At 45.3% G+C, this 72,089-nt stretch overlaps 1 long non-coding RNA gene across 1 annotated transcript; it reads left to right on the plus strand.

Moving 5' to 3' along the window:
• The first annotated feature begins 20,082 nt into the window (after positions 1-20,082).
• LOC135983871 (uncharacterized) lies at positions 20,083-43,999 on the plus strand. Its single transcript, XR_010601685.1, has 3 exons — positions 20,083-20,277; positions 42,940-43,011; positions 43,333-43,999. It is a non-coding gene; the product is annotated as an uncharacterized LOC135983871 (long non-coding RNA).
• Positions 44,000-72,089: the final 28,090 nt, after the last annotated feature.

Genomic DNA, 72,089 nt, shown 5'->3' on the forward strand with positions numbered 1-72,089 from the left:
AACCCCATCAAGCCCAGGAGCCCAGGCTGACAAGGAGCCGGCCAGGCAAGATGGCAGGAAATCTCTGGGGCAGGTAGGATTCCATTGGAACCATGTCTGGTTTCTGGAGGAACTTCACTGAAATCACACTCTCTCTCTCTGGAACATTGCAATTTTGATACATTGGCAAATTTCAGTGAAAACCTGTTTTGTTAGATTTTTTCTGACCAGCCCTAGTTTTAAGAAGGGTTTTGAAGGTGGAGAATGAGGTAGCTGTGTGGATATTTACAGGGACCACCTCCCAAGCATGAGGGGCAGCCTGGGAGAAAGCACAATGGTGCTTGTTTGAAAATGTAACAAGTAGGTGGTGGAAGCTGGCATCATGGGCCAATTGGATGTGGGAGTCGACCTCTCAATGCCAAATGAGAGATGACAGGTAGAGTGGGGATAGGCTACGGAGGGCTTTGAAAGTGAAGACATGAGGGTTATGTTTGACGTGATAGAGAAGAGATTGCAAAGAAAGGGGTGACGTGGTCAAAGCAATGGGCTACGAAATGATCTTTACAGCAGCATTCTGAATGGATCTGAGTGGGGCAATATAGCAGTTGTCAAGGCCAGAGAAAAGGATGTTGCAGTACTTGAGAGGTAAGATGGTAAGGGTCTGGACAAGAGTCTCAGCTGTGGGGATGGACAGGAAAGGCCATATCTTAGAGATGTTATGCAGAAAGCAGCCACAAGATACTGACTTAGCCTGGATGCAGGGACCTAGAAAGAGGTCTGAGTCGGAGATAGTGCCCAGCTTACGGCTCTGATTGACTGGCACAGTGATCGAGAAAGAAGGTAAAGGGGAAGGTAAGATTGGCTGGAGAATTAAAAGCTCCATTTTAGCCATGTTTGGCTTGAGCTGACAGCTAGACATGCATGAGGAAATGTCAGAGAAACAGGCCAAGATTTTAGTTTGCACAGGAGACAGATCTGGAGTAGAGCGATAGATCTGTGAGCCATCCATTAGAGATGGTAGTTCCATTTGCTTGCAAATCTTTATTGAGTTTATATGTTTTACATACAGAGATGCCCCAGAAAACACCAGGATCATGGGAAACTTAAGTCTGAATGAGGCCTGGTCAGGCCTGAGAGAAGTTTACCCTGAATCTAGTGACCTCTGAGGTGTCTTTGTCCTAGAGAGTTTAAAAGGCAAAGAACAGGGCTTCCCCCGTCCGACTGCTACTAGATTGAAGCGGACACGCCACATACACCCCCTCCTCTGAAGACCCTTCCTTCTTCTAAGGCAGATAGAAATGGCCCCACGATGCCTTGGAAGATGATGGTTGGCTACCAGCTCCTTCATACAACTCTCTTCCATCCCTCTGTTACGCCTCCGCCCTTCAGGGATAGCTATTCTTTTTTATCTTGATTCATGTCACATGGGCCAGTCCTGACAGGCAGTGCTAAGAAGTCACATATCCAGAGTTAAAAAGTTAGAAAGATATCAGATAAAAATACAAATGGATCCTATTCCCTTTCAGATCTTGTGTAAACATCTGCGAGGGAATCTGAAAGCTGTCCTTGATTTTCCCTTTTTTTACCCTCAATTTCCCAAATCCTCTTCTTTTCTCTGAAAAGCTCTAACCAAGGTAGATGTTCTCAGTCAGGCTTCCCTTATTTGTTTAATTTCAAACTGTCTCATTTTGGAGTGAATCCCTTTGTTGCTGGGGGAAATAATTGCTTCACTGAATGGCTTCAAGACCTTTTCCTTCTTGTTGGACTCTGAATGCCTGCCTTTGTTTGTGAACTGCAAAGACAGTGTTTCCATCTCTGAGAAAATAAATGTATCTCACTTTTTCTCACACTTGAAATCACGAGGTTCACATGAAATGTGCTGACCCATTATATTTCTATCATTTAGGCCCAGATCCACAAAGGTAGTTAGGCTTCTAACTTCCATTGATTTCCACCTTTGTTCATCTGGGCCTTAAAGCTTAACTCTTTCCTCCATGTCTAAATGGAAATTTCTACTCCTCTAATGAGTAATGGAATACAAAAATTATAACTATGACAAAAAATCACAATTTTTAGTCTGTCATTGTATTACATATTCAGTACAAAATTGTGCCCATTAGGCCTTTTAGTGATTAGAGAAAACAGTGGGGAGTTTGAAGTCTGGAGCCAGAGAGAGTCTGGTTTTTGTTATAGATTGGAATATCCAACACAGGAGTTGGTGGAATCAATAGTTCTTCGGAATATCTTTTTTTTCCACAAAATAAACAAAGGAGGATCCAAAAGAAAGCAGTGCCTGGACTGATTCCTGCAGGAGTACACTGTGTGTTTTAGTGGAGTCATAGAGCTCATTTTAGTTTGATTTATAAATGCAGCAGAGCTTGTGTAAATGTTCTTTATCACATACCAGCTCCCATCCACCAGGAGAATCCACAGAAATGATATAATAACATAATATTATCAAATATATCTGTTTCTTACTCACCTCTCAGGTTTTCTCTCCTCCTTCTCTCATTAAGTCTTCCCCTATCTGTATGTGATCTTGCTGACTTCTTCAAAGAGGAGATTGATAAAATCCAAGGCCTGGTCTACACTACGGGTTTAGGTCGACTTTAGCAGCGTTAAATCGAATTAAGCCTGGACACGTCCACACGACAAAGCCCTTTCTTTCGACTTAAAGGGTCCTTTAAACCGGTTTCTTTACACCACCTTTGACGAGGGGATTAGCGATAAAATCGGCCTTTGCGGGTCGGAATTGGGGTAGTGTGGACGGAATTCGACGTTATTGGCCTCCGGGAGCTATCCCACAGTGCTTCATTGTGACCGCTCTGGACAGCACTCTCAACTCAGATGCACTGACCAGGTAGACAGGAAAAGACCCGCGAACGTTTGAATTTCATTTCCTGTTTGCTCAGCGTGGAGAGCACAGGTGACCACGCAGAGCTCATCAGCACAGGTAACCGTGATGGAGTCCCAGGATCGCAAAAGAGCTCCAGCATGGACCGAACGGGAGGTACGGGATCTGCTCGCCATATGGGGAGATGAATCAGTGCTAGCTGAACTCCGTAGCAGTAAAAGAAATGGCAAAGTATTAGAAAAGGTCTCCAAGGCCATGAAGGACCGAGGCCATAACAGGGACACACAGCAGTGCCGCGTGAAAATTAAGGAGCTACGGCAAGCTTACCACAAAGCCAGAGAAGCAAACGGAAGGTCCGGGGCAGAGCCGCAAACTTGCCGCTTCTACACGGAGCTGCATGCCATTCTAGGGGGTGCAGCCACCACTACCCCAACCGTGTGCTATGAATCCGTCAATGGAGAAACACACAGGGAAGACAGTTCGGGGAACGAGGAAGATGAGGATGGAGGTACTGTAGGTAGCTCACAGCAGCAAGGAAGCGGAGAAACCGGTTTCCCCAACAGCCAGGATATGTTTGTGACCCTGGACCTGGAACCAGTAACCCCCGAACTCACCCAAGACCCTCAGGGCACACAGGAGACCTCTGGTGAGTGTACCTTTGTAAATATTTGTAAACATTACACATGGTTTAAAAGCAAGCGTGTTTAATGATTAATTTGCCCTGGCAATCGCGGCCAGTACATCTACTGGAAAAGTCTGTTAACGTGTATGGGGATGGAGCGGAAATCCTCCAGGGACATCTCCAGAAAGCTCTCCTTCATGTACTCCAGGCCAGTAGTACGTAGTCTGGAATCATTGCATAACAAAGCATGGCAGCGTATGGTCCCGGTGTTTGCTGGCATGCAGACAATATCCATTCCTTATCTCTCTTTGTTATCCTCAGGAGAGTGATATCATTCATGGTCACCTGGTTGAAATGGGGTGATTTTATTAAAGGGACATTCAGAGGTGCCCGTTCCTGCTCTTCTGAACAGAAATGTTCCCCGCTGTTAACCACGCGGTGGGGGGGAGGGGTGAAGTGATCATCCCAGAGAATCGTGTGTGTGTGTGGGGGGGGTGGTTTACTTGGGTTTGTGCCGCATGTTAACCGGGAAACCGCAGCCCCTCCTTTTACATTGAAAACCCATTTTAAATGGCCAACCCGATTCATCCTTGATATGGGAAATGCGCTGCTGTTTGAAACCTTTCCCGCATGTTAAGAAGGTTAAAAAAGCCAAAAGACTGTGGCCTACTATGGCTGCCTGCAAGCCGAAATATGTTGCCTGGGGCACTGCGTGAGTGATCTCTCATACCAAACCGGCAGGCAGAGGAAAAATGCGACCTTGTAATGAAAGAGTGTACCCATTGTTCTCTAAAATGTGTCTTTTTTAACCACCTCTCCCTTCTCCTCCACCAGCTGCAAATGTTTCTCCTTTGCAGAGGCTAGTGAACATTAGAAAGAGAAAACGTAGGACGCGGGACGATATGTTCACGGAGCTGCAGATGTCCTCCCATGCTGATAGAGCACAGCAGAATGCGTGGAGGCAGTCAATGTCGGACATGAGAAAAGCACAATATGAACGAGAGGAGAGGTGGCGGGCTGAATGGCGGGATGAAAAGAGCAAGTGGCGGGCTGAAGATGATAGGTGGCGTCAGCTTGCAGACAGACGGCAAGAGTCAATGCTCCGTCTGCTGGAGCATCAAACTGATATGGTTGAGCTGCAGGAAAGGCAGCAGGAGCAGAGACCGCCGCTACAGCCCCTGTTTAACCAACAGCCCTCCTCCCCAAGTTCCATAGCCTCCTCACCCAGATGCCCAAGAACACGGTGGGGGGGCCTCCGGCCACCCAGTCACTCCACCCCAGATGATCGCCCAAGCATCAGAAGGCTGGCCTTCAATAAGAGTTAAAGTTTTAAAATGCAGTGTGTCCTTTTCCATCCCTCCTCCCCCACCCATCCCAGGCTACCTTGGCAATTATCCCCCTACTTCTGTGAGGAACTAATAAAGAATGCATGAATGTGAAAAAACAATGACTTTATTGCCTCTGCAAGCGGTGCTCGAATTGGGGAGGGGAGGGGAGGGTGGGGTGGGGTGGTTGGTTTACAGGGAAGTAGAGTGAACCGGGTCGGGGGGGGGAGGTTTGGAGGGTTCATCAAGGAGAAACAAACAGAAGTTTCACACAGTAGCCTGGCCAGTCACAAAACTCGTTTTCAAAGCTTCTCTGATGCGCACCGCGCCCTGCTGTGCTCCTCTAACCGCCCTGGTGTCTGGCTGCGCGTAATCAGCGGCCAGGCGAGTTGCCTCAACCTCCCACCCCGCCATAAATGTCTCCCCCTTACTCTCACAGATATTGTGGAGCGCACAGCAAGCAGCAATAACAATGGGGATATTCTTTTCGCTGAGGTCTGAGCGAGTCAGTAAGCTGCGCCAGCGCGCTTTTAAACATCCAAATGCACATTCCACCACCATTCGGCACTTGCTCAGCCTGTAGTTGAACAGGTCCTGACTACTGTCCAGGCTGCCTGTATACGGCTTCATGAGCCATGGCATTAAGGGGTAGGCTGGGTCCCCAAGGATCACGATAGGCATTTCAACATCCCCAATGGTTACTTTCTGGTCCGGGAAGAAAGTCCCTTCCTCCAGCTTTCAAAACAGACCAGAGTTCCTGAAGACGCGAGCATCATGTACCTTTCCCGGCCATCCCACATTGATGTTGGTGAAACGTCCCTTGTGATCCACCAGGGCTTGCAGCAGCATTGAAAAGTACCCCTTGTGGTTTATGTACTCGGTTGCTTGGTGCTCCGGTGACAAGATAGGGATATGGGTTCCGTCTATGGCCCCACCACAGTTTGGGAATCCCATTTCAGCAAAACCATCCATTATTGCCTGCACGTTGCCCAGAGTCACTACCCTTGATATCACCAGGTCTTTCATTTACCTGGCAACTTGGATCACAGCAGCCCCCACCGTAGATTTGCCCACTCCAAATTGATTCCCGACTGACCGGTAGCTGTCTGGCGTTGCAAGCTTCCACAGGGCTATTGCCACTCGCTTCTCAACTGTGAGGGCTGCTCTCATCTTGGTATCCTGGCGTTTCAGGGCAGGGGAAAGCAAGTCACAAAGTTCCATGAAAGTGCCCTTACGCATGCAAAAGTTTCGCAGCCACTGGGAATCGTCCCACACCTGCAGCACGATGCGGTCCCACCAGTCTGTACTTGTTTCCCGGGCCCAGAATCGGCTATGGTGCCTGGTCTGAAAAAAGGCGCGAAACTAGCATCTGACGGACTAGGGGAAGGAGGGAGGGCGGGCCGAGTGACGACATGGCGTACAGGTACAGGGAATTAAAATCAAGAACGGTGGTTGTGCATCAGGGAGAAACACAAAGAACTGTCACACAGAATGGTCCCCTCAAAGATTAAACTGAAAACCCTGGGCTTAGCAGGCCGTTGATTTGACGGAGGGAGGGGAAGCAAATGATAACAGAGCAAATCTATTTTTTACATCTTAAGACGACGGTGCAGCGTGACTGATAGCCCTCGGCATCTTTCTGGGTGCTTGGCAGCAAATACTGGGCGCTTGGCAGTTAGTGTAGTACGATGGCCTTCAGGCCTATTGCACAATCTGCTGCTCAGGGAAGATTCTGCTAATGTGCGATGATCCAACTTGTAATAGGACGGTTACCAGTCGTAATACACCATCTACTGCCAAAAGGCAAGGGGCTGGTGCAATGCAGCCCCACAGCTGCCAGCACCCAGATCACCGATGAAGGCTACCAGTCTACTGCACCATCTACCGCCAAAAGGCAGTTAGCAGCTGCTGCTGTGTAGCAATGCAGTCCCATGTCTGCCGGCACCCAGAGGACATATGGTGACGGTGAGCTCAGCTGAGCTGAGCGGGCTCCATGCTTGCCGTGGTATGTTGTCTGCACAGGTAACCCAGGTAAAAAGGCGCGAATCTATTGTCTGCCGTTGCTGTGACGGAGGGGGAGGGGCCTGACGACATGTACCCAGAACCTCCCGCGACACTGTTTTGCATCATCCGGGCATTGGGATCTCAACCCAGAATTCCAATGGGGGGCGGAGACTGCGGGAACTGTGGGATAGCTACCCATAGTGCAATGCTCCGGAAGTCGACGCTAGCCTCGGTACTGTGGATGCGGTCCGCCGACTAGAGCACTTAGAGCATTTTATGTGGGGACACACACAATCGGCTGTATACAACCGATTTCTATAAAACCGGCTTCTATAAATTCGAACTAATTTCGTAGTGTAGACATACCCCAACATAACCTACACCCATCACCCATTTCTCTGCTTCTCCCACAAAGATCTTAGGCCTGGTCTACATACAGTGATTGAACCGGCATAACTATGTTAGGCTGTGTTTATACTGCCACTTTCAGCACTCAAACTTTAGTCATTCATGGGTGTGAAAAAACACACCCCTGAGCGAAAAAAATTTTAGCGCTGAAAAGAGCCAGTATTGACAGCGCTTTATTGCAGCTTCCGGCGATAAAGCTACCACCCCTCGTTCGGGGTGGGGTTCTTTTATCACCAGGAGAGCTCTCCCCCGGCGATAAAGCATGTCTACACAGCCCATGACATATCCTTAGTTAGGGGTATGCGTTTTTATAGTTATGTCTTGTTCATCCCCTAGTGTGAATGTAGTTATGTGGGTATAATGGGGCCTTATACCAGTATAGCTTATTCCTCTTCCCATATGAGAAAAAACTGTACTAGCATAAGCACATTTAACTGCATCCGCACTTAGGCTATGTCTACACTTGACATTTAAAGCACAAAATGTCCCTTTTTTGAGCTAAAACATTTGTTAATGACTTTTAGCGGCGAAACTCAGAAGTTTCGCCGCAAAAAGAAAACCATCTTCACAAGAGTGTTGTGAAAGTGAAAACACGTTCTACCAGTGTTAACACCTTTTGGCCTACAAAGGATATCCCACAGTTGCAAAAGCGACCACTCTGGCCAGCATCTCCGCTGCTCTGACGCCAGGTAAACGGACATCCGCCCCTCCCCCTGTAAGCCCGGGGAAGTTTGAAACTCCCTTTCCCTTTGCTTGTAGATGTGGCAGGGAAAGCAGCCAGACAGCAGGGGTTTTTTAAAAAAATGCCATGAAAGAAACAAGGAAGTAATGGGGCTGCTGGGACATGAAGCAGTGCAGCATGGGGCACTGAGCAGGGACCCAGAATGCCTTCCTCTCAGCCTCCTTCCCACAAGACCTATCGAGAGAGCTGCACTGTGGGATAGCTGCCCTAGAGCGCTGCTCTCATCGGTGATGGAAGTGCTACTAGTGTAAACACTCTCTGACGCCTGAGGAATTAAGTGAGTACATAAACCAGCGCTTTTCTTTCACCAGTTCCCTATCACCGGTGAAACTTACAGTGCAAAAAACTCTGCAAGTGTAGACATAGGCTAAGAGAGTTGTTCCACTTTGACTATACTGATATAGTTAAAGCAATACAATATTTGCATGTAGACAAGCCCTTACTGCTTTTTTTTTTTTTCCATGCTGGCCTTATTCATGGAATGCCTCCTCCCCCTTGAATTAGTCCATAAGGCTATCACCCTGCCTTTCAAGTCTCTTCTCCATATATACTTCTACCCTGATGCCCATTTTAGATTGCTAGCTGATAATGGCTGGTGGCTCGTAGGGATTACTGATATGTATTTGTAATCTTTTTTTTAACTCTGCATATTAGTTGTGCATGTAACTAGTATGTGTAGATGCACCCTCCTGCCACCATTCCCTTTGCCCTCTCTCTCCCAGTCTCCACTCCATTTGTGTGTTCCCCTTACTGCAAGCTCTTTAGAAATCGATTCTCAAACAGAATTTGTACAACACCTAGCATGATGGGACACTGCTCCAGATCAGAGCCATTGGGTGATACCTCTGTATGAATAATAAATTATAATAATAGATGGCATTATCTAACTGCATAAAGTGCATTGGGAGGGACATAATGAAGATGCTCTGTGCAATATGACAGACTACATGTTGCTTTGTGTCCTTCTACAGAGGAAATTCATACAGGAAATAATTTTTAAAGTTACATTCACTGTACTTTTCAATTGCTGATCACAGTTTTTTCTTATTATGTTTGTTACTTACTTTTATTTACCTTGTTTTTCTGGGTTTAAAATGCACCCGTCTCTAGGTACATGTACATAGTTTTTAAAAGAACACTTGGCCTGAGTTCTGCAAATCCTTCCTCATACTTCAGTCCTCTTGAACTCAATTGAACAACACCCATAGATAAGGACTACTTCCAGAAGTGAGGTTTCGCAAGATCAGACCTGCTGTATAGCAAATATTAACAATGTTCAGTATAGACTCACCTCTTATATCCCCATTATACCAAGGGATTCCTTCCTTCCAGCCCATCTTTTAATCCTACATCATCCTGCACTGAAGTCATATGCGAAAATTGGGATATCAAATTCTTTTCCCCAGCAACTGAGAGCAGGGCAATCAGGAAGAACGAGAAGCTGTGGTTATCTGGGAAGCAAGAGGAGCTCTTAGTCAAAAGCAAAATGCCTGATGCAATAACATAGGGAACCTAAAATGACTCTGGCCAAGGGTCAAGGTGTAAACTGTTTGGGGCAGGGATTATGGCTATCTGTGTTTTTGTACAGCACCTAGCACAATGGAGCCATGATCCTTACAAGGGCTTCTGGGCGCCACCATAATATACATGACAAATAAAAATATTTAAACTGGTTCCTCTTCTGCAAGTGGCATTAGTGCCACATTTTCTCCTACATAAATATCACTCTTTAAAGTTCTTTAATATGAGGTTTTAGTTGGCAGAGACAGGACATCAATTTGTTAGCCAGAAACAGGGAAAATAGCCATGTATTCTGTCTTCAGTATGACACTGCCAGACTGACCATGTTTTAAAAATATCCAGATGAATGGTATCGTAGTAAAACCACCCATAGAAGCCAGGCAGGCAGGTTTTTTGTGAGTTTTTAATAAATTCCAAATGAAGCAGAGACGAAGGAAAGGAGATAAAAGCTGATATGTTAAAGTCATCAGCTGTCTTGCCTAGGGCGTTTAGGATAAAAGGAGAGGAATTCTCAGAGGGAAACTGATTAGGGACAAAGAACACAGTGGTACTTCGTCTGTTACTTCCTTGGTAGAGGCATGACCCTGGTAGAGAGCTGGGGAGAAGCAGCTCCAACCCCACCACATCTCAGAAGTTCTACTTGGGAGAGCCCCAGCACTGAACTCGTTTGAAAGGTATCAATCATCTCTCCTGTTACAGCTTCAGTTCTCATCTCCTCTCCTGCTGCTTTGTCCTGTGTTTTTATTCTAGGGAATCACTTATGCTCGTATCGCAGTACGAAACACTCAGCATTTGTAGTGGCTTTTCATTTGTTCCCATGTCATCTGTTCATATAGCACAGGGGCCCAAAGAACCTTGAACTGTAGGATGATGACATGGCTTATCAACTCCATGTTTTTTTTTGCTGGTGAACTAAACCACCAAGCAATTTCTGTTCCCAAACTGTAATATAAAGATCAGTGCAAGCAAATACCATGGCAGTGTGAAGCCATGCAGCCCTCAGTGTCACCGCATACAGTGTCCTTATGCACTTGTATGTCAAAGTGCTTTACAAAAATGTAAGCCAACTGGCATGAGACATTTCCTTCACACATATCTTGTATATTATATACTGCAGTGAAGAGCAACAAAATCACCTTGGAGCTGGACTAGCACATAATATCACACCAATTAAACTCAGACTAGCACAGAGGTTCTCAAACTGGGGGTCGGGGCCGCTCCTGGGTGGTGAGATTATTATGTGGGGGGTCGTGAGTTGTCAGCCTCCACCGCAAACCCCACTTTGCCTCCAGCATTTATAATAATGCTAAATATAAAGAAGTGTTTTTAATTTATAAGGGGAGAGTTGCACTCAGCGGTTTGCTGTGTGAAAGGGGTCACCAGCACAAAAGTTTGGGAACCACTGGGCTAGCATCTCAGTTTAAGACCAGACATCATTTGGTCTTTATGGACTTCAAGGCACACCCTGACCACATGAAGACATGAGAAGCACCTGCAGACGGTCTCCCTGTTCACGCAGGTCTTGGGAAAGGCCTTATCAAGAGCCAAGGTTCTCTCTACCCAGAGCTGGGCTGCAAAGGAGTTGCTTACTTGGGGCAGACAGAACTCCACACATTTCTGTTCCTCTCAGGGCGGGCGGGAGACATGGAGAATAAAGCCAGGTTCCCAACATTGAGGGCACTAACCAAAGGGCTACTGGGCTGGCTCACTGAGATAGGTCTGATCCTTGTCCCATGTCCCCAACAGACTAGCATGTGAGAAGCCCACAACTACTTGTTTATGGGTCTCCATTTTCCTACCAGTCTCCACCTTTCACTGCCTTATTTCTTTGAAACTTTAAAGTCATGTAATCCCAGATCTGTAATGATAATAGTGCCCCATTCTCACCAAGGAGTGAGAGTGTGGATTTAGAGATGCTCCAAAACTTGGCTGAAATTTTTGGGATTCCCTCCACCCCTCATTCAGACCAATGCTGGCTCTCTCCTCCACCAACCCTTTCACACAGGTCTAGCTCTATATCTTTGTAGCTTTCTTAGTAGGAAGGCCCAGAAGCCTGCCACCTCTTCTTGGGGAGTTTTAAAATACACTCTTTCCACGTAACATGGTCTCTTGTGAGGGAGGAGCCCAAAACCCTATTTATGTAGCAGTGGGACTGAGATCTGGCATCCCAAATAATATGTTAGATTGTTACCAGCCATTCTCAGAAGAGCTCATTTTGTGGAAATGGTGGGGAAGGATTTTACGAACAAGGCTCTTCTTCTGTTTCTGAAGAGAAAGAAGGGCAAATGTATCCTACTATTCCAGTTCTGGTGGTCCTCTTATCCCCTGGATGCACTCAATGCACCACCTCCCCTGAAGATACCAGAGATAGAGGTTATTTGGAATGTCATTCTCCTCCTGTAAAATAAGTCACCATTGCAGGGTATCAGACCATAAAGTTCCCCTTCCCTAAGAAGATAAATACAGGGAGAGTGTGACAGAGTGCAGGGAACCAACACCTGAGCCAGTGCTCTGATCATATACACACCAATTAATTCCCTCTGGGTTGAACCTGACTGTGCCCAATTAGCAGATTAGAATGGTCTGGGGAGGACTATTGAGCTAATAGTCACAGAGAATAGAGGAAAGCACAAGAAGGAAATGCTAGGGGGAAAGAGAGGCCAGTAGAGTCAGAACCAAGAAAGATCTCTGGATGAAAAGAGACCGCCCCTTCCCTCATGAGATATGAGCAGTGGAGAAGAAATTAATAGTGTAAATGATGTGGTGTATGGATCAGTAAAGGTGGTGGGAATGCCACTGTAAATACAGTACATGGGTATGTTTAACAACTGAAGGTCTCCAAACAGTTTGTGTAGATGGAGCTGAAGACAGGAGTGGGAACTTGACCTGTCACAAAGAGGTAGGAGATTTAACCTGTTTGTTGGGAAGAGGGCTATAAGGAGAGAGGGAAGATTAGTTTCCATTTTGACATGTGCAGAACAAAACGATTTTTTTGTTATGTGAAAACCTTTTCTTTTGAATTATTTAAATTTTGTACAATAAAGGTGAAATCAAAATGAAATGAAACACTTCAATTTTGTCAAAATGACATGTTTCAATTGACCTGAAATAAAAAAACATTTTGGAATTTTCTTTCACAGAGAATGTCAAAATGTTCAGGTTTCATTTCTAATCAGAACGAAGACAAATATTAACATCTCAAAATCCTTCCGAAAATGGAATTACCGTCCTCCTTGAAACTCTAATTATTGATAACAGTCTGACCTTTAGGTTAAATCATTGTTTTATTATTATTATTGTGTGTCACTGAGCTTAAATCCATTTGAGACATTCACTTTGTGAAACAATAACCCAAGTGGCCTAAACATTTATTGAGCATGCATCTGACCTCCCTCTGATATTCAGCACAACTGCTAATGACTCCTCATGTCCTCTTAATGTCACTTACACCCTGCACCTAATACAGGGACTCCTGTTGCCAATTAGATGAGATTAGCAGGGAGCTGTCTTGTGCATACTGTACATGACAGCCTAGTCCTAGAGCTATATATTGCCTCTAAATTGGCTAATGCTGAATTCAGGATTGAAATGGAAAGCTATTTGTGGGAGGCCTGTCCTGAGTCCCCAGCAGCATATGAGAATTCTTACTTAGTGCTGATGGTAGGGTTCAGCTGCATTGCTGATGGCTGTAGAATATGTGCTGCCAACAGGAGACGCCAGAACCCATTTCCTATAAAGCAGTGATAAAAAGGCTTCTTTAGACCTAATTCTGCACTGCCTTACACCTCTTGCAACTGCAGGCTATCCAGGGAGTGAGAGCAGAATTTGCCCTTAGAGAATTTTGAGCTCATATAAGCTTTGTATGCTTATCTTTACACAAGCAGCCCACAACTGGGGAGATGAAGGAGAGACAGTAGAAAGCAGGAAGGAAAGAAAGAAGAAAAAACACCCAACAAACACACCAGGACAGAGGAGGGAGTGAGAATATTGTCATTTAAGGATATGTTTAAGTGCTGTATGACATTCAAATGTATGGTAATAGGACTGGTTTACGCACAAACTTGCACCAAAATAATTACATTGGCTTTAATTCACACCATTTGCTATTTTGGTATAATTCTGTGGCATAGGGGGCAGTCCAAAGGTGTCTTACTAGATTTTGTAATCAATGTCCTATTTTGAGTCATCTTAACCAACTTAAACAAAATCAAAATAAATCAAAATAGGTCACTTTGATTCTGAAGTAAGTGTCTGCACTATTGGAATTTTTCACTGGAAACTTTTATTCAACAAAAATGGTCTTTTTTCAAGACTAAAAACTTCCACAAAAAGATGTTGGTTTTTCAAAACGTTCTAGTCTTTTATCAAAGACAAACATTTCAAAATTTTGGAATTTTACATTTTTGTTTTTTCCCTGTTCTCACACTCCTTTCTCCCCACTTTATTCACTTTTTCCACTGAATGCAGTACATTGAATAATGTCTAGGGTTTTGTTGTGGCTTGTTTATTTGCTTCCTAACTCTTGAAAATTTCCTCAACTTTGGAAAAGTTACAGAATAGCAAAAGGAAAAAGGAAATACTACAACTCTGTCTCTCTACGTCTTTAAAAGTAGCAGAGAAAGTTTCATTTTTTTCCTCCTGACACCAGCTTTTCTACCAGTGAAGAAGATTTAAAAAGTTACAAAGCAGCAAACAAAAAAATGAAAGTGAGATAAATCTGAACATAATTCATGTTAATGCACTCAGTGGCAACAAGAGGGGAAATAAGGTAAATTCAAATTTACCCAAAATAAGGTTTTCCACACAAATTCTTAAAATAAATAAATAAATAAAATTAAGAAATTATTCAATTTTGAACTGAGACCAAACCAACTTCAACATTTGGAATTTTTTTTTTTTTTTTGGTGTGAAATTGTTTTGTCCATTACCAGCTTTAGTCCACATTCAGGCTTGCAATGAAATAACAAAATCTGTCAATTCAAACCAATCTAGTTATTACAGGGTAAGTTTGTGTGTAGATCAGCCCTTAGAAATACCTATGATACATATGTATTTTATCTGACAAAATGTGTATGTATACACATACACCACACACTTGTATAAAGAGAAGAAAATCCATTTTAGCATAATATTGAGAGTGTAATATGAGAAACATTTCCCCCTAAAATTGCTCCTCACTCCTGCTGAGTGGCAAAGCCATGCTATAGACAGGTAATATAACACATCCATAATGAGAGCCAGTATATCTGCTAGCATATTCTCAATTGTATTTTTCTGATTATACGACTTCTTGTAGAATTTTGTACTTAGCAATCTGATCTACTTTTTGCTTTTCAGTATCTGGAAACTGTATTTGTCTATGATCCGTCAGTTTGTCCTTCTTCCTGACCACAACTAACCATTGCCTTTTCTGCAATTTTAAAACTATCTCAGCATATATGTGTCTTTGCCAAAAGTGCTCAGAGGAACCAGACCACAAATGCAATTTCTGCCCAGTGAAGAGTGAAGTAAATTCAAAGAGGAAAGTAGCAAAGACCATTACAAGAAAGGTAGAGCAGCTTCTGATTCTGTGTCGGTAAAGGCAGTATAGCTTTACAAACACAGGAGAAGTGGGGAGAGGAGAATTAATCCATCCTCATTAATCAATAGTGAATCAGTGATGTGGGGATATATCCACCTAGTTCTTACAGGTTATCCCTGCTCGCTACTGCAGTGAGGGTTAGGGGGAAGAGGCCTGGGGCTGAAATGTGCTCACAGTTCTACACATGTTATTTTGGAGGAATCCTACCTCCATAAATTGACTCAGGATTTACACCAGTGTAACTGAGAGTAGACTCTGGCAAATTTCTTTATCACCCACATATATAGTGATCAATGTAGCTCTGTGTGTACAAACAAAACAATCCCTGAGATGCAGTTTGAACTAGATTGTGCCTGGCCTCTGTGTTAGTGCACAAGAGGGGAATTGGTCCACTCTACCGCTGCCTGTGAAGGGGCCAGACACAACTGTAGGACTGCACTCTCTGAAGCACAGAGGCAGCTCCTTTTGGAGGGCTACCTACTGCATGATCCTCAAGGGGAGTCCTTGGTAGAGAGCACTGCACCAGGCCAGGATGGAGGTGTGAGCTACTCCACATGGCAGGGAGGAGGCAAGAGTAGGGGTCCAAACCATGGATAGGGAAAATAGCACAAATTGTAGCAGTCTCTGTGATCCGTGGGTTTGGAGTAGGGGAGAATCCAGATCTTGGGTACATTTAATCTTCCTCTGCCTCCCTCCTTGCCCTTTTGTGGGCAACTAAATGGGACCCCCTCTTTATTCTATACAGCACAGATGCAACAGCAGTGGACATGCAAGAGACTCTGTATAGGAGAGAAGAGGTTACCTGCTGAAGAAGTGGGACTCTCCTTTCCACCATCCTTCCTAGTTTAGACCTACAAGAGCAGGCCCCTTCCATGCCAGGCAGTGGAGGAGGGGAATGAGGGGCTGAGTGTCACTTCTGTGAGCTGAGTCCAAGTCCTTTCATTGTTGTACTCCATTTTCTCCCTGCAATATAAAGGTCACACTTTGAGTTAGGCTTGTGGGTGATGTATTTAAGGATGTTTTGACTGTTCTCTTTGTTGAGGAGGCATTGGTTCTCTGGGTCACAATTTCAGAATCTGACTGGATCTATCACCACTTCTGGATTCTCAGATAGCAATAGTGGCCATTGTGCCATCTTCAGTTGGTGATTGTGAGCTTTCCTCTCTGAATGGGCCTCGCCATTGTTATCCATGTCTTCATCACTGCCACGCAGGATTCCTCAGTCTACTCAGGACTACCCTTGAAGATCACTCAGGAGCTGCAGCTAGTGCAGAATAGATGAGACTGCCAATCTCCTAAGTGGAGATGGCTGACATGATGACATATAGTAACTCTTGTTCTCCATGCTCTGCCTTAGCTGCCTGTCCACTTCTAGATACAATTCAAAGTGCTGGTTGCCCTTTCTAAAATGCTGAGTGGCTTGAGAACTGGCTATCTTTGAGACTGCCTTTACTTTTTGCCCCATGGAGGCAGTTGTATTCTACCAGGAAGCTCCGGCTGTTCCTGGGATTGAACTGCCCAAGCAGCAGAACGTTGTCAGTGAATCCCACAGGCTCTGAAATTCACTCCCCATTGAGTTCTGCCAGAGAACAAATGTGGTGGTTTTTAGGAAACAATGCAAGACATATTTGCCCCCTCTGCTATTTTCTTAATTTTGGGTAACAGCTAAAGGGTATATATATCTCATCAACAGGTGGGGTAGCAGAAGCTAGGATAGTCTGAATTTGTGCCAGTTGCCACCAACAAGTTTTCATGCTAAGCTCTGCAATGCACTGCAATATCATGATGGTGGACCTGATACAAATAAACTAAATAACATTGTTCCTTTCAGTACCTCTGAACACGTTCTGAGCATGTTTCTTTGCTTATGCTCACCATCCTAGAATGTGAATTCCTTAAAATGAACTTTTTTCAGTTTCTCAATCTAGTCTTACACCTTCTGAAAAAGCTTCCCCACCTTCAGTTTCTGGGGTCCTCCACGATCTTTTCCCAGACAGCCTTCTTCCTTTTAACATGCCAAAAATACTTTACTAAGGACCGCCTCCCAAAAGCAATCCATGTCATATGCAGCCACTATTAAATGTCTCTGTACAGTTTCTAGTACAATTTTATTCAACAGTTAGTTAAAATGAACACCTGGATTAGGCAACTGATTTTTACTGGCAATTTATGACAAGTATATATTATTGCTTTGACTTTCACCATCAGCTTCTCCCATGATCTATGTCAATACATGTGTGTCCTAGACTGTACACATGTAGGTAACTCATCTTGTATCATGTTTAGGCTTTTTCCTATAAAATACTGTTGGTCAGATCCACTTCTGCTGACTAAGCATGCTCTGCCCTTGTAACACTTCAGAACTATCTCCCAAGATATGAAATTGTGAGAAGATGTTGATATGAAGACTGCAGAAATCAATATTTATTTAGAACTTTCCTTTGCCATTAAATCTTCACCTCTTGGCTGTGAGATACTTGGGAAAGTCACACTACAGATCAGATGCTGGCTAATCTGCAGCCAGTAACAGAATATTTTCGGCAAGTGTATATCCCATCAGGTCAGCTGCTAATATTTTGATCTTGCTTTTCAGCAAGGCAGGCATTAGATACTCAGACTAAGACCCAACTTGCACATTCCCATTAAAGCTTAATTTGGCTGCATTGCAACATCTGTGTTGTGCTGAGTCCAGTATCTCTCTCTCTCTCTTTTCAGGGCCAGACTCATCTATCATCACAGACAGCAGCTTGGAACACAGCAACTGCTGCTGCTGGACCTAATTTATTGGGCGGGGGGGAGGGAAATCAATTCAAGTTCAAAAATGCCCAAGTTGACAGTAACAGCTGGGGTTACCTCATCCAGGTACAGAGTTCCCTGGACACTTTATTACAGTCCTAGGGTGGCAACCTCTCTTGAAGTCTAATAAATAGAGCAACTGCCACTTTATAATTCTCATTCCAACCACTGACTGAAAGGTGACATTACACAATAAGAGTCAATCTGCTACTCCACTTATACCAGCCTCCTACCCAGAGACATTTCTGCCATAACTTCAAAACCAAAATAGCAATTGATGAAATTCAACCTGCATGCTGTTGTCAAAAACAAGTGCAAGTATTGTAGTTAATGTTTGGCAGCCAGCCTGCGAGTCAGAGTTCACAAGAGGGGCCCTGCTGGGGATTCTTGGATATGCTGTACAAGCACACACCCCCTACACACATGTAAACTCAAAACACACTCTGCATGTGCACAGAAACATTCCCAAGGAAAACACTCAACCCATGACTACATAGGCACATCATACACCACAATAAGCAGGCAGTGCACACAGACATTATGGGTCAGCTCCTCAGCTGGTGTCAATCATGAATAAATAGATTGCAGGGTCAGAAGGGATAATTATGATCATCTAATCTTATCTCTTGCATAACACAGGCCATAGAACTTCCCCCAGTTATTCTGCATCCAGCCCAATACTTGTGGTTGAGCTAGAGCATATCTCAGAGAAAAAAATCCATTCTTGGTTTAAAGGCTCCAGGAGACTTTACCACATCCCTTGGCAATCTGTTCCAAAGGTTAATTACCCTTCACGGTTAAACATTTGCACCTTATTTTCAGTTTGAATTGTGCTGGCTGTAACTACAAGCTATTGCGTCTTGTTATGCCTTTGTCTGCTAGACTAAATAGCCCCTAGGTAGGCAAGTATAGACCATAATACACTAAACAGATTGAGTTTCTTTAGTTTCTCATTGTAAACATGTTTTCCAGACCACAAACCATTCTGGCAGAAGTCAGTGGAGTCAAATGAAGTCAGTGGAGCTACGCCGCTTTACACCAGCTTAGGAACTGAATGTGCAAACACAAACCACACACAACATATATCCATGCTCTGGTTGTACACACTTGTACAGCACACACAACCACAATCCATTCACATATTATGTACTCATGATAGGCCTGCACATACACACAATACATGAGCACAAGAACACAATCTACATGTACACGCACACTGAAGCTCTGCAAAATTTGGAATTTCCATCCCATGGGAAATTCTGACATTTCAACATGTCCTAAATTTTGGGGGACAGTTGAAAATTCATTTTTTTATGGAATGGAAAACAAAACATTTTGACATTCCGAAATGTTTAATTTCAATTTGTTGAAATGACCCAAAACAAGTAATTTCAACATTAAACTGTATTTTCTAAATTGTGGCACATTGCCTCATGAGAGTTGTAATTTGGGAGTCTGCTGTCCCCATTTCTTCCAATGGACCAGGGTCCCTAGGCCAAGTACATCTCACAAGATGCAACCAGAGTCATGTGACTCCCATGATGCACCAGGCAGAGTGTGGTCAGATGAAAATTGCCCTGGATTGTGGGAAAAGCAGCCTATTAGGGAGCTCAGCCCATAAGAGAGAACAGGAGCTGAAACTACAATTCCCATAAGGCAATGCACTGATAAGGAAATGCATTTGAATGTGTTATTGAATAGATTCAAAATATTTTGGGCCAATTAAACAAAACATTCTGATTTGCATCAAACCAGCCCAAAATTTAATATTTCACTCACCACCCTGGGTTTAGCAAGCCAATGCTCAAACCACTGAGCGAGCTAGCTCTCCCCCCCTATATGCAATCACACATCCACACTACATGGAAACAAACAATGGACACTACATACATTAACAGTGACACACTGCATGTGCACACAAACACTACAGGCATGCAATGGTGAGCTGGAGCCGGCTCCCACTGGTTCGCAGGAACCAGTTATTAAATTTAGAAGCCCTTTTAGAACTGGTTGTTCTGGGACAACCAATCTAAAAGGCCTTTTAAATTTAACAAAGCTCCGGCAGCTGTCCACCCAGTCCCCGGCCCCAGCTCACTTCCCCCTCCTCCCCTGAACGCTCCGCCCCGCTTCTCCTCCCCCTCCCCTGCTTCCCGCAAATCAGATGTTTGCGGGAAGCCTGAAACAAGCAGCAGGCAGGTCAGCTGGGGCGGGGAGGGGGGCGGCATGAGAAGGGCTCCAGGGAGGCGCGGCGTGGCCCAGTCCAGCTCCGGCCGAGCGGCTCTCTCCGGCCTGGCCCCCTGGCCCTGGCCTGGCCCCCGCCGAGCGCCCCAGCCCAGTCCAGCTTGGGCCCCACGGTCCCGGGCCCGGCCAAGCAGCTCCGGCCCGGCCCAGCTTGGGCCCCGCGGCGCTGGTCCCGGTCCCAGCCGAGCAGCTCCAGGCAGCGCGGTAAGGGGGCAGGGAGCAGGGAGGGGGTGTTGGAAGAGGTCAGGGGAGTTAGGAGGATTGTGGGGGGAGTGGATAGGGGTCAGGGCGGTCAGAGGGCAGGGAACAGGGGGATTGAATGGGGGCAAGGGTCCCGGGCGGGCAGTCAGGAAGGAGCAGGGGTTGGATGGGGTGGTGGGGGGCAGTCACGGGCAGTCGGGGACAGAGAGAAGGGGTGGTTGGATGGGGCAGGGGTCCCGGGGGGGCATCAGGAATGTGAGGAGGGGTTGGATGGGGAGGCAGGGGGCAGTCAGGGGACAGGGAAGGGGGGTGGATGGGGCAGGGGCCCCGGGGGGGCGGCACGACCCCCTCATGGGGTGAGGAGGAGGGAACCTGTTGTTAATATTTTGGCAGCTCGTCACTGCAGGCATGTACAAACAACTCATACAATCAGTATGCATGCACGCTCTCACACACATGCAAAATGTACATACATTACATATACCTACACTACAAATGTCTACAAACACAAAGTATAAGTATATTTTACTGTACATGTAAACATAAGGTCAGACACTACATGCACACAAAACATCATTGCCAACTCTCAGTAATTTATTGCAAGTCTCATAAATATTTGGGGGTTTTCTCAAAGCCCCTGGTTCTGGAGTCATATGACTACTTGAGAATCTGTGTTCTTTTTAAAAAAAAGTAAGTTTCTAGCTCTCAAGTCATCATATTTGCAGAGAAAAGTTTGAAAATGTGAACCTTGAATGCTCAAAAACCAGAAGGCAAATAAAGGAAATTAGAATGTGTTATTTTTGCCAATCATGTGATTTCTTGAGTCCTGACTCATGATTTTTGAAATCTTGGAGTTGACAATACTGTAACAATCATGTATACACACTAAAAATAAACCCTATGTGAATATATAAGCACTTAAATACATACAGATATTACTTACATGCACTCACTGTACCTTTGTGCACACATTGCACATACAGCCCAAACATAGGTGTACAAATGCAGTTATGTACTATGTTGTATATACACATTACCTGAAAATACTGAACACACATCCTGCATAGACACACCCACAAATGTGCAGCAGGAAATATTGAAGTCAAACTTTTCACTTTGAAATGACATTTCAAAACTAAATGAAAATTTTTGTTTTGATTCAACTTAAAATGTCATTTCAATGTGATTTGGGGGTTTAACATTTTTAATTTTTTTAAATCTCAAAATGTCAATTTGAAATGACCATTTTTCATTTTGTTTCAATTTATGTTGTCTTTTGAACTGAAACAAAAGACAACAAAAATGTTCATTGTATTTCAAAAGTAGATACAAAGCAAATAAGTTTGAGATTCCCCACAGGAAAGCTGACATTATTTTACTGAAATTTTGAATGAAGATTTTGCATTTAAAATTTCTCACAGGGAAAAATTTTGGTTTTCCAAACAGCTCAGTTACACCTACATGACATGTACTTATTACACCCGTGGATCCTACACATCTGCACTCATTACAAATACACACTGTGGATACTACACACATGCACACAATGTGTGCGAAGATATATGCATTATATGTGTGCACAAACACCACAGACAACACTCACTCTTGTAGTCTCTGTTAAGGAGCACAAGCAAAAAAGCCAGTTTTAGATCAAATGAGCTAAGTTCCCCTAGCTCAGGTTCTACTGGTGGTGATGCTAAAGTTTAGAGCCAGTGTGAAAAAACAAATACACCATAAAAATAGTTCACAACTTCCATACCCCTTGTTTCATTCCATCCTTTGTTGTAAACCAAACCAGCAGATGCATCAAGAGTCCTTCAAACTGACTCCTTGAAATAAAGGAAAACAGCACGAAGGCAGTAAAACAAAATAGGAAAGGGGCAGGGGCATTAATTTATAGGGGACAGCAGTGGGAATGTAAAAAATCAGGAGTCAGAGGGCTACCATCCTGCCTGGTTGCAGTTGTCATTAACTTGCAGTAAGAATATTAAATTGCAGTCTGCATGCGAGTGCACACAGCCCACCTCTGAACCAAAACTCCTTGGTGTCTGATTCTTCTCTGCACCTAAGTGATTTAATGCCCTGCCCCATGTGGTTTATTTACTTCCTCTTGCTCCATTTAATTGAAGCCAGGGGCCTTCACACCATCTTGGGTTAGTGATGAAGCATATTACCTGCGCCAGGCAGTGCACCGGGGCACAGGCAGGGGAAGGGACCAACCTTTAAAACACAACAAGCAACAGTTGAAGTCTGTGCAGTAGGCTGTGATTAGTTGTCTGTTCTTATTAGTTTTGTTAAGCAGTATGCTACTCTAACATCTGCAGGGTATTTGCAAGGAAATTGAGAGAACACTGAGCTATCACAGCAGACTTTGCTTATAATGGATATTTACACCCAAACAGAGGTGTTAGAAAAACTTTAGAAAAGCCCCACATTTCCCAGTGTAGATCAAGTGTTCTAAGCTGAGTAACTAGGTAATTGGTTAAGATACAATGCATGTAAAATCAATATTAGTTTATTAAACACAATACAAATACCATACACTTAAAAATAAGAAAAGAAGCACATTAAAGTGTTTGTCTACACACAAAAGCAAGGAATATGGGAAATAAACAAGAGGAGCTAGAAGAGGTGGAGATCAAGACCCAGTGGGAATAAATGAATTGAGGGAGGTGGTAGTGCTGGTAATTCTTAGAGCTGAAATATCCAGGGTCAGTATTGCTGGATACAATCTCTCTAGGAGAAAGAAGACTAGCTGGAGGGGGTAATGATGAATAGCTTCTGAACAGGAGGTGCTATAATATGATTATAGGAATTAAGGGCTTGTCTACTCTAGCACTTTACAGCGCTGCAACTTTCTCGCTCAGGGGTGTGAAAAAACACCTACCTGAGCGCTGCAAGTTTAAAGTGCTGTAAAATGGCAGTGTAGATAGTGCCCCAGCGCTGGGAGCTGCACTCACAGTGCTGGTAGCTATTCCCATCATGAAGGCTGGTTTTTTTAGAGCGCTGGGAGAGTTCTCTCCCAGTGCTGCGCCGCGACCACACAAGCCACGTTAAAGCACTGCCGCGGCAGCGCTTTAATGTTGTCAGTGAAGACGTGCCCTTAGAGATCTCTACCTTCAGGAAGTCTTTGATGAGGAAGAACAGCATAGGTGGAGGAAGGAATAAAGCTTGAATGTTGCACTGTCTGTTTATGCTTGCACACAACATGGTGTCAGCAGTGAGTCAGCTCCTGAAGGTATATGAAATCAGAAACTAGGATTATTTAAAAAAAAAAACAATAATCATGGCAGCATCCCAGATTCCTGACCCCTAGCATATGGAAATGAATGGAGATGTGTTTAGTGATTTGACTTTCCTTGGGTCACAATGAGAAAACTACAAATTTGCAGCAGGCCTGGATACAAAGGAAAACCAAATAAGAGCAGCCACGCATTATCTGTAATGGGCAAAGCTCCCTCTCTATTTCCACAGAGAGAGAGGCAGAAGCCCTGGCTATTAGTGTATATGAGGTACTCTGGGACTTGCCATCCAAATGTGAGAGTAGTTGGAGTAAAGGTGGTTCTTGGGGCTATGTTTGGAGGCTGAAGTTTTTGATCCATGCTGGGAAATGAACAGGGCAGCCTCAGGGGCATACGGGTGATAGACATGGTAAAATAGGGTCTCCATCACATTGTGAGATGATGAGTGCGGGAGGCTGTTGTATTCAGACTGTACATGGAGGCTAATGTTATTTCCCTCATAAAGGGGATGTGAAATGAGAAGCCTCTAAGACTCAGGCCTGGTGTACACGGGGGGGGGGGGGGGGGGGGGGGGAATTGATCTAAGTCACGCAACTTCAGCTACGTGAATAATGTAGCTGAAGTCAACATACTTCGATCTACTTACCGCGGTGTCTTCACTGCGGTAGGTCGACTGCTGATGCTCCCCCATCAACTCCGCCTGCGCTTCTCGCTCCAGTGGAGTACCGGAGTCGACAGGAGAGCACTCGGCGGTTGATTTATCGCATCTTCACTAGATGCGATAAATCAACCCCCGATGGATCAAATCACTCCAGAGGTAAGTGTAGACATGCCCATAGTCACCGACCTCCAGGCATCAGCCTTTTGCTCAGGGTCTGAAGGAAACAAGTGACTTCAGTCTTCAGGAGCAAACCTGTGACGCTGGGTGCTTCAGGCCAGGTATTCATACAGGTGAAGACCAGAAGTAGGGTGACCAGATGTCCTGATAAAATCGGGACTGTCCCAATATTTAACCCTTTGTCCTGCATCCCGATCAATGTACGATCGGGACCCCAATATTCGGGTAAGGAGGCCAGCAGGAGGGAGGCGCTGACCCCGTGGGTGCTCCGGGGCTGGAGCACCCACGGGGAAAAATTGCAGCCAAGCTCCCCGCTCCTCGCCTCCTTCTCTCCCCCTCCCCTCAGCGTGCTGCATCCCCGCTACATCCCCCTCCAGTGCTTCCCACCGCCAAACAGCTGTTTGGTGATGCTTAGCACTTTCCAGGAGGGAGGAGTGGGTACACAGCACACTCAGGAAAGGAGGCAGAGAAGAGGCAGGGCAAGGGCAGGAACTTGGGAGAAGGGGGTGGAATGGGGGCGTGGTGAGGGTAGTGCAGGTGCGGAAAGAGGTGGGGGTGGGCGAGCACCCATCCGGGAGAGGGGAAGTCGGCACCATAGGGGCAGGGCCAGCTCCAGGTTTTCTGCCGCCCCAAGGAGCAGAAAAAAAAAATAAAGCCAATCGGCGGCACTTTGGTGGCAGCTCAAAGAGGAAGAGAGGGACTGAGAGACCCGCCACCTAATTCCCACCGAAGACCCGGACGTGCCGCCCCAATTGCACACGGAATGCCGCCCCTTTTTATTGGCCGCCCCAAGCACCTGCTTCCTTAGCTGGTGCCTGGAGCCAGCCCTGCATAGGGGTGAGTGGTAGGTGGGGAGGCGAGCGATGGGGGAGGGACTGAGGAGGGATGCAGCAAGCCAGTGGCAGGCCAGGGGATGAGGAAGAGTACGGTGGGGGGGCTGATTAGGGAGTGAGCGGGACCTGGGGTAGAGTGTGGGCAGAGCCTGGGAAGAGCAGGGGTAGACTGTGGGCAGGGCCACTATGTCCCGATATTTTAGTGTGGTAATCTGGTCACCCTAACCAGAAGGGACCATTATGATCAACTAGTCTGAGCTGCATTTATTTTTTTCCAGGTCAATAATAATCAATAGCACTGGGCCATGAACAGACCCTTGTGGGACCCGGCTAGAAAAACACCCATTTAATGATGATTACCCATTACATGATGAGATCTCAGTTAGCCATTTTTTAATCCATTTAATATATGCTATGTTGATTTTGTATAGTGCTATTTTTAAAATCAGAATGGTGTGTGCTACTAAGACAAACATCTAAGAAGTCCAAGTGTATTACATCAACATAGTTACCTTTACTTGTAATCTCATTACCAAACTGGTAATCTTGTAAAAAACAACAACAATTTTCTGTAAAACCAAGCTTACTGGCATTAATTATGATACCATCCTTTAATTCTCTACTGATTGAATCCCATATCAGGCATTTGGTGACTATGCCCAGCATCAATGTCTAACTGGCCTACAGCCTATAGTTACTTGGGTCATCCCGTTTACCTTTTAGAAATATTGGCAGAATATTCACTTCTTTCCAGTCCTTTGGAACATCCCAAGTATTCCAAGTCTGATTAAAGATCCACATCAGTTCTCTTAAAGCACTAGGGTGCACTAGGGTGCACTAATTACTGGTCATGCTGTGGCTATAAGCCACTGCTCACACTGGAAGATAAGGAGGAGCTGCACAACAGCATTTTTTCCCAGAGGCATTGTGCCTGAGGCAGGGTCAATGTCTCCAGTGACGCTGGGGGAGTGCACACAGGATTGCATCTGCTAAACCCCAATAAAAGGGTTTAGGGTACTTTCCGCTCTGAACATCTGTGACAATCAGGGTCCAGACACCTCCAGGGGCAAACAGAAAGTATAAACCCCACAAATGAGCAGCTGAACCAACTGATTGCATACTGTATTATTGTACTACAAAAGTGTATCGAGTAAATGCTTTTATGGAAGCATGTAATGTTCTGAACTTGATGGTCATTATGACATATGTATTCAGACTGTGGTTATGAATCTATGTATTTATATAGAAAAGTGTGCTCATACCATGTACTACAATTTCAATTACATGTCACAGGAGGAATGGGGTGCCTCCCAAATGAGGTATTTCCACAAAACTGGCTGCAAGAAATGACCCGTTGTCCAGCCACGAAGAGACAATGGTGGACCATTAGAATTAATAGAAAGGCATTGAGACGTCCCCTGCTCTTAAATTAAGAGGGTGTTACACAGGCAGATTGGAACTGTTAACACAGATCACCTTTGAATCCAAAGTAATAGGACCCCTCCCTACTGTGGTTCGTTCCCCTTATTCAGCATCTATCAACTGTCGGTATTCGCCCTACCCAGCTCCCCTTCCAATAACTCTATTACCACAATGTAAACATTAAAAAAAGGGAATTTATTATCACAAAACGACACAGAAGGTTTAACACAAATGGCTTGAAGCCTGGACCCAGAAACCAACACAGCCTGTCCAATCAGGGATGAGTAACGGATAAAAGGGAGCCAGATTTGAAACTAAAGAACAACAAGAAGGCTATCCGAAATGGAGGATGGTAAACACCACGGAGGGTATTTCAAAACCAAAATGGCTATGCCATTCTACAAGGGGATTTGCAGACTCTGAATATGAGTCATCATGGACTGAGAGGGAGAAAAAAGAGGGAGAAGCTTTTTAAAAGCAGGCTTGTGTCTAAGGTTTTTTTTACCCAGAAACTGAGGGACAGTTACTTGGCAGTAGGGTTGCCAACTTTCTAATGGCACAAAACTGAATACCCCTTTTCTGAGGTCCCGCCTCCTCTCACTCCATCCCCCCTCCCTCCGTCGCTCAGTCTCCCCCACTCTCACCGGGCTGGGGCAGAGGGTTGGGGTGTGAGTGGGGGTTTGGGCTCTGGGGTAGGACTGGGGATGAGGAGTTTGGGGTGCAGGAAAGGGCTCTGGACTGAGGCAGGGTGTTGGGGTGTTGGGTGGGGTGCAGAGTGCAGGCTCTGGAAGGGAGTTTGGGTGAGAGAGGGGACTCTGGGATGGGGCAGCGGGAGGGTGTTTGGGGTGTGGGGTGCTGGCGGCACTTACTGCGAAGCCTCCCTGGCCACCCAGTTTGTATAGATTCCAAGGGCAGAAGGGACCATTGTGATCATCTAATCTGATCTCCTGTATAGCACACAGGAGTGGCTCTAGCTTTTTTGCCGCCCCAAGCATGGCAGGCAGGCTGCCTTCGGCGGCATGCCTGCTGAAGGTCTCCGTTCCCATGGATTCGGCGGCATGCCTGCGGGAGGTCCGCCGGTCCTGCAGCTTCGGTGTACCCATCGCCGAATTGCTGCCAAATTCGCGGGACCGGCAGACCTCCCGCAGGCATGCCGCTGAAGGCTGCCTGACTGCTGCCCTCGCAGGGAGTGGCAGGGCACCCCCCGCAGCTTGCCGCCCCAGGCACGCACTTGGAGCACTGGTGCCTGGAGCCGCCGCTGATAGCACAGGCCATAGAACTTCCCCAAAACAATTCCTAGAGCAGATCTTTAAGAAAAAAATCCAATCCTGATTTAAAAATTGTCAGTTCTGGAAAATCCACCGTGACCCTTGGCAAATTGTTCCAATGGTTAATTACCCTCACTCAAAAATGTACACCTTATTTCCAGTCTGAATCTGTCTAGCTTCAACTTCCAGCCACTGGATCCTGTTATACCTTTCTCTGCTAGACTGAAGAGTTCATTATTAAATATTTGTTCCCCATGTAGATAACCAAATCATCCCTTTGTTAAGCTAAATAAATGGACTCAAAGAGTTCAATCACTGTAAGACAGCTTTTCCAATCCTTTAATCACTCTCGTGACTCTTCTCTGAACCCTCTCCAACTTCTCAACATCCCTCTTGAATTGTTAGCACCATAACTAATCACAGCATTCCAGCAGCAGTTGCAGCACTGCCAAATACAGAGGTAAACTAACCTTTCTACTCCTACTCAAGGTTCCTCTGTTTATGCCTCCCGGGATCACATTAGCTGTCTTCGGACTGGTCAACACCACCGGGATAAGTTGACCTAAGTTATGCTACTTCATTTACATGAGTAACGTAACTGAAGTCGACATAGCTTAGGTCAACTTACTGCAGTGTCTACACCACGCTGTGTTGATGGGAGATACTCTCCCACCAACTTCCCTTCTGCTTCTCGGGTCGGTGGAATACGCAAATCGATGGGAGAGCGCTCTCCCATAGATTTAGTGTGTCTTCACCAGACCTGCTAAATCGACACCTTCTGCATCGATTGCCGCAGTGCCAGTCTACCACTAAGTATAGACATGGCCTTAGCCACAGCATCACAGTAAGAGCTCATGTTCAGTGATAGATTAGTAATAAGGAAAAAGATGCAGGAGCTCACATGAGAATGTCACAGAGCCCACACTATTTCTACCAAGAGTGACAGTCATTTGTAAAGTTAGTGAACATGCTCACATCTAAATACAGAGCATGAGTGAAGTAGACACAGAGATAATTCACCAAGTTGCACAGGAAAAGCATGAAAATACAAGAAAAATACACCAAAATCCATGCAAAGGGAAATGCAGAAACACAAAGCAGAAGTGACACACAAAATGCAAAGGAAGACATGAATACAATTGAGAAAAAGATGATCATGGGAATTCCCTGAGTATGGGGTCATATGCAATAATTATGGCGAGAGAAATCATCCTGCCAAAGCTTGCAGACAAGAAAAACAAGGGAAAAAATGAACCATATAGAGGAAGCAAGTGCATGAATGGTATCGATGCAGTGCAAACAGCAGAAGTATATGGTTTGTGCCTGGGATGTAGCTCAGTGGTAGAGCATGTGCTTTGCATGTAAGTGCCTGTGGATTCAATCCTTGCCATCTACAATGGATTCTTCTTGGAAGATAGGTCCATCAATGGCTGTTAGCCAAGATGGTCAGGAACGCAAGCCCAAGCTCTGGGTGGCCCTAAACCTCTGACTGCCAGAAGCTGGGACTGGATGACAGGGGATGGATCACTCAATAATTGTCCTGTTCTGTTCATTCCCCCAGAAGCATCTGGCACTGGCCACTGACAGGATCCTGGGCTAGATGGATTGTTGGTCTGACCCAGTATGACCATTCTTAAGTAAAGCAATAATACAAATGGAAAAAGAAGGCATCATGTTAAAGTCTCAGAGCCCTACAAATTGGATAAGCTCATGGTAGCCATTGAGAGGCCAGGCAAGCTATGCATTTGCACAGATCCAAGCAACTTAACATGCTAAAAAGAGCTCACTACCAAATGCCTACAGATGATGCAATATGACATGACTTGGCAAAGTAAAAACATTCTCAGTACTTGATGCCAAAAGCAGATATTGGCAACTGCTACTGGATAAGGAAAGCAGCTATCTCACTACATTTTAGACATCACCAAGTAAATACAGGTAGTTGAGAATGCCAATTGGGATCAAACCTGCAAAGGAAGAATATCAATGCCACAAGCAAGACGTTATAACAGGTCTCACAGGGATCAGTGTCATGGCTGAAGACATTCTGGTCTACGGACATGGAGACAGTATGGTAGAAGCTGTGGCAGATCACAACCACAGCCTCATCTGTCTGCTAGAAATAGCCATGGAAGTAAATCAAAAATTAAATAAAAACAAGATGAAATGGTGATTGACTGCAGCACCATACCTGGGACATTTGCTGCCGTCCCAAGGATTATGACCTGTCCCTGAAAAGGTAAAATCAGTACAGCAGATATCCACACATAAAGACATTAAATCAGTTCAGAGACTATTAGTTTATGCCTAACCTGCAACATTTCTTCCAAGCCTCTTGGATGTGTGCAAACCCCTGAGGTGACTACTGGACAAAGATGCTGTATGGGCATTGTTACTTTAACATGATGGAGCCATCACACACATCAAGGAGCTGGTGAACAACTATCCCATCCTGAAGTGCTATAATGTGAACAAAGAGCAGCCATACAATGTGATGCCAGTGAAATGGGACATGGGGCACGGGACATCACTCCTACAAAAGGGACATCTGGTAGCTTTTGCATCAAGGTCACTATTGCCAATGCAAGTAAGATTAATCCAAACTAAAAAGGAATATCTTGCAATATAGGGTTCACACGCGAAAAGTTTGTCCATTATAGGAAAGGAAACCATTTGCGTAGAAAGTGACATAAACCACTAGAGAGCATTTCTAAATAGCCACTGCCCAGAACTGCCATCAGATCATGCTACTGAAACAGTAATGTTACAATATAGATGAACACTACAAGAAAGAGACTGAGATGTATATAGCTGACTTCTTATCCTGAAAAGCTTTGCAACATGAAAATACAGCAACTGAACAAGAATATGGGATCCCGTACCTGACAGAAATACAGAATACACAGAAAGACATCAAAAGCATCAACCGAGCCACATATATGCCTGTTTCAAGTCAGAGACTGGAAAAAATCCAAGAATAAAGTATACAAAACAAAGATTTACAAGGGCTCATGTCCATTGTGCTGTGAGGATGGCCAGACACAAAGGGAGAAAGGGAGACACTCACCTGCCTCTCAAGAATATTGGAACTATCAAAATGAGGTGAGCATCTAAGATAGCATCATATGTAAAGCCAGTCAAATCATAACATGCAGATCATTGAGAACAGAACTCCTCTCAAGAATACATCAGAGCAATTCTGGACTAGAAGCATGTCCCTAGAAAGCCAAACACTCTGTATATTGGCTAAACAAGACCAAGGATATCAGAGACATAGTGAGCAGTTGTGAGGCCACGCAGGAAAAAGAGACAATGAAAATATACAGCATTCCCAACATAACTTGGAGCAAAATAGTAATGGACCTTTTCATCCCAAACCATACACTACCTCATTATGGTAGACTACTATTCAGGCTTCAGGAAACAACACAAACTGTCAGACACTACTGCGGTAGCAAAACAATGAAGCATTTCAGCAGGCATGGTGATCCAAACAGAGTCGTTTCAGACAATGGACCCCAGTTTACTTGCAGTGAGTTTATGCAATTTACCCAGGAATGGAAATTCATTCATATCACATCAACCTATCGCAGCCAGTCAAATGGCAAAGATGAATTGGCAGTTAAAATCACTAAGATTCTTTAAAGAAAGCTTCAAAAAGCAAAGAAAATCTATGGCAAGCCATTCTTGAAGAAGAAGAGAATCAAGCACTCCCTCAGGCTTTAACAGTAGCCCAGTGCAACACTTGATGTCAAGACACACGTGTACTTTGGTGCCTATAGCCCCAGCATTACTACAACAGCCAGTGCTGGAAGGAGTAACAGAAAGAAAAACACACACAAAGCGACAAGCTAACGACCTCCCAGAGGTACAACGGGGACACCCGTCGGGACCATATTACTTCCTCAGGAGAATCGCGCACTTGGAAGCAAGCTACATATGTTGAACAAATAAATCCTCATTGGTCAGAGACCATGATAAGGATGGTCAGGCCTAGTGATCAGAGCTGTGGCAGTTAGTTATAGCCAGGGGGCCAGAACCAGAATCAAGAGTCCAGAGCAGGGTTGGAACGAGGCCAGAATGAGAGCAAGGCTGGAGCAAGACTAGGAACAGGGCTGGAGCAAGAGCAAGGCTGGAGCAGGCTAAGGCTTGGGGAGTCTGTTGCCACTTTCAGGCAGAGGAGCGTTCCAAGCCCTGGAGTTGCATTGAGCAGACTGAGCTGCTGTTCCTCCTGTGAGGTTATATACCTGCCCTGAGAGTCACCAAACCAGTTCCTGGTTTGTGGGTTGTCTGGAACCTAGCACTGGAGCGACTCATCAGTGCATGTGGCTTAATCATGCTCTAGTTCATGGATGACACATCACCTTATATCAGTCATATAACATAGCAGTGGACATGTGTCTATTTCACCAAATCCAGAAAAACATTTGCCCATTATGAGCACAAAATACACACTAAGCTGAGACTTCATCAGCAGGACATTGAAGGAATACAGGCCTTCAGAGATCTGGGAACAGACCTTCAGAACACCACACCATTCAGAGAATCGAGTGCAAAGCAGCCTCCTGTCATCACAAGAAACACCGACACTTGCTCCAACATCAAACCATCTACAAGGTATACACAAGACTTGCTCCATGAGAGAAAAACTTCATTGTGGAAGAAGGAATGAAGCCTGAATGTTACATTGTCTTAGCTCCAACAATTTGTGCTTGCACATGGAACATAAGAGGTATTGACAATGACAGTAAGATGCAATAGGATAATGAAGACTGGTAGAGAAATACACTGGATAATGAGAGAAAAAACACAGGAAAAACAAGTGTGTGTATGTACTACTAACCACTAGGGCTGCCCAGATGCACTGAGGATTTGGGGGAAATTCCTTTACCATTTGTCTAGCACTGGTGCAGCTTTACCAGTGCTTGGAGCAGAGGGAGTGCTCATTATTGAACAGAGCAGATCTATATGACGGGATGGTCAAAGGTTGGTCTACACTATCACTATCACTCCCAGTGTTGTTAGTGTTACAGGAGCTGCGCTGGTGTTGACCAAACGGGCAGGAATTTCAAGAAATCCTCACTGTAGATAAACCAGGCCCAGGAGCAAAGGACTAAGAGAATGAAAAATTCCTGGACCATTTCTTGCAGACTAATAACCACAGGCCACAGTACTCATGGGGGACTTTAAGTGCTGTATTCCCAAACATCTGTTAAAAAACAAAAGCAGCCTACATACATAATCTAATTGACAAAGTGCTTAAAATTAGGGCAGCAGCAAATTTTCCCTATTATATATAAGGTTTTAATGTCACTCTCAGCAGCAGGAGAAGCAGCAGTGAGGAGGAGGGGAAAGAGGGGCCTGTTCAATCAGAAACAGGTGATCTGTCTAACGATATTTCCCAGCCCCTCAAGGTGCTTGATGTGAGGCATGTGGCCAGAAACTAAGGGTATGTCCACACTACGAAATTAGGTCGAATTTATAGAAGCCGGTTTTATAGAAATCGGTTTTATACAGTTGATTGTGTGTGTCCCCACATAAAATGCTCTAAGTGCATGAAGCCGGCGGACCGCGTCCACAGTACCAAGGCTAGCGTCGGCTTCTGGAGCGTTGCACTGTGGGTAGCTATCCCACAGTTCCCGCAGTCTCCACCGCCCATTGGAATTCTGGGTTGAGATCCCAATGCCTGATGATGCAAAAACAGTGTCGCGGGGGGTTCTGGGTACATGTCGTCAGGCCCCTCCCCCTCCATCAGAGCAACGGCAGACAATCAATTCGCACCTTTTTACCTGGGTTACCTGTGCAGACAACATACAATGGCAAGCATGGAGCCCACTCAGCTCAGCTCACCGTCACCATATGTCATCTGGGTGCCGGCAGACGTAGTACTGCATTGCTACACAGCAGCAGCTAATTGCCTTTTGGCAGTAGACGGTGCATCATGACTGGTAGCCGTCATCGGCTATCTGGGTGCTGGCAGACATGGGGCTGCATTGCTATACAGCAGCAGCTCCTTGCCTTTTGACAGTAGATGGTGTATTACGATTGGTATCCATCGTCGTCGTATTCCTCAGTGAGTTCAATCAGAGGCACCTGGGCAGACACGTTTTGTCTCCTGGAGACTCAGTCCTGCTGGCAGTCCTATTGAACCGTCTTGAGGATGATGACTAGCAGTTGTAGTACAGCATCTTCTGCCAAGCACCCAGAAGATGCCGATGGCTATCAGTCATGGTGCACTGTCTGCTGCCAGCTTAAGATGTAAAAAATAGAGGGACCAGATTTGTTCTGTATTCATTTGCTTCCCCCTCCCTCCGTGAAATCAACAGCCTGTTAAACCCAGGGTTTTGAGTTCAATCTTTGGGGGGGCCATTCTGTGTGACAGTTGTTTGTGTTTCTCCCTGATGCACAGCCACCTTTGTTGATTTTAATTCCCTATACCTGTAAGCCATGTCGTCACTCGCCCCTCCCTCCCTCCGTCAGACAATAGTTTCGTGCCTTTTTTCAGCCCAGATGCCATAGCACTGGGATCATGGAGCCCGCTCAGATCACCGCGGCAATTATGAGCACTATGAACACCACGCGCTTTGTCCTGGAGTATATGCAGAGCCAGGACATGCCAAAGCAAAACCAGGCGAGGAGGCGATTGCAGCGTGGCAACGAGAGTGATGAGGAAATTGACATGGACATAGACCTCTCACAAAGTACAGGCCCCAGCAATGTGCAAATCATGGTGTTACTGGGGCAGGTTCATGGTGTGGAATGCCGATTCTGGGCCCGGGAAACAAGCACAGACTGGTGGGACCGCATCGTGTTGCAGGTGTGGGACGATTACCAGTGGCTGCAAATCAATTTGGAGTGGGCAAATCTACTGTGGGGGCTGCTGTGATCCAAGTAGCCAACGCAATCAAAGACCTGCTGATATCAAGGGTAGTGACTCTGGGAAACATGCAGGTCATAGTGAATGGCTTTGCTGCAATGGGATTCCCAAACTGTGGTGGGGCGATAGATGAAACCCATATCCCTATCTTGTCACCGGAGCACCAAGCCACCAATCACATAAGTCACAAGGGGTACTTTTCAATGCTGCTGCAAGCCCTGGTGGATCACAAGGGACGTTTCACTAACATCAACGTGGGATGGCCGGGAAAGGTACATGATGCTCGCGTCTTCAGGAACTCTGGTCTGTTTCAAAAGCTGGAGGAAGGGACTTTCTTCCTGGACCAGAAAATAACCATTGGGGATGTTGAAATGCCTATCGTTATCCTTGGGGACCCAGCCTACCCCTTAATGCTATGGCTCATGAAGCCGTACATAGGCAGCCTGGACAGGAGTCAGGACCTGTTCAACTATAGGCTGAGCAAGTGCCGAATGATGGTGGAATGTGCATTTGGACATTTAAAAGCACACTGGCGCAGTTTACTGACTCGGATAGACCTCAGCGAAGCCAATATTCCAATTGTTATTGCTGCTTGCTGTGCGCTCCACAATATCTGTGAGAGTAAGGGGGAGACATTTATGGCGGGGTGGGAAGTTGAGGCAAATCGCCTGGCCGCTGATTACGCTCAGCCAGAGACCAGGGCGGTTAGAAGAGTACAGCAGGGCACGGTGCGCATCAGAGAAGCTTTTTGTGACTGGCCAGGCTACGGTGTGAAACTTCTGTTTCAGAGTAGCAGCCGTGTTAGTCTGTATCCGCAAAAAGAACAGGAGTACTTGTGGCACCTTAAGCCTGGTCTACACTACGACTTTAATTCGGATTTATCAGCTTTAATTCGAATTTACCCTGTAACCGTCCTCACAACGACGCTATTTATTTCGATGTAAAGGGCCCTTTAAATCGATTTCTGTACTCCACCCCGACAAGCGGAGTAGCGCCAAAATCGATTTTTACATTTCGAATTAGGGATAGTGTGGCCGCAATTCGATGGTATTGGCCTCCGGGAGCTATCCCACAGTGCATCATTGTGACCGCTCTGGACAGCAATCTAAACTCGGATGCACTGGCCAGGTAGACAGGAAAAGCCCCGCGAACATTTGAATTTCATTTCCTGTTTGCCCAGCGTGGAGAGCACAGGTAACCACAGATAGCTCATCAGCACAGGTAACCATGCAGGCTGATAATCGAAAAAGAGCACCAGCATGGACCGTGAGGGAGGTACTGGATCTGATCGCTGTATGGGGAGAGGATTCAGTGCTTGCAGAACTTCGTTCTAAAAGACGAAATGCAAAAACTTTTGAAAAAATCTCCAAGGGCATGATGGAGAGAGGCCACAATAGGGACTCTGAGCAGTGCCGCGTGAAAGTCAAGGAGCTCAGACAAGCCTATCAAAAAACAAAGGAGGCAAACGGTCGCTCCGGGTCAGAGCCGCGGACATGCCGCTTCTACGCCGAGCTGCATGCAATTCTAGGGGGGGCTGCCACCACTACCCCACCTGTGATCGTGGATTCTGGGTCGGGGATAGTCTCATCAGCGACGCCTGAGGATTCTGCCGATGGGGGAGAGGAGGAGGAGGAGGAGGAGGATGAGCTTGCAGAGAGCACACAGCACTCCGTTCTCCCCAACAGCCAGGATCTTTTTCTCACCCTGACTGAAGTACCCTCCCAAGCCTCCCAAGCCAGTACTCAAGACTCTGACCCCATGGAAGGGACCTCAGGTGAGTTTACCTTTTAAAATATAAAACTTGTTTTAAAAGCAAACGGTTTTTAATGATTACTTTGCCCTGAGGACTTGGGATGCATTCGCGGTCAGTTCAGCTACTGGAAAAGTCTGTTAACGTGTCTGGGGATGGAGCGGAAATCCTCCAGGGACATCTCCATGAAGCTCTCCTGGAGGTACTCCGAAAGCCTTGCCAGAAGGTTTCTGGACAGTGCATCCTTATTCCCTCCTCCATGGTAGGACACTTGACCACGCCATGCTTGCAGCAAGTAATCTGGTATCATTGCCTGACAAAGCCTGGCAGCGTATGGTCCCGGTGTTTGCTGGCATTCAAGCAACATCCGTTCTTTATCTTGTTGTGTAATCCTCAGGAGAGTGATATCACTCCTGGTAACCTGGTTGAAATACGGGAACTTAATTAAGGGGACAGAGGTGGCCGTTCCTACTGGGCTGTTTGCCTGTGGCGGAAAATAAATCCTTCCCTGCAGTTAGCCAAGCGCAGATGGGAAATTGGCCCTGAGTTTTTCGCGTTTGGCTAGCAGGGAACTTCCCTGTTACCAGCCACGCGGTGGGGGGAGGGGTACCGTGATCATCCCAGAGAATTCATGGCGGGAGGGGGGCGGTGGGGGGGGTGGTTAGTTTGGTGCCTGCAGGGATCTTCCCTGATACCAGCTACGCGGTGGGGGGGAGGGGTACAGCGATCATCCCAGAGAATTCATGGCGAGAGGGGGGGTGGTTAGTTTGTTTTCTGCTGCTGCTGCTGAATGTTAACAGAAAAACCGCAGCACTCTACAGGCTATGCTTGGTATGTGGGAAAGGAGGGCGCAGAAGCTGTAAAACAATGGCTTACCATGGCCGCATGCAAGCCGAATTCTGTTGCCCAGACCTGTGATCTCTAGCAGCAAAGCCACAGGCACTCAGCATTAAGAGGCAAAATGCGACCTTGCACAGAAATCACATGTGCTATGTAATGTGAATAGTGTTGGTCACCGTGAAAGAGTATAAGCATTGTTCTGCAAAATGTAGCTTTTTAAACAATTCTCTCTTTTTTCCCCTCCCTACAGCAGCTGCAAATTCCTCAAGCCTCCCTCCTCCATCCCGAAGGTTATCACAGATAAGGCGTCGTAAGAAGAGAACGCGAGACGAGATGTTTTCTGAAATTATGGAATCCAGCCGCAGTGACAGAGCTAATCTGAATGAGTGGAAGGAAACAGTTTCAAAGTATAGGAAAGAAGCCAGTGAACGTGAGGACAGGAGGGACCAACGTGAGGACAGGAGGGACCAACGTGAGGAGAGGAGGGACCAACGTGAGGACAGGAGGGACGCTCGAGTTGAGAGGTGGCAGCAGGAAGACCAGAGGAGCAAGGATGCAACGCTGGGGCTGCTGCGTGAGCAAACAGACATGCTCCGGCGTCTGGTGGAGCTTCAGGAACGGCTGCTGGAAAACAGACTGCCGCTTCAGCCCCTGTTCCACCCTCCCCCCTCCCCATGTTCCGTATCCTCCTCACCCAGACGTGTAAGAACACGGGGGGGGGAGGCTCCGTACACCTTCCCATTCCACCCCAGTAGACAGCCCAAGCAAAAGGCTGTCATTTTTTTAACCTTTTCTTTGTGGCTTTTTCCTTCCCAGCAATCCTCCTCCCAAATACCACCCGGGTTCCCTCCCTCTTTTTCTAATCTATTAATAAAGAATAAATGATTTTTAAATGATAGTGACTTTATTTGGTTTGAAAGAAAGCTGGGGGAAGGGGGAGGGTGGGTTCCTTACAGAAAATGAGTCAATAAAGGGGGCGGGTTTTCATGAAGGAGAAACAAACAGATATTTCACACTGTAGCCTGGCCAGTCATGAAACTGGTTTTTAAAGCTTCTCTGATGCACAGCGCTTCCTGGTGTGCTCTTCTAATCGTCCTGGTGTCTGGCTGCGCGTAATTAGCAGCCAGGCGATTTGCCTCAGCCTCCCACCCCGCCATAAAGGTCTCCCCCTTACTTTCACAGAGATTGTGGAGCACACAGCAAGCAGAAATAACAATGGGGAGATTTCTTTGGCTGAGGTCAGAGCGAGTCAATAATGATCGCCAGCGACCTTTTAAACGGCCAAATGCACATTCTACCACCATTCTGCACTTGCTTAGCCTGTAGTTAAACAGCTCCTGACTCCTGTCCAGGCTGCCTGTGTACGGCTTCATAAGCCATGGCATTAAGGGGTAGGCGGGGTCCCCAAGAATAACTATTGGCATTTCAACATCCCCAACGGTTATTTTCTGGTCCGGAAAGTAAGTCCCTTGCTGCAGCCCTTTAAACAGAGTAGTGTTCCTGAAGACGCGAGCGTCATGAACCCTTCCCGCCCAGCCCGCGTTGATGTTAGTGAAACGTCCCTTGTGATCCACAAGTGCTTGCAGCACCATTGAAAAGTACCCCTTGCGGTTTATGTACTCGGTGGCTTGGTGCTCCGGTGCCAAGATAGGGATATGGGTTCCGTCTATCGCCCCACCACAGTTAGGGAATCCCATTGCAGCAAAACCATCCACTATAGCCTGCACATTTCCCAGAGTCACTAACTTTTGTAGCAGCACCTGAGTGATTGCTTTGGCTACTTGCATCACAGCAGCCCCCACAGTAGATTTGCCCACTCCAAATTGATTCCCGACTGACCGGTAGCTGTCTGGCGTTGCAAGCTTCCACAGGGCTATCGCCACGCGCTTCTCAACTGTGAGGGCTGCTCTCATCTTGGTATTCTGGCGTTTCAGGGCAGGGGACAGCAAGTCACAAAGTTCCATGAAAGTGCCCTTACGCATGCGAAAGTTCCGCAGCCACTGGGAATCGTCCCACACCTGCAACACTATGCGGTCCCACCAGTCTGTGCTTGTTTCCCTTGCCCAGAATCGGCGTTCCATGGATAGAATCTGCCCCATTAACAACATGATCTCCAAAGCACCGGGGCCCGTGGTTTCACAGAATTCTGTATCCGTGTCCGTGTCCATGTCCTCATCATGCTTGTCGCTGCGCTGCCGCCGCCGCTGCCTCCTCGCCTCGTTTTTCTGGTCCTGGCTGAGCATAAACTCCACGAGAACGCGCGAGGTGTTTACAATGTTCATGACTGCTGTCTTGAGCTCAGCAGGCTCCATGCTTGCCGTGGTATGGAGTCTGCAGTGTTCACCCACCCAGGAAAAAAGGCGCGAAAATGGTTGTCTGCCGTCCGTTGCTTTCATGCAGGGAGGGAGGAGGGAGGGAGGAGGTGAGGCTGTACCCAGAACCACCTGCGACGATGTTTTTTGTCCCATCAGGCACTGGGACCTTAACCCACAATCCCAATGGGCGCGGGAGACTGCGGGAACTATGGGATAGCTATGGGATAGCTACCCACAGTGCAACGGTGCAGAAATTGACGCTAGCCCCGGTACTTGGACGCACACCACCGAATTAATGTGCTTAGTGTGGCCGCATACATTTCGACTTTATACAACCTGTTTTTCAAATCCGAATTATATAAATTCGGATTAATCCTGTAGTGTAGACATACCCTTAGAGACTAACAAATTTATTAGAGCATAAGCTTTCGTGGACTACAGCCCACTTCTTCGGATGCATACAGAGTGGAATAAATATTGAAGAGATATATATACACACATACAGAGAGCATAAACAGGTGGGAGTTGTCTTACCAATTCTGAGAGACCAATTAAGTAAGAGAAAAAAAACTTTTGAAGTGATAATCAAGATAGCCCAGTACAGACAGTTTGATAAGAAGTGTGAGAATACTTACAAGGGGAGATAGATTCAATGTTTGTAATGGCTCAGCCATTCCCAGTCCTTATTCAATCCTTTGTTGATTGTGTCTAGTTTGCATATCAATTCCAGCTCAGCAGTCTCTCGTTGGAGTCTGTTTTTGAAGTTTTTCTGTTGTAATATAGCCACCCGCAGGTCTGTCATTGAGTGACCAGACAGGTTAAAGTGTTCTCCCACTGGTTTTTGAGTATTATGATTCCTGATGTCAGATTTGTGTCCATTAATTCTTTTGCGTAGAGACTGTCCGGTTTGGCCAGTGTACATGGCAGAGGGGCATTGCTGGCACATGATGGCATATATCACATTGGTAGATGTGCAGGTGAACGAGCCCCTGATGGTATGGCTGATGTGATTAGGTCCTATGATGATGTCACTTGAATAGATATGTGGACAGAGTTGGCATCGGGCTTTGTTACAAGGATAGGTTCCTGGCTCAGTGGTTTTGTTCAGTGATGTGTGGTTGCTGGTGAGTATTTGCTCTAGGTTGGGGGGTTGTCTGTAAGCGAGGACAGGTCTGTCTCCCAAGATCTGTGAGAGTAAAGGATCATCTTTCAGGATAGGTTGTAGATCTCTGATGATGCGATGGAGAGGTTTTAGTTGGGGGCTGAAGGTGACAGCTAGTGGTGTTCTGTTATTTTCTTTGTTGGGCCTGTCTTGTAGGAGGTGACTTCTGGGTACTCGTCTGGCTCTGTCAATCTGTTTTTTCACTTCAGCAGGTGGGTATTGTAGTTTTAAGAATGCTTGATAGAGATCTTGTAGGTGCTTGTCTCTATCTGAGGGATTGGAGCAAATGCGGTTATATCTTAGAGCTTGGCTGTAGACAATGGATCGTGTGGTGTGTCCTGGATGAAAGCTGGAGGCATGTAGGTAAGTGTAGCGGTCAGTAGGTTTCCGGTATAGGGTGGTATTTATGTGACCATCGCTTATTAGCACAGTAGTGTCCAGGAAATGGACCGCTTGTGTGGATTGATCTAGGCTGAGGTTGATGGTGGGATGGAAATTATTGAAATCATGGTGAAATTCCTCAAGGGCTTCTTTTCCATGAGTCCAGATGATGAAGATGTCATCAACGTAGCGCAAGTAGAGTAGGGGCGTTAGGGGACGAGAGCTAAGGAAGCGTTGTTCTAAGTCAGCCATAAAAATGTTGGCATATTGTGGGGCCATGCGGGTACCCATAGCAGTGCCGCTGACTTGAAGGTATATATTGTCCCCAAATGTGAAATAGTTGTGGGTGAGGACAAAATCACAAAGTTCAGCCACCAGGTTAGCTGTGACATTATCGGGGATACTGTTCCTGATAGCTTGTAGTCCATCTTTGTGTGGAATATTGGTGTAGAGGGCTTCTATGTCCATAGTGGCCAGGATGGTGTTTTCTGGAAGATCACCGATGGATTGTAGTTTCCTCAGGAAGTCAGTGGTGTCTCGAAGATAGCTGGGAGTGCTGGTAGCGTAGGGTCTGAGGAGAGAGTCCACATAACCAGACAAGCCTGATGTTAGGGTGCCAATGTCTGAGATGATGGGGCATCCAGGATTTCCAGGTTTATGGATCTTGGGTAGCAAATAGAATACCCCTGGTCGGGGTTCTAGGCATGTGTCTGCACAGATTTGTTCCTGTGCTTTGTCAGGGAGTTTTCTTAGCAGATGGTGTAGTTTCTTTAGGTAATCCTCAGTGGGATCAGAGGATAATGGCCTGTAGAATGTAGAAACAAACTTCTGTTTGTTTCTCCTTGATGAACCCTCCGCCCTCCCCCCCCCACCTCTTCCCCCGGTTCACTCTACTTCCCTGTAAACTAACCACCCTCCTCTCCCCCCTTTCAAGCACCCCTTGCAGAGGCAATAAAGTCATTGTTACTTCACATTCATGCATTCTTTATTAATTCATCACACAACTGGGGGGATAACTGCCAAGGTAGCCCAGGAGGGGTGGGGGAGGATGGAAGGAAAAGGACACACTGCAGTTTAAAACTTTAAAACTTTAACACTTATTGAAGGCCAGCCTTCTGATGCTCAGGCAATCATCTGGGGTGGAGTGACTGGGTGGCCGGAGGCCCCCCCACCGCGTTCTTGGGCGTCTGGGTGAGGAGTCTATGGAACTTGGGGAGGAGGGCTGTTGGTTACACAGGGGCTGTAGCGGCGGTCTCTGCTCCTGCTGCCTTTCCTGCAGTTCAACCATACGCTAGAGCATATCAGTTTGATGCTCCAGCAGCCGGAGCATCGACTCTTGCCTTCTGTCAGCAAGCTGACACCACCTATCCTCTTCAGCCCGCCACTTGCTCTCTTCAGCCCTCGATTCAGCCCGCCACCTCTCCTCTCGTTCATATTGTGCTTTTCTGTAGTCTGACATTGACTGCCTCCACGCATTCTGCTGTGCTCTGTCAGCGTGGGAGGACATCTGGAGCTCCGAGAACATATCATCCCGGAGTCCGCCATTTTGTCCTTTTAATCTTAACTAGCCTCTGTGAAGGAGAAACATTTGCAGCTGGTGGAGGAGAAGGGAGAGGTGGTTAAAAAAGACACATTTTAGAGAACAATGGGTACACTCTTTCATGTTAAATTTTGCTGTTCACATTACACAGCACATGTGCTTTCGTTACAAGGTCGCATTTTTCCTCTTATATTAAGGGCCTGCCGGTTTGGTGTGAGAGATCACTCACGCAGTGCCAGGAAACAGATTTCGGCTTGCAGGCAGCCATGGTAAGCCACAGTCTTTTGGCTTTTTTAACCTTCTTAACATGTGGGAATGGTTTCAAACAGTAGCGCCCTCATTTCCCATACCAAGCACCCGTTGGGTTTGCCATTTAAAATGGGTTTGCAATGTAAAAGGAGGGGCTGCGGTTTCCGGGTTAACATGCAGCACAAACCCAACTACCCCCCACACACACACCCAATTCTCTGGGATGATCACTTCACCCCTCTCCCTACCACGTGGCTAACAGCGGGGAACATTTCTGTTCAGCCGAGCAGGAACGGGCATCTCTGAATGTCCCCTTAATAAAATCACTCCATTTCAACCAGGTGACCGTGAATGACATCACTCTCCTGAGGATAACAAAGAGAGATAAGGAATGGATGTTGTCTGCATGCCAGCAAACACCGGGACCATACACTGCCATGCTTTGTTATGCAATGATTCCAGACTACGTGCTACTGGCCTGGCGTGGTAAAGTGTCCTACCTTGGCGGACGGGATAAGGCAGCCCTCCCCAGAAACCTTTTGCAAAGGCTTTGGGAGTACATGAAGGAGAGCTTTCTGGAGATGTCCCTGGAGGATTTCCGCTCCATCCCCATACACGTTAATAGACTTTTCCAGTAGCTGTACTGGCCGCGATTGCCAGGGCAAATTAATCATTAATCATTAAACACGCTTGCTTTTAAACCATGTGTAATATTTACAAAGGTACACTCACCAGAGGTCCCTTGTGTGCCCTCAGGGTCTGGGAGCATGCCTTGGGTGAGTTCGGGGATTACTGGTTCCAGATCCAGGGTGATAAACATATCCTGGCTGTTGGGGAAACCAGTTTCTCCGCTTCCTTGCTGTGAGCTATCTTCATTGTCTTCATCATCATCTTCCTCGTACCCTGAACCCGCTTCCCTGTTGCGTGATTCTCCATTGATGGAGTCAAAGCACACCGTTGGGGTAGTGGTGGCTGCACCCCCTAGCATGGCATGCAGCTCCGCGTAGAAGTGGCATGTTTGTGGCTCTGCCCTGGACCTTCCATTTGCCTCTCTGGCTTTGTGGTAGGCTTGCCTTAGCTCCTTAATTTTCACACGGCACTGCTCTGCATCCCTATTATGGCCTCTGTCCTTCATGGCCTTTGAGACTTTTTCTAATATTTTGTCATTTCGTTTACTGCTACAGAGTTCAGCTAGCACTGATTCATCTCCCCATATGGCGAGCAGATCCCGTACCTCCCGTTCTGTTCATGCTGGAGCTCTTTTGCGATCCTGGAACTCCATCATGGTTACCTGTGCTGATGAGCTCTGCGTGGTCACCTGTGCTATCCACGCTGGGCAAACAGGAAATGAAATTCAAAAGTTCGCAGGGCTTTTCCTGTCTACCTGGTCAGTGCATCTGAGTTGAGAGTGCTGTCCAGAGCGGTCAGAATGAAGCACTGTGGGATAGCTCCTGGAGGCCAATAACGTCGAATTCCGTCCACACTACCCCAAATCTGACCTGCAAAGGCCAATTTTAGCGCTCATCCCCTCGTTGGAGGTGGAGTAAAGAAACCAGTTTAAAGGGCCCTTTAAGTCAAAAAAAGGGCTTCGTCGTGTGGACGTGTCCAGGCTCAATTCGATTTAACGCTGCTAAATTTGACCTAAACTCGTAGTGTAGACCAGGCCTAAGTCATGAGGCGTGTCTCTTGGGGACTTTGGAATGAGTATTTGGTCCTGCAGCCAGCTGGGCACCCTCCAGTGCACTGTAGGAGAGCTTTGAAAAGGGACAAGGCCCTGTTGCGCCCCAGCATGGATGCTGTAGTCAACAATGCAAGTTGGAGGGCTGGAAAGCAGCAGCAACAGTACTAACAAATAACAGTGAAGGAGGAAGGGATCTGACTAACCATGCAGCTGCTGCCACAGCTCCAAGCTCAGGAACAGCAAGAGCAAATGTGGTTATGGTGTTTGGTACCAGTGTGGAAGCAGATGTTTACTCATTTTAATGAAGACCAACTTTGCCATCTTGCTTACAGATGGGAAATTGATGGGGAAACTGAGATGTCAGAAGGTTATAAAAATTAAAGGTGAATTGTAAATGAGGGAAAACCGAAAAATAGGTTTCTACCCCTCTCCAAACCTTCCTCCCTCCCCCTTTATTCAGCATGAAGAAGCAGCCTTGGATGTTCTTTGGTTTGTTGAAAGAACAGGAGTACTTGTGGCACCTTAGAGACTAACAAATTTATTAGAGCATAAACTTTCGTGGACTACAGCCCACTTCTTCGGATGCATACAGAGTGGAATAAATATTGAAGAGATAATTTATTCCACTCTGTATGCATCCGAAGAAGTGGGCTGTAGTCCACGAAAGCTTATGCTCTAATAAATTTGTTAGTCTCTAAGGTGCCACAAGTACTCCTGTTCTTTTTGCGGATACAGACTAACACGGCTGCTACTCTGAAACCTTTGGTTTGTTGGTCATTGTTTTTTCCTTTCCCCTCCAATAACTGTTATTTTGTCTGCTTGTGAATAGAAATTGAGGTCTTGGATCTCCCAGTTTTCCCAGAAGACCCTATAGATGACTGGAAGATTTGTAGGTTATGACATTACAAATACCATATAAGTGAAACTTGATTAACTAAAGAGGGGAAGTGACTTTTATTCAGACTATACAACACTTTTTAAATTTGTTTTTGTCAACATCTGTATAATCCAAACACCTGATAAACAGCTAAAAGATCTTTTCTTAACGAGCCAGCACCGCCTTTCAATTAAGAGATTTCAATTTACATCTGTGGGTCCTTACAAGGAAGAACAGGCTACCAGAAAAAACAAGACTTGACATTCCTAAGGATAAAAACAAGCAGAAAAATCACTAAAAGCAATTGCAGGCACACAGTGATTAGTCCCATTAAGGGCTTGTCTACACTATGGAGCTTTTAGCGACACTCTTTTGTGGTATTTTGTCAGCACTTTTGCCGACAAAATACTTCCAGCCCTGCGAGTGGCATAAGCTTGTCTTCAGGAGAGCGTCCTGCCGACAAAGCCGCGTTCACACTGCCGCTTGTGTTGGCCAAACTTTTGTCTTTCGCGAGGGGGATTTTTTATGTACCCATGAAAGAAGCGTTTTGGCAACAACTGCAGTGTAGACATACCCAAAGTTAGGCACTACATTTGGCAGTAAGTGTTTGAAGAATCAATTCCTAAACAAAAAACATACAGATCAACATAGGAGGGGCAATAGGATGCCTCATGAGATATTTTTCCCCCATTCCTGGTTTCAGTTGTTTTTTTAATGATGTTTGCCTCTTTCTGTGGTTTCAATAAATAAGTATTGTAAAGAGAATGATTAAGGCCAATCAGTGGAAGAAGCTGGTCTTAAACTCACGTGTTCTTGGCTCCTAGCCCTCGGCCTGTTTCCATAGACCAGTTCCATAGGATGAGGAATGCTGTAGGCTTCTATATTTCCCATTAACTGGGAAATTGGTTTGGGCTGGGGTTCAGCAGTTAAGTCAATAATGATGGTCTAAGTCCATGCACAGTGCAGCACACTAACATCTGCAGAAAGGGGAGACGGCTGGGGGGTGAAGGGTCACATGCCCCTCCCCAATTGCCTGGGCATAGGGTGACCAGACGTCCCGATTTTATCGGGACCGTCCCGATATTTCCTTGTTTGTCCCGCGTCCCGACCGACGTGCGGTCGGGACAACCGGACAAACAAGGAAATGCCCCGGAGCCTAGAGCCCGGAAGTGCTCGCGCCCCCCCCCCCCCGCCCCGACTCCGCCCCCTCCTCCCCCGATTGGCTCCCTCCCCGAATCCCTGCCTCTTCCCCGGGCTCACCATTCCCCCTCCCTCCGCAAGCGCTGGAGGGAGGCCCGGGAGACGCAGGGGAAGCGCGGGGCCGGGGTGAGTAAGAGTCCGGCCTGGTCCCTTGCAGGCAGGACTCAGTTGGGTGGTTGGGAGAGGAGGAGGGCGGCCCGCGGGGCCAGGCGGCGGCTGTTGTTGTCCCCCCGGGCAGCGGGACTCGGGAGCAGCCGCTGCTGCAGCTCCCACTGCTGCGGGGGGAGGAAGCGGCCATGGCGCTCTGCGGCTGCGGCGCCTCCGAACCCCCCGAGCCGGGGCCTGCTGCAGGGACCCAGCAGCGCGTACGCTGGGCCCAGCCCCTGGCCAGTCGTGTCTGGGCTGCTGCCCAGCTGGTGCTATCCCGCGGCGGCCCCGGGGCGGAGGCATCGGCAGCCCAGCCCCGTTCGTTCCCCTGCGGAACGGGGGGGCTGGGGCCTGCTGCCCCCACTCCGGGGCCGCCGCGGGATAGCACCAGCTGGGCAGCAGCCCAGACGCGACTGGCCAGGGGCTGGGCTGGGCGCAGCGTGCACGCTGCTGGGTCCCCGCAGCAGGCCCCGGCTCGGGAGGTTCGGGGGCGCCAGAGCCGCAGCCGCTGAGTGCCATGGCCGCTTCCTCCCCCACGGCAGTGGGAGCTGCAGCAGCGGCTGCTCCCGAGTCCCGCTGCCCGGGGGGACAACAACAGCCACCGCCTGGCCCCGCGGGCCGCCCCCCTCCTCGCCCTACCACCCAACTGAGTCCTGCCTGCAAGGGACCAGGCCGGACTCTCACTACCCCGGCCCCGCGCTTCCCCTGAGTCTCCAGGGCCTCCCTCCAGCGCTTGCGGAGGAAGGGGTTTTTTTTTTTTTTTTGGCCCCGCCCCCCCCACGCCCCCCCCACGTCACCCCCCCCCCCCCCCCCCCCCCGCATCCCGATATTTGTCTTTGGTGATCTGGTCACCCTACCTGGGCAGCGGAGGCAAGAGAACTGCTAATGACATCCACCCTTGGGCTATGGCTACACTGGCACTTTACAGTGCTGCAACTTTCTTGCTCAGGGGTGTGAAAAAACATCCCCCTGAGCGCAGCAAGTTACAGTGCTGTAAAGCGCCAGTGTAAACAGTGCCCCTGTAAGCTAATCCCCTCGTGGAGGTGGAGTACCTGCAGCGCTCCCAGCGCTGGCGCGTGACCACATTCGCACTTCAAAGCGCTGCCACGGGTTTCAAGTGTAGCCAGGGCCTTGGTGCAGGGAGTTTTTTATAAACAGATTTCAGAGTAGCAGCCGTGTTAGTCTGTATCTGCAAAAAGAACAGGAGTACTTGTGGCACCTTAGAGACTAACAAATTTATTAGAGCATAAGCTTTCATGGGCTACTGCCCACTTCTTCGGATGCATATGTAGTCCACGAAAGCTTATGCTCTAATAAATTTGTTAGTCTCTAAGGTGCCACAAGTACTCCTGTTCTTTTTATAAACAGAGGCAGGATGATTAAGAGAACAAAAGGATTGTCATTAAATTAAATTAAGGATCATCAGGTGATCCTGAAAGCATTCCCAGGTACTCCAGTTAAAAGACAGGAAACAAAGGACTGGACTAAATGGCCCATTTTCAGAATGGAGAGAAGTAAATAGAGGTATCCGCAGGGGTCTGTACTAGTCTGGGATCAGTGCTGTTAAACATATCCATAAATGACCTGCAAAAAGGGGTAAACAGTGAGGTGGCAAAGTTTGCAGATGGTACGAAATTACTTAAGATAGCTAACTAAGTCCAAAACAAACTGCAAAGAGTTACAAAGGGATCTCACAAAATTGGGTGACTTGGCAAGAAAATGGCAGATGAAATTCAATGTTAAATGCAGAGTAATGCGCATGGCAAAATATAATCCCAACGATACATACAAAATGATGGTGCCTAAATTAGCTGTTACTCATCAAGAAAGAGATCTTGGATTCATTTTCAGTACTCTGGAAGCACTGTTTCCAGAGTCCTGCAAATATATAAGAATTAGGGCTGTCAAGCGATGAAAAAAATTAATCGCAATTAATCGCTCTGTTAAACAATAATAGAATACCATTTATTTAAATATTTTTGGATGTTTTCTACATTTTCAAATATATTGATTTCAATTACAACACATCCAAAATATTTAATACATTTCAATTGGTATTCTATTATTCTTTAACAGTGCTATTAAAACTGCAATTTAACATGATTAACTTTTTTTTAGTTAATCATGTGAGTTAACTGCTATTAATCGACAGCCCTAATAAGAATCCTTCTCAGTGTACCTGTATCATCCTGAACTCATTCTCCAGCTTCAGAAGACTTAAAAATTATCTCCAGTCATCAACGGGACAGACGTAACTGAATAATGCCCCCCACCCCTTTGGCTGGTTTCACCTTTTGTGTCCCTCCAGTACTGATAAAATGCTAAAAAATGTACTATGCACATATGATGGACAATTGTCAAAGAATCATGACTTGCCCAAATCAAAACAGATTTTCACGAGGACACTGAAAGGCACATCTTGTTATTTTCCTGACAAATTCTACCATCCTAGCTTGAACCATCTCAGCACTACAGCTGTAAAAAAAAGTTGCAAGACATTTTTAGAATGGGAAATGTGGTGTTGTTTTTCTTTTTCCCTAGTTCTCAAAAACTGATTTTTTTTCCTCAGTGTTTTCATAAAAATTCATGCTAGGCAGAGATTAGGCTTGAAAAGTTTCGGGCTGAAGGTGAACTTTTCTAACAGTAATGTATGATTGAAAACAAGAGCTTAGAATGGAAATTTTTGAGGAACTAAACTACACCTGTTACTTTAGCTCCATCTATAATGCACAAATTTTCAGGCCAATAGGGACAGCAAGGATTTCATATTTTCTTCCATAACATTGATAAGATTTTATATAGCATTCAGCTGAGAACTGAATCCTGTGGAAACCCATTAGAAACCACCCCCATTTGATGATGACTACTCATTAACAATTTCATCTGTCAATTAGCCCATTTTTAATCCTTTAATACAGGGGCAGGCAACCTATGGCATACATGCCAAAGGCAGCAACGCAAGCTGATTTTCAGTGGCATTCACACTGCCTGGGTCCTAGCAACTGGTCCGGGGGGCTCTGCATTTTAATTTAATTTTAAATGAAGCTTCTTAAACATTTTAAAAACCTTATTTACTTTACATACAACAATCATTTAGTTATATATTATAGACTTATAGAAAGAGACCTTCTAAAAACGTTTAAATGTATTACTGGCACAAAAACCTTAAATTAGAGTGAATAAATGAAGACTCGGCACACCACTTCTGAAAGGTTGCCGACTCCTGCTTTAATATGTATGACATTGATTTTGTATGGTGATATATTTTTATTTGAAATGTTATGCGATAGTAAGTCCAATGCCCTACAGAAATCTATGAATATTATATAGACACAAATAGCTTTATGAAACAGACGTTTAACCTTGTCAAAGAATGAGGTAAAGTTTTCTTGGCAAGCCCTATTTTCCATGAAATTATATTGATTGGCATTAATTGTATACCTGTCCTCTAGGTCTTTAGTGAGAGACTCATGGATTATTATTTTCTCATGGATCATTACTTTCTCATGGATCAATGCCAGGCTAATCAGGCTGTAATTACCAAGATCATCACATTGTTAAATATTGACACAAAAGTTGCTAGATCGCAGGCCCTGGTTCTCATGGGAGACTTTAATCACCCTGATATCTGCTGGGAGAGCAATACAGCGGTGCACAGACAATCCAGGAAGTTTTTGGAAAGTGTAGGGGACAATTTCCTGGTGCAAGTGCTGGAGGAACCAACTAGGGGCAGAGCTTTTCTTGACCTGCTGCTCACAAACAGGGAAGAATTAGTAGGGGAAGCAAAAGAGGATGGGAACCTGGGAGGCAGTGACCATGAGATGGTCGAGTTCAGGATCCTGACACAAGGAAGAAAGGAGAGCAGCAGAATACGGACCCTGGACTTCAGAAAAGCAGACTTTGACTCCCTCAGGGAACAGATGGGCAGGATCCCCTGGGAGAATAACATGAAGGGCAAAGGGGTCCAGGAGAGCTGGTTGTATTTTAAAGAATCCTTATTGCGGTTGCAGGATCAAACCATCCTGACGTGTAGAAAGAATAGTAAATATGGCAGGCGACCAGCTTGGCTAAACAGTGAAATCCTTGCTGATCTTAAATGCAAAAAAGAAGCTTACAAGAAGTGGAAGATTGGACAAATGACCAGGGAGTATAAAAATATTGCTCAGGCATGCAGGAGTGAAATCAGGAAGGCCAAATCACACTTGGAGTTGCAGCTAGCAAGAGATATTAAAAGTAACAAGAAAGGTTTCTTCAGGTATGTTAGCAACAAGAAGAAAGTCAAGGGAAGTGGGGGCCCCTTACTGAATGAGGGAGGCAACCTAGTGACCGAGGATGTGGAAAAAGCTAATGTACTCAATGCTTTTTTCGCCTCTGTCTTCACAAACAAGGTCAGCTCCCAGACTACTGCACTGGGCAGCACAATATGGGGAGAAGGTGACCAGCCCTCTGTGGAGAAAGAAGTGGTTCGGGACTATTTAGAAAAACTGGACGTGCACAAGTCCATGGGGCCGGATGAGCTGCATCCGAGGGTGCTAAAGGAGTTGGCGGATGAGATTGCAGAGCCATTAGCCATTATTTTTGAAAACTCATGGCGATCGGGGGAGGTCCCAGATGACTGGAAAAAGGCTAATGTAGTGCCCATCTTTAAAAAAGGGAAGAAGGAGGATCCGGGGAACTACAGGCCAGTCAGCCTCACCTCAGTCCCTGGAAAAATCATGGAGCAGGTCCTCAAGGAATCAATTATGAAACACTTAGAGGAGAGGAAAGTGATCAGGAACAGTCAGCATGGATTCACCAAGGGGAAGTCGTGCCTAACTAACCTAATTGCCTTCTATGATGAGATAACTGGCTCTGTGGATATGGGGAAAGCAGTGGATGTGTTATTCCTTGACTTTAGCAAAGCTTTTGATACGGTCTCCCACAGTATTCTTGCCGCCAAGTTAAAGAAGTATGGGCTGGATGAATGGACTGTAAGGTGGATAGAAAGCTGGCTAGATCGTCGGGCTCAACGGGTAGTGATCAATGGCTCCATATCTAGTTGGCAGCCGGTTTCAAGTGGAGTGCCCCAAGGATCGGTCCTGGGGCTGGTTTTGTTTAATATCTTTATTAATGATCTGGAGGATGGTGTGGACTGCACTCTCAGCAAGTTTTCAGATGACACTAAACTGGGAGGAGTGGTAGATACACTGGAGGGTAGGGATAGGATACAGAGGGACCTAGACAAATTAGTGGATTGGGCCAAAAAAAACCTGATGAGGTTCAACAAGGACAAGTGCAGAGTCCTGCACTTAGGACGGAAGAATCCCATGCACTGCTACAGACTAGGGACCAAATGGCTAGGTAGCAGTTCTGCAGAAAAGGACCTAGGGGTCACAGTGGATGAGAAGCTGGATATGAGTCAACAGTGTGTTCTTGTTGCCAAGAAGGCTAACGGCATTTTGGGCTGTATAAGTAGGGGCATTGCCAGCAGATTGAGGAACGTGATCGTTCCCCTTTATTCGACATTGGTGAGGCCTCATCTGGAATACTGTGTCCAGTTTTGTGCCACACACTACAAGAAGTATGTGGAAAAATTGGAAAGAGTCCAGCGGAAGGCAACAAAAATGATTAGGGGTCTGGAGCACGTGACTTATGAGGAGAGGCTGAGGGAACTGGGATTGTTTAGTCTCCAGAAGAGAAGAATGAGGGGGGATTTGATAGCAGCCTTTAACTACCTGAAGAGGGGTTCCAAAGAGGATGGAGCTCGGCTGTTCTCAGTGGTGGCAGATAACAGAACAAGGAGCAATGGTCTCAAGTTGCAGTGGGGGAGGTCCAGGTTGGATATTAGGAAACACTATTTCACTAGGAGGGTGGTGAAGCACTGGAATGGGTTACCTAGGGAGGTGGTGGAGTCTCCTTCCTTGGAGGTTTTTAAGGCCCAGCTTGACAAAGCCCTGGCTGGGATGATTTAGTTGGGAATTGGTCCTGCTTTGAGCAGGGGGTTGGACTAGATGACCTCCTGAGGTCCCTTCCAACCCTGATATTCTATGATTCTTTGAAAACTGGTTTTCTTCCAGTCCTAGATATGTGATTGAGACATTTACACCAGACATCTTGTGAATAGACTTAAAGGTTCAGCAAGTTTTTGCTTCTAAAACAGGTCTTAGAACTTCATTTACTATTTGGAAAGTTTTTTAATAATCCTTTTTAAAAAAAAATAATCATAATTTCTACCCTTTTTATGTCCTGAATAGGAAACAAGTGCTGCTTTCAATTTGGGAGTCAATGTGTTCCAGTGGGCTGGGCCTCAGGAGATCTGGGTCATATTTACTGCTGTTGACCGTCCATGCAAGTCTCTTCACCACTGTTTCCTGCTTCCATCTCTCATCTGTCTTGTCTATAAGGAAAAAAAAATTATTGTGAATCCTTATGAATCAGTGTCCTAACAGATAAAACACAAGATGGGGTATTAATTGGTGCCTGCTACTGACCATCATATCACACTAGGGAACAAGATGACCAGCTCCTTATGCACCTATCTATAAAGTGTAGGAAAAACAGATGTGTGATATTAGGGAACTTCAATTTAAGTGACATATGCTGCAAGTACTAAAACATCCTTGGAATTTCTAAATATTATAGATGACAATTTCCTACCTCCAAAAGTGATCCATCCAACATGGGGGAAATTCTATAGTAGACCTTGTCCTAACAGATAAACAGGAACTGATCACAGAACGAAAAATTAATGGTGCCTTAGGTACAAGCGATCATGACTTGTTCACATTTATAATGTGCAAACAGAATAAAGTCTAGATCAGTAATATATATACTTAGTGCTTTAAAAGGGTCAATTTCACAAAGCTAAGAACAATTATGACTCAAATCAACTGGGAGAAAGAATTTAACCAGAGAAATGTGAGTGGCAATTGGGAATTGTTTAAGAACTTTCTACTAGACGCCCAAAAAACACCCGAAGGCTGTACTGGTTAAGAAACTGATCTGGTTTAGAGGGAAAGTGAAGGCAGCAATAAAAAAATCATATATAATAAATAGAAGAAATGGGAAGTTGATAATAATGCATATGAATGACAAGCTAGGAATTGTAGAAAATTGAAAAGGGAAGCAAAGTGACACACGGAGAAATCAATGTCCAGACAACGTTTTTTTAAGTATTTTGGGAACAAAAATAATTCTAACAATGGTATTGGTCCATTACTAGATGGAAATGGTAGAATTATCAGTAATAATGTGGAAAATGCAGAAGCATTCAATAAATATTTCTGTTCTGTATTTGGCAAAAAAACAAATGATGTAATTAGATATTAACACTCTTTCCATTCCACTAGTGTGTCAGGAGGATATTAAACAGCAGCTACTAAAGTTAGACATTTTAAAATCAGCAGGTCCAGATAATTTGCGTCCAAGAGTACTAAAATAGCTGTTTGAGGAGCTTGCTGGATCATTAACATTGATTGTCAGTAACTCTTGGAACACTGGCGAAATTACAGAAGACTGGAAGAAAGCAAATGTTGTGCAATATTTAACAAAACTAAACAGGATGACCTGGGTAATTATAGGCCTATCAGTTTGACATCAATCCCAGGCTAGATAATGGATCATCTGGTACAGCATTCAATTAATAATTAAAGGAGAGTAATATAATTAATGCCAATCAACATGGACTTATGGAAAATAGATTCTATCAAACTAACTTGATAGCTTTTTTTATGAGATTACAAATTTTGTTGGTAAAAGTAGTATAGCATTGATGTAATATACTTAGACTTCTGTAAGGCATTTGACTTGGTACCACATCACATTTTGGTAAAAAACTAGAAAGATATAAAATTAACATGGAACACTTTAAGTGGATTATAAGCTGGCTAACCAATAGGCATAAAATGTAATTGTAAACAGGGAAACGTCACTGAATGAGTGTTTGTAGTAGGCTCCCGCAGGGGCTCAGTTCTTGGCCTTATGCTATTTAACATTTTTATCAATGACCAGGAAGAAAACATAAAATCATTACTGATAAAATTTGCAGTCAATGCAAATATTGGGGGAGTGGTAAATCGTGAAGAGGATGTCTACAATTTAAGAAGGATGCTAATAAACTGGAAAGGGTTCAGAGAAAAGCCATAAGAATCATTAAAGGATTAGAAACCCTGCCTTATAGCAATAGACTCAAGCAGCACAATGTATTTAGCTGAACGAAGAGATGGTCAAGGTGTGACTTGATTATAGTCTATAAGTATCTAAATGGGGAACAAATATTTAATAATGGGCTTTTCAATCTAACAGAAAAGGGCATTGCACAATGTTAAAGCTAGACAAATTCATACGGAAAATAAGGCATAATTTTTTATCAGAGGGTAATTAGCCATTGGAACAATTTATGAAGGGACATGGTGGATTCTCACTCAGTGACCATTTTAAAATAAATTATTTAAATTATTTTGGGGAAGCTCTATTCAGGATATCAGACTAAAGTATCAAAGACTTCAGAAAGCCTTTGACAAGGTCCCTCACCAAAGACTCTTAAGCTAAATAAGCAGCCACGACCATGAGATAAGAGGGAAAGTCCTCTCATGGATCAGTTACTGGTTAAAAGACAGGAAACGAAGGGTAGGAATAAATGGTCAGTGTCAACAATGGAAAGTGGTAAATTGCAGAGTCCCCCAAGCATCTGTACTAAAAACGGTGCTGGTCAACATATTCATAAATGATCTGGAAAAGGGGTAAACAGTGAAGTGGCAAAGCCTGCAGACGATACAAAACTACTCAAGAATATATCATAATACCACTATATAAATCCATGGTACTCCCACACAGCCTAGTGTGGCCCACCCCACACACACACACCCCACAGGCCAGGCCCCCTCCTGTGGTTCCCAGAGTGTTCTATCTGCCTTGGCTGGCCCAGGCTGGCTGGGGCTGGCTGGCCTGTCTCCCACGGGGAGTTAGGGTGGCTGGTGCTGAGGCTGCACTGCCCAGAGCCCCGGGGCCGGCTGCCCCGCCTGGCCGCCCGGAGCACCAGGGCCGGAAGCACTGCTGCCCAGAGCACTGGGGCTGGCCGCTCTGCCCAGAGCACCGGGACTAGGGCCTCGCCCTCTGGCCGCCCAGCGCTAGGGCCAGGGGTGCAGTGGGAGTGCTCTGGGCTCCTGTGGGGGAGGGCGGGAAAAGAGGGGAAGATGGAGGGGGGCGGGGACTTGAGCACAAGGGGAGGGGACGGGGGCTAGCCCCCCAACAGCCAGGTCACCGACTGCCCGTGCTCCCACACCTTGAATACTGTATGTAGTTCTTGTCACCCCATCTCAAAAAAGATATATTAGAATTGGAAAAAGTACAGCAAAGGGCAACAAAAATGAATAGGGGTCTGGAATAGCTTCCATGTGAGGAGATATTAAAAAGACTGGGACTGTTCAGTTTAGAAAGGAGACAACTAAGGGGTGATGGAGAGAGGTCTACAAAATCATGAATTATGTGGAGAAAGTGAATAAGGAAGTGTTATTTATCCCTTCACATAACACAAGAACCAGGGGTCACCCACTGAAATTAATAAGCATCGGGTTTAAAACAAACATAAGGAAGTACTTCTGCGTGCAACATATAGTCAGCCTGTGGAACTCATTGCCAGGGGATGTTGTGAAGGCCAAAATTATAATTGGGTTCAAAAAAGAATTAGATACATTCATGGAAGATAGGTCCATCAATGGCTATTAGCCAAAATTGTAAGGGATACAACCCCATGCTCTGGGTGTTCCTAAACCTCTGACTGCCAGAAGCTGAGCATGGCCGACAGGGGATGGATCACTCAATAGCTGTCCTGTTTGGTTCATTTCCTCTGAAGCCTCTGACACCGGCCACTGTCAGAAGAGAGAATACTTGGGTAGATGGACCATTGGTCGGACCCAGTATGGCCATTCTTATGCTCTTATCAGAATGATCCCTTCTGGCCTTGGAATCTGTGAATCTATTAATTTAGAATGTATCAGCAGGGAATAACCATGTGCGTGTACTGTGCTTCGCACAATAGGGTCCTGATTTCTGTAGTAGGCAGTACCCCAACACAAATAATTAATAATAATAATTTCCATGATCATTCCTTAGCTACAGCATTGGACTGATACTTCCTCTAGAGTTAAGGCTGCAACTAGGTTTTCATTTGAAATTTTATTTTTACCCGTCTTACAATTAAAAAAATAGTTTTTGAAATGTTAAATTGAATTCTCCAGGTGAACTAGATTTTTTTCTTAAATTTTGAAGAAAATGGAACAAATACTTTTCCAGCTGAAGAGATTTTAAAATGACATTTTTAAAATGTTTGTGAATTGTCTAATATTTCTTTTTGTCCCTATATATTGAGTAAAACTAAATTATGCCTCACAAATCACTTGGTAAATATTTTCCATCATAACCTTATGCACAGCCTCATTTTCAGGCAAATAGAATAAAAACCTATGTTCCTATATAAGAGCTAAGCATCACCAGTATCATCACTTTTCAATAGCTAGGCATGAGTCTCCAACATTCTAGCTGACAGGAAAAAAGTGTTCTCGGGGATATATTTTTGTCTTCAAAGCACAGAGAAAATTTTGCATCCTAATGCATTTGAATAGGAAAAGCTTCTAAATGAGTTGACTTTAGCAAATGTTAGTCTTCAGCACAAACTAAATTATGCTGCCTCTCCTTTCCTCCCTAGACAACACCAGACTATGGTCCTTGGTCTGCATTCCCTCCCAACTGACCCAAATCCTCACAATACTTCTCAGATACTCCAGGACAGTTATGGAACTTAGTAGCTTAGTGGACTTGGTGTGATGTTTCTCAAGATCAGTGTTGGTCTATGCTGAGTTTCCAGTCCCCACATGGATAGCTTGCTGAGATTGTTGCCATCAGACTTCACATTTACTTTTGCATGGGCATCTCAGGGAGTTTTTTGGCTCGTACATCTTTAGGCGTCCAAGTCTTCCTAACACGTACTACGTAATGCTCATTTGTCTTTGTTTGCTAAAAATAATTCAGCACTTACTATTTTACATACACAGAACTTCATACAATGCAAAGACTTCAGTGAATAAAGACTTATGCATATAAAATATTAAACAGAAAATATTACATAAACTGAATAGTGCATGGTCCTGCCTCCTCTGCTGCCACTGACATATCCAAGTGAAATAAAGCATGGGGTGCTAACTCCACCATTCATACCAAAGGCTGGGACTGATGAGCTTCTGTGTTCCATCTCTTGTTTCTTAGAAGCACCACCTGGACAGCATCTCTTTAAGAGAGGTATTGAGAAGAAACCCCAGGCTTATTTTCATCTAAGGAGAAGAGCTGCAATAAGAGGAAAATCATGACCCTTCATCAAATAAAATGTTATGTATAGAAGTGTACGCAGTCCTTGTAAGTCCAGCAGCTGCCTATTAGTGTTCTTAATATCAGTTCATACATTTACTAACAAAAAGCTACCCATGTGGAAATAATTTATTTTAGTGCAAGGATCTGTGATAGTATGGCTTAGAGCAGCGTTTCTCAAACTGGGGGTCCTGAGACAAAAGGGGGTCACAAGCTCACAAAAAATATTGTGATAACCTTTAAGATCCTTTGCATTTCATTATAGCACTTAAATAGTTAGCCCTTAACAGCAAGTGATGAAGTATGAAGCCAGACCTCCTGCCATGTGTTATTGGAAGCTCGTTAACTCTCACCCACCCTTCTGCTGTGTTTTACTGGTCCGCTAAAAAGTGATTGTGTCACTTCCTAAGCAACAGACTTGTTGCTATGGAACGTGATGTTCCACTTTTGAACCGTATTGTTGAAGACAGCCTGCCCACAACTCTACCAGTGGGAAAGAATAGGCATCGAAAATAAAAAATAGACAGAACTGTAATTTCTGAAATAAACAAATGAATTTTGTAAAATCAATGGATTGTTTAGTCATACATAGCAGAAAGAGGGGAACTGAAGCCAACTTCAATGGTGGAACACTGGAGTCAGGAGTCATAACTGCAGTAAAAAAAATCCAAAAAATAGAAAATACTGCAGTTCTTATTTGCCATTTGGATTTACTTACTTTACTGGCTCAGAAGACAATCCAAGTCCCCAGGGTGGTTTGTATAGTGAAGTTTTGGCAAGGATAGCTCAGTGGTTTCAGCATTGGCCTGCTAAACCCAGGGTTATGAGTTCAATCCTTGAGGGGGCCACTTAGGAGGGATCTGGGGCAAAATCAGTACTTGGTCCTGCTAGTGAAGGCAGGGGGCTGGACTTGATGACCTTTCAAGGTCCCTTCCAGTTCCAGGAGATAGGACATCTCCTTTAATTTGTTTTATTTATTTAAAACCAGCAACATTTACAAACAAAACACCCTACATATGTGGAGAAATGTGTGGAATTTTTTGAAAGAAAGCTTCGTGAACTTGAGCAACAAAAAACGTTATATATAAATCTGCAACTGTGACAGCCAAAACTCTGGAGGTGTCTTATGCTGTTTCACTTTTAATCATCAAGGCAAAGAATCCTCACACCATCGCCGAACCCCTTATTCTTCCTGCAGCTAAAAAAATGTGTGAGATTGTGATTGGCAAGATGCTGCTGCTCAGCTGAGCTCTATTCCACTATCAAACATAGTGAGTCGTCATATTGAAAGAGTTCAAAAGAGCAAGTTATTTTCCTTACAGATTGATGAATCCACCGATGTTTCAGGGGCAGCACAGTTACTGCTCTATGTTTGGTACATTTTGGAAAACACAGTAAAAGAAGACTTTCTCTTCTGCAAGTCACTGCCAACATATACTACAGGAGAGGAATATATAAGCTCTTTGACACCTTTATAATGGGGAAACACAATAACTGGAAAAGGTGTGTAGGGATCTGCACTGCTGCCGCGAAAGCTATGTGCGGTAGCAAGAATGGGCTCATCGGCAGACTTAGGCTATGTACACACTACAGCTTAGGTTGGCATAAGTTATGTCACTCAGGGGTGTGAATAAGCCACCCACCCTGAGCAATGCAAGTTACAGCAACCTAAGCGCTCGTAGAGAGCTTCTCCCGCTGACATAGCTACTGCTGCTCATGGAGGCTGGAGTAGTTACGTTGACGGGAGAGCTCTCTCTCATCATCTTATAACATCTGCGCTACAGAAGCTGCTGCATCGGTGCAGCTGCACTGCGGTAAACTCTGTAGTGTAGCCATAGCTTTAAAGAAGTGGCCCCAGAAGCCCAGTGGACACACTGCATGATTCACAGGCAGGCTCTTGCTGGTAGGAACATGGAGCCCTATCTTAAATCAATTTTGAGTCAAGCTGTAGCAATCATCAATGTTATGAAAACAAAGCCGCTGAATTTCTGACTTTTTACAAGTCTCTGTGGAGAAATGGGAATGGAGCAGCAACACTTATTACTGCACACACAACTTCACTGGCTGTCTCGGGGAAGAATTCTAACCTGTCTGTTTGAATTGAGAGATGAGGTGCATTTGTTTCTGACTGAAGTGGATTCTATCCTGAAGAAGCATTTAAGTGACATCAAATGGTTGGCAGCTCTTGCATATCTAGCAGATATTTTTGATTGTTTGAATTCATTGAATGAGTCACTACAAGGAAAAGAAACAAACATTCTCAAACTCCACGACAAATTAATGCCTTTACAAAAAAACCTGGATCCTTGAAAGTTGCAAGTCGACAACAAAAATTTTCAAATATTTTCAGTTGTAGCGGGGTGGTTACCCCGCTCCTGCCATGAAGGACTTAAAACAGCCCTGGGGGAAGGTTGTGGCTGGGGGCTGCTAAGCTGGGCTGATTGGGAAGCAGCCGCAGCTGGGCCACGCCCAATCAGGCCCCAGCTGGTCTGTATAAAAAGGCTGGGAGCCAGGAGCTCAACAGTCTCTCTCCGCCTTCAGAGGGAGAAGGGCCTGGCTGCAGGGAGCTGAGGCAGGGTACCTGAGTGGAGCAGGGCTGGGGAAAGGCTGGGGAGCTCCAGCCTGGATAGCCCCAGGCTGCAGCCTAGCATTGGGCCAAGGGATACTGGGGGTTGCAGAGGGCAGCCCAGAGGTAGGCCAAGGCAGCAGGTCCAAACCCTCCTTGCCAGTGATGAGTAGGCTGATACTGCAGTCTGCCCCAGGAGTGGGGCTAGACGATGACTGGCAGTAGCCTGATACTGAGGTGAGGTGGGGATAGTGGGTGGGGGTTCCCCAGGGAGGGGAGACCCTAGTACTGAGGGGTGTACTGCCAGGGGGCAGCACCCCAGATAAAAGGGCACCGGGGTCTGGGAGGGACACGGGGGCCAGAGGACAGGCAGATCACCGGCCTGCAGAGGGTGCTCTGGCTGGAAATCGAGTTAAATCCCAGAGACGACCAGCAGGAGGCGCTGCAGGGGTGAGTCCGCCCCTCTACATCAGTGCTGAATGATATCCTGGAAATCTCATCCAATGATGTCACTGTTGGGGATATAAAAGAACACATAGCTGAACACCTCTCTACACTCCTAGCCCAGTTTTGAAATATTTTGCTGATTGTGACCTAACCTCCTTTAGCTGGATAAGAAACCCATTCAGCTACCAGTTATCTCCAAATTCAAATCTCACCTTGAAAGCGCAAGAGGAATTGATTGACAGCTCCTGTGATTCCATTCCGAAGCAGCTATTCTAATCCTAGCCTCTGGCTGACTTCTGGGTTTCCCTCGAAGCAGACTATCCCCAAATCTAAACTGCAACAAGTAAAGTGCTTCTCCCATTCATAACCACTTACTTATGGGAATCTGGTTTCTCAGTTTTGACATACTTAAGGAATAAACACCTAGCAAAACCGAATGTGGAGGACAATTTAAGGGTCTGCCTCAGTTCCCTTGAGCTACGATTGAAAAAATTGTGAACTTCGAAACAGCAGCGCCCCTCGCATTTAGTGTCCAAATAACTTGTTTGTGTATAGGGGACTTCAATCACCCTGACATCTGCTGGGAGAGCAATACAGCGGTGCACAGACAATCCAGGAAGTTTTTGGAGAGTGTTGGGGACAACTTCCTGGTGCAACTACTGGAGGAACCAACCAGGGGGCCGTTCTCATCTTGACCTGCTGCTTACAAACAGGGAAGAATTGGTTGGGGAAGTAAAAGTGGGTGGCAACCTGGGCAGCAGTGACCATGAGATGGTCGAGTTCAGGATCCTCACAAAAGGAAGGAAGGAGAGCAGCAAAATACAGACCCTGGACTTCAGAAAAGCAGATTTTGACTCCCTCGGGGAACTGATGGGCAGGATCCCCTGGGAGACTAATATGAGGGGGAAGGGAGTCCAGGAAAGCTGGCTGTATTTTAAAGAAGCCTTATTGAGGGTGCAGGAACAAACCATCCCGATGTGCAGAAAAAATAGCTAATATGGCAGGCGACCAGCTTGGCTTAACAATGAAATCTTCGGTGAGCTTAAACACAAAAAGGAAGCTTACAAGAAGTGGAAAGTTAGACAGATGACTAGGGAGGAGTATAAAAATATTGCTTGAGCATGCAGGGGTGTAATCAGGAAGGCCAAAACACAATTGGAGTTGCGGCTAGCAAGGGATGTGAAAGGTAACAAGAAGGGTTTCTACAGGTATGTTAGCAACAAGAAAAAGGTCAGGGAAAGTGAGGGACCCTTAATGAATGGGGGAGGCAACCTAGTGACAGATGATGTGGAAAAAGCTGAAGTACTCAATGCTTTTTTTGCCTCGGTCTTCACAGACAAGGTCAGCTCCCAGACTGCTGCACTGGGCAACACAATATGGGGAGGAGGTGAGCAGCCCTCAGTGGTGAAAGAACAGGTTAAGGACTATTTAGAAAAGCTGGACGTGCACAAGTCCATGAGTCCAGATCTAATGCATCCAAGGGTGCTGAGGGAATTGGCTGATGTGATTGCAGAGCCATTGGCCATTATCTTTGAAAACTCGTGGCAATAGGGGAAGGTCCCGGATGATTGGAAAAAGGCAAATATAGTGCCCATCTTTAAAAAAGGGAAGAAGGAGAATCTGGGGAACTACAGCCTCACCTCAGTCCCTGGAAAAATCATGGAGCAGGTCCTCAAGGAAACCATTTTCAAGCACTTGGAGGAGAGGAAGGTGATCAGGAACAGTTAACATGGATTTATCAAGGGCAAGTCATGCCTGACCAACCTGATTGCCTTCTATGATGAGATAACTGGCTCTGTGGATATGGGGAAAGCAGTAGACGTGATATATCTTGACTTTAGCAAAGCTTTTGATACGATTTCCCACAGTATTCTTGCCAGCAAGTTAAAAAAGTATGGATTGGATGAATGGACTCTAAGGTGGATAGAAAGCTGGCTAGATTGTCGGGCTCAATGGGTAATGATCAATGGCTTGATGTCTAGTTGGCGGCTGGTATCAAGCGGAGTGCCCCAGGGGTTGGTCCTGTGGCCGGTTTTGTTCAGCATCTTTATTAATGATCTGGATGATGGGATGGATTGCAACCTCAGCAAGTTTGCAGATGACACTAAGCTGTGGGGAGAGATAGATATGCTGGAGAGTAGGGATAGGGTCCAGAGTGACCTAGACAAATTGGAGGATTGGGCCAAAAGAAATCTGATGAGGTTCAACAAGGACAAGTGCAGAGTCCTGCAATTAGGATGGAAGAATCCCATGCACTGCTACAGACTAGGGACCAACTGGCTAAGCAGCAGTTCTGCAGAAAAGGACCTGGGGATTACAGTGGATGAGAAGCTGGATATGAGTCAGCAGTGTGCTCTTGTTGCCAAGAAGGCTAACAGCATATTGGGCTGCATTAGTAGGCGCATTGCCAGCAGATCGAGGGAAGTGATTATTCCCCTCTATTCGGCACAGGTGAGGCCATATCTGGAGTATTGTGTCCAGTTTTGGGCCCCCGCACTACAGAAAAGATGTGGACAAATTGGAGAGTCCAGCAGAGGGCAACAAAAATGATCAGGGGGCTGGGGCACATGACTTACGAGGAGAGGCTGAGGGACCTGGGCTTGTTTAGTCTGCAGAAGAGAAGAGTGAGGAGGGATTTGATAGCAGCCTTCAACCACCTGAAGGGGGGTTCCAAAGAGAATGGAACTCGGCTGTTCTCATTGGTGGCAGATGAGCGAACAAGGAGCAATGGTCTCAAGTTGCAGTGGGGGAGATCTAGGTTGGATCTTAGGAAAAACTATTTCACTAAGAGAGTGGTGAAGCACTGGAATGGGTTGCCTAGGGAGGTTGGTGGAATCTTCATCCTTATAGGTTTTTAAGGCCTGGCTTGACAAAGCCCTGGCTGGGATGATTTAGTTGGTGTTGGTCCTGCTTTGAGCAGTGGGTTGGACTAGATGACCTCCTGAGGTCTCTTCCAACCCTAATCTTCTGATTCTATGATTCTATACAGTTGTGTATAAAGCCAGAATCCTTGAACAATGCTATGATTTGGTCTACAATTTTTGAGAAGTCGTCTGCTTCAGAGATAAAATGAGCTATTTATTATGTATTTTGATGTGCTGAATTCAAATATGACAATTAAAACAACTGATTGGCTACTGTTTCTAAGATATTTCAGTTTTTACATTTTATGTCTATATATATTGTGTAGATAGTAGAGTTTTAATCATAAATTGTAAACCTAGGTCTTTTCATGTGTTTATGGTTGCTTTAATGATAATATTTCACCTGTCCTGTTTATGTAACACTTTAAAAATCAGCAAAAGAGTTATATAAATAAAATTTATTATGAAACAAAAGGCAAAAACTATTATGTACATAGTTTAGTCCTATTCAGTGTCTGCTCGGTGCTTCTTGGCTTGTCTCTTGTATTCATTAAATGGAGCATCTCTTGTCACTGTCCAGCAATAGACTGCAAGCATTGATGGGCTCCATTTGCCCTGATAGCGTTTCTCCATTGTTGCAATGTCCTGATGAAATCGCTCGCCATGCTCGCCGTGCTCGTCGCTCACTGCTCCGCAGTTCGGTGGAAAAAAACCTAGATGAGAGTGCAAAAAATGTATCTTTAGTGACATGTTGCAACCAAGGCTTTTGTATGCCTTGAGGAGGTTTTCCACCAACAACCTGTAGTTGTCTGCCTTGTTGTTTCCGAGAAAATTTATTGCCACAAACTGGAAGGCTTTCCATGCCGTCTTTTCCTTGCCACGAAGTGCATGGTCAAATGCATCATCTCGAAGAAGTTCACGAATCTGAGGACCAACAAAGACACCTTCCTTTATCTTAGCTTCACTTAACCTTGGAAATTTTCCACGGAGGTACTTGAAAGCTGCTTGTGTTTTGTCAATGGCCTTGACAAAGTTCTTCATCAGACCCAGCTTGATGTGTAAGGGTGGGAACAAAATCTTCCTTCATTCAACAAGTGGTGGATGCTGAATACTTTTCCTCCCAGGCTCCAATGTCAGTGGCCAATCTTTCTTGATGTAGTGGGAATCTCTTGCACGACTATCCCATTCGGAAAGAAAACAGCAGTACTTTGTGTATCCAGTCTGCAGACCAAGCAAGAGAGCAACAACCTTCAAATCGCCACAAAGCTGCCACTGATGTTGGTCATAGTTTATGCACCTCAAAAGTTGTTTCATGTTGTCATAGGTTTCCTTCATATGGACTGCATGACCAACTGGAATTGATGGCAAAACATTGCCATTATGCAGTAAAACAGCTTTAAGACTCGTCTTTGATGAATCAATGAACAGTCTCCACTCATCTGGATCGTGAACGATGTTGAGGGCTGCCATCACACCATCGATGTTGTTGCAGGCTACAAGATCACCTTCCATGCAGAAGAACGGGACAAGATCCTTTTGACCATCACGGAACATGAAAACCCTAACATCACCTGCCAGGAGATTCCACTGCTGTAGTCTGGAGCCCAACAGCTCTGCCTTACTCTTGGGTAGTTCCAAATCCCTGACAAGGTCATTCAGTTCACCTTGTGTTATGAGGTGTGGTTCAGAGGAGGGGGATGGGAGAAAATGTGGGTCCTGTGACATTGATGCTTCAGGACCAGAAGTGTCATCCTCTTCCTCTTCCTCGCCTGACTCAAGTGAGAATGATTCTGGTGCATCAGGAACCGGCAGTCCTTCTCCGTGGGGTACTGAGCGTATTGCTGATGGAATGTTTGGATAATGCACAGTCCACTTTTTCTTCTTTGACACACCTTTCCCAACTGGAGGCACCATGCCGAAGTAACAATTGCTGGTATTATCTCTTGGCTCTCTCCAAATCATTGGCACTGCAAAAGGCATAGATTTCTTTTTCCTGTTCAACCACTGGCGAAGATTTGTTGCACAAGTGTTGCAGCATATGTGTGGGGCCCACCTCTTGTCCTGATCTCCAATTTTGGAGCCAAAATAAAGGTGATAGGCTTTCTTAACCATAGTGGTTATACTGCGCTTTTGTGATGCAAAAGTCACTACACCACAAACATAGCAGAAGTTATCTGCACTGTTCACACAAGTACGAGACATCTCTGCTCACTTTGGCTAAACAGAAATGTGTCCCTTTGCAAAATCAAACACTGACAAATAAGAGAGCACGACATTGTATGATTTCTAGAGCTGATATAGGGCAATTTGTTCAGCAGAGTGATGTAAGCTTCATTATGATTGCATCATCCATGACTTCTAGGAATAACATGATGCAATTCATATCATGTATGATGCAATACTAGCTTCAGATTGCATCATTCATTGTTTTGCCTAAAAAGCAAGTACTGTCCAAACCCAGTCATAGATTTATTCATAGATCCAGTCAAAGATGTATTTTAGTCATTTCTGGTTTAAATCGAGATCCCTTCCCTTTATAACTCACTTATCCTCCACCATTCCCAAGTCAAGGGTCGTATATACTGACCGAATAGCATATCTTGAAAACTAGAGCCAATCAACAATTTTAAGCATCATTTTCGTTCTCAGTGACCCAGAATTAGTAAAGTTTGACTACGTTTATTTCAGAAGCATTTTGGCTGTAGAGCAGTGTTATTAAGACAAATTGGACAATGTTATGATTATTGCCACAATCACTGGCAAAGGTTTCCAGTTCTGCAAATTGTATCCTGTTGTCTTTTTTTTTTAAACGTTTTTCTTAAATGTCCACATATTTATGCCTGAAAACTGTTGCTTTACACTTTCTGAGAGGCTTCATTGCCTTTGACTGCAGGGATAATGATTACATGCTTCACTTAGTGTTCCTCTGAGTATGTACAGCAATTTGTTATCCCTTTTGGGGGCGGGGGAGAGGGATTGTCACAGCCTGAAATATTTTCAAAGCACTAAAAGTTTGAGAATCCCTCCCCTAGAAGAGAAACAAAGGACTTGTTGGGAAAGCTATTAATAATTTGATTTTTAAATAAGAAATATGGGCAGCGATGGTTGCACACAGTCACACACATGCAATACCAGTATTGTATACATAAACACATACGCTCAACCACAAATTCACACATAATTACAGTCTCACACAAACACATACAATATGCGCATGGACACATAGAAATTCAAACATACAGACAAACTCAAACACCTTTGAACAAGTAACCTTTTCAGAACAAATAAGTAGTAATAAAACACTGAGCCGGAAAAATCTTTTCACTTCAGAATGCATCATCTCTTTTGCCTGGGGAATAAGAAATCCCTTTACAGTCAAACTCACATAGCAGTTCTCTCCAGATGGGCTACAGGGTGCTTATTTGTAACATTCATGTTTTGACAAGGATCTCTGTTCACTCACAGACTCAAAGGTGTATATAATCCTTTTTGGACTCACTAAAATCTGTACCTGTTGCCAAAAGGGATGCATTTGTGGAGACAAAAGAAGTTTTGCGGAGAAATGTGACAGAAATTTCTTATTAGTTAATTAGACAAATGGGTGTTTTCAGAGTAACCTTTTTTTTATTTTTAAAGAATAGCCATTTGAAAGCATGATAGTATGATAGGAGGAATTATTCTTTCCACCAGCTCTTACCTAGAGTGTCATTTACTCCAGTAAAGAACTTTGAAATGAGCCAATAACAATACACACAACCATATAATAGTACTATATCAAAGCATTCCTCTTCTGTGACCCTGAAGAACACACACAGCTGTCATGCCACTTTGCATACACACATTTTTGGTTAATTGTTTGCTAGTGTTAATTGGTACATTTCTATTGATGTCAAAGAAGAGTGTGAAGTCATCAGAGAATTTGGCCCCAGTGTTTAGATGATTTGTTGTCTTTTGTTATGTCTATTACACTGAAGCCATCCAGGTAGACCCCTGCCTGAATTACTCTCAGATAACATTTATTCAGAAGCCTCAAACAGTCTATCACAAGATTGACCCCAACTATGGGATCTGGGATGGAGATGTCCTTTGCTCTTTTACTAGTCACTGACACTATATTCCAATCCACACAGTTCCACAATGGAATTTTAAATCCACTGAGAGTGGGCTATTGAGTAGGCTAGGGAAAGGAGAGTTATGAGAGAAATAAGATCTACTCTGAAGGGAGCTTCAGTTAGTTCCAGTGATCTTTCCCACTACTAATAGATCCCAGAGTCACCTCCGAGAGAGTTTCATTCCAGAATACGATGCATAGAGTGAACAAGCAGGCTGGCCAGCCTCATTTTGGAAGCTGAGGAGTTTGGCTGCCTGATAGAGGAAACTATGACCCACACCACAATTGTGGAATGTTGGGCTAATAGGGTGGGATTTCCATATGGAAAGCACAAGGCCATTTCTGCTTCAGTTGACATTAAAGGGAAAATGCTCCAATTAATCTGCTGCAGAAATTCATCCCCTAACGGTGAGGAAGGCTTGTTGAGGGGAGGGATGATTGAAGACATGCCTTGCGGCAGAGCTACCAATTGCAAGCCAAGCCAAAATCCAATTGATTTTTTGTCAGCTCTTGAGTCCTGATGGTAAGGATTAGTTCTGCTCCCATATGACCTCCTGAGCTGCTAGTATCATGTCCCATGCAAATCGCAAGAGGTCACCAGGTTTCTTAACTTTAAAGGGTTCCAATCTACAGCGATGTTTCTGTTAAATATATTCACAGTGGTAAATGTAAAATCATAGACACGATCCAGTTGTAAACTTTAGTTGCTACCATACAACTTCTAATGTCTGTACATTTCAGGAAATGTGCACAATAGGAATTCTTGTGTCCACTGAAGTGCCGATGACTGGATTGTGTTTAGCTTTACAGTTATTCTAGAAACCATGCATTAGACTCATAAACCATGATGATATGCTAGCAGTCTCATCAGCTCTAGAGATAATACATGAAGATAAATAAAGGTAGAGCCTAGTGCCACTGACTCATTCGGTGACCTTGGGCAAGTCACTTTATATCTCTATGCCTCCATTTCCCCAGTTGTAAAATGGATATAAATAATATTTCCCTTCCTTTCATGGTATGAGGTTTAGTTAATTAATGTCCATAGACAGCTTAGAAATTGCTCTTTAGATTCACAGATTCCATAGATTCCAAGGCCAGAAGGGACCACAGTGATTATCTAGTCTGACCTTCTTGTATAACACAGGCCATAGAACTTCTCCAAAACAATACTTGAGCAGATCTTTTAGAAAAACATCCAATCTTGATTTAAAAATTGTCAGGGGTGGAGAATCCTCCATGACCCTTGGTAAATTGTTCCAATGGTTAATTACACTTTCTGGTAAAAATTTGCACTTTATTTCCAGTATAAATTTGTCTAGCTTCAAATTCCAGCCATTGGATCATGTTATATCTTTCTCTGCTAGATTGAAGAGCCCACTATTAAATATTTTCCCCCATGTACATGTTTATATAGACTATAGTCAAGTTCCCCTTTTACCTTCTCTTCGTTATGCTAAATAGATTGAGCAATTTGAGTTTATCACTATAAGGCATCTTTCTAATCCTTTAATCATTCTTGTGGCTCTTCTCTGAACCCTCTCCAATTCATCAACATCCTTCTTGAATTCTGAGCCCCAGAACTGGACACAGTATTCCAGCAGCGGTCGCATCAGTGCCAAACACAGAGGTAAAATAACCTCTCTACTCCTACTCGAGATTCCCCTGTTCATGCATCGCTGGATCACATTAGTTCTTTTGGCCACAGCATCACACCGGGAGCTCATCTTCAGCTGATTATCCACCATGACCCCCAATTCTTTTTCAGAGTTACTGCTTCCCAGGATAGAGTCCCCCATACAGTAGGTATGGCCTGCTTTCTTTGTCCCTAGATGTATACATTTACATTTTGCTGCAGTAAAAAGCATATTGTTTGCTTGCTCCCACTTTACCAAGTGATCCAGATCGCTCTGAATCAGTACCAGCTATACTGCTGCTATTTTAGAATGGGCCAAATCCTAGACCATAGTTCAAGTCCTTCACACCATTATAAAATAACTGAGGAGTCTCCTAGCCCAGAGGAAAACACAACAGGCATATAGCTGATGCAGGCGCCCCTATATCACCCCTTTTTGCCACCCCTCCTGACTCCCCAGCTGTAGGGTCATGTGGGTGCAGGAGATGGCATGAGAAGAGGGTGCTGCATTCCAGCAATCCCCAGCCTGTATAACAGCACCAAAGGCCCCCATTTTTGTAAATCTTGGCAATTGGTTCAATAAAACTGGGCAAATAATTCATGACGAATTATGTATTTGTTGAACATTGCCTCTGTGGCCCAAGAACATTGCCTTTGTAGCTCTGAGCTCCTGCTCCCACCTCCCCTCTAAGGCACAGAAAGCAGGAGCCCAGCAGCCCTAGAGCCAACTGTTGTTTTCCAGCATAGATGGGAGAAGTCGAAGGGAGTGGACTGGGCTGCTGTATTTTTCAGAAGGGGTGGGGAAGGAGGGGCTGGAGCTGCCCAACCCTGAATAGCCCAATAGTTCAGGGCCTTGCTCCTTCTCCCCTGCAGTGAGTAAGGTAGCTGCCTCCTCCTTCTCCCCGTCTTGCTTCCCTCCTCCCCTATCAAAAAAACCTTTTGGCTGCTGGGCTCCCTCCGATCCCTCCTCCCCTATCAAAAAAACCTTTTGGCTGCTGGGCTCCCTCTCGTCCTCTCCAAGGAGAGGAAAGAAACTTCTTCCCTCTTTCCTCTCCTTGGAGAGGACGGGAGGGGCAGAAAGGAGTAGAAGCCCCAGACATGTCAGAGGAGGGTCTTCTCCTCCTCCCCTGCCAGCTAGCTGCTGCTGCTCCATGACCTGAAACGCCACCTGAGCAGGTGGGACAATGAACTGGGGCGGGGAGAGGGGATGAGCTGGAATGCAGAACATACTGCAGGGTGCCATGTACTTGACCCAGACTTGGAGAACATTGGCCAACGGGCTGATTGAAGAGAGAGAGGCGCTTCCAGGGGAGTCACAGAGATGCCAATTGAAACAAAATGACACTGACCTGAAGTGCCTCCCCATAGCTGTTGCTGTTTACTACCTGCTCCATCGTACGTATGGACAGAAGAAAGATCATTACTGCCCTTTCCTCAGGGTGAGCCCATTGTGACCCCTGGGACTACTATGGTTGGTCAAAGTGCCCGATATTTTACTCATCCAGAAACTTGAGGCAGGGATGAGGGAAAAAAGTTGAAAACTCTGTGTTCAAGTCCTTATGTCACATGCCCTTTATTCATTTGCATTCTTAGAAATGGCTTGATTTTATATCAGGCAATCATCACTGTATATAATAAAACAGTAATATCTGGTCAGTGTTTCCCTGGACTGATATTCATATGGAGGTTACCACTGAACATGACTTTTGTTAGAATAGAAAAAAATGCAGAACATTCGTGCAAATTGGATCAAAAAGATGCACTGAAATGTAATTATGCTACTTGTTTGTGGTAGGTGGCTCACTGGTGAGGAAACTTTTGGGCAGTGTCCTCACACCACCCACAGGAATGTGTTCCATGATAGTCCATGATGGCTTCCTGCTGGTCCAAACCCACTAATATGTGGTCATCTTCACTCTCTGTCAATCAATACCTGCCTCTAGTCAGGCTGATTTTACCTTGTTCTTGTCCCTTCTCAGACCCAGGTTTGCCTGGGCCTTTAAAATCACCTGTCAGTCATCACAACTAGGAGGTGCCCAGCAGGGCACCATAATCAGGTTTCCCTTCAGTTTGTCTTTCTATGAGCAGAATCAAAGACATATTGGAAAGACATATTGCACTAGGAGAATGTTTTCTCAGTAACATGAAGACATGGAGTGATTCCTTCCACGAGCCATTGTTTCCTTGACCAGGTCTCCAATCTTGGCTTTTTTTTTTAATATCAGTTTA

This window comes from Chrysemys picta, chromosome 1, assembly GCF_011386835.1.
Source record: "Chrysemys picta bellii isolate R12L10 chromosome 1, ASM1138683v2, whole genome shotgun sequence".
Classification (NCBI taxonomy): Eukaryota; Metazoa; Chordata; order Testudines; family Emydidae; genus Chrysemys; species Chrysemys picta.